This window comes from Rana temporaria, chromosome 10 (assembly GCF_905171775.1).
Source record: "Rana temporaria chromosome 10, aRanTem1.1, whole genome shotgun sequence".
Lineage (NCBI taxonomy): Eukaryota > Metazoa > Chordata > Amphibia > Anura > Ranidae > Rana > Rana temporaria.
The window spans coordinates 103,358,974-103,431,062 of record NC_053498.1 but is presented as its reverse complement, the minus strand read 5'-3'; the positions used below and the strand labels follow the sequence as shown (position 1 = coordinate 103,431,062).

At 43.1% G+C, this 72,089-nt stretch overlaps 1 protein-coding gene across 1 annotated transcript; it reads right to left on the bottom strand.

The window, feature by feature from the left end:
- Positions 1-20,536: 20,536 nt before the first annotated feature.
- Positions 20,537-64,787, bottom strand: LOC120915414 (transmembrane protein 26-like). Its single transcript, XM_040325894.1, has 4 exons — positions 64,594-64,787; positions 33,350-33,565; positions 23,991-24,114; positions 20,537-21,344 (listed from the first exon to the last, which is right to left on the bottom strand). The coding sequence occupies exons 2-4, from the start codon at positions 33,544-33,546 to the stop codon at positions 20,736-20,738; spliced, it is 930 nt and encodes a 309-aa protein (XP_040181828.1). The 5' UTR covers positions 33,547-33,565; positions 64,594-64,787; the 3' UTR covers positions 20,537-20,735.
- Between the last annotated feature and the right edge of the window lie 7,302 nt (positions 64,788-72,089).

Sequence of the window (72,089 nt, the reverse complement as noted above, 5' to 3'; positions counted from 1 at the left end):
CTGTTCAGGAGCTTAGTGATGCTCTGGTCCAGATCTGGGAGGAAATACCCCAGGACACTCTCCGTCGTCTCATTAGGAGCATACCCTGATGTTGTCAGGTATGCATACAAGCACTTGGGGGCCATACAAACTACTGAGGACCATTTTGAGTTGTTGCAATCAAATTTCAGCCAAATGGACTAGCTTGCTGCATAATCTTGTTACTTTGATTTTTGGGGTGTCTTTGAATTCAGCCCTCTGTAGGTGGATAATTTTATTTTCCATCAAATGATGTACCATCCTGTCATTCCTAACACATTACCCAGTCCATATCTGTATAAATATCCAGCATGAGATTTGTGCCCGTTGAGATCTGATATGTTTTCAAAGTGTTCTTTTATATTTTTTTGAGCAGTGTGTGTATATATATATATATATATATATATATATATACACAGCTTTCCAGTGTGATTGTACAGGGAGTCCAATTAGTACAGATCAGACTGGCCCCTAATAGACACAGGGTAACCTAGACATAGGAGGTGCATGGGGAGCTAAAACAAGGGTTTCCCAACCTCTCCAAGTGATTCTGGGTTCCCACGGGCCCGCCACCCAAAGTAACTCCTGTCACAGTAACAAAAAAAAAATCCCTAATCACCTCCCAGTGTTACAGTGTTACTATGGTGACCTTGAACTACTCTAATGAGTATATAGAATTTTTTTTTAAAAAAATTACAAAAAGAAAAAGGAGAGAAGATGTTAAATGTTTTTAAAACTTAAATGTTAAAATCATAATTTTTTTTTTAACACACTGTTACCAGTCAGTATGCCTAATCACCGCCACACCAGTCATATAATGATGCTGAACCGCACTGGTGACAGTACGTATAAATTTTTTTAAAAAAATATACAATTTCTTAATTTTCCTAAAAATTGTGACATGAAATTGCAACTTCAAAAAACTCGCCATGCCTCTTACTAAATGCCCCAGACGGTCTACTTTGCAAACGGGGTACATTGGGAAGAATTTATACTGTCCTGGCATTTTAAGAGCCTCAAGAAATGAGATTGGTTGTCAGTACATCAGGATTGATCAATTTTCAAATATATATACCATCATTTGCAGACGCTATAACTTTACTACAAACCAAATATTAGAAACTAATTTGAATTTTTTATTAAAGACATGTAGCAGAATACATATTGGCCAAAATGTTTGAAGAAATTTGATTTGATTGGATATGTTTTATAACAGAAAGTAGAAAATATATTTTGTTTTCAAAATGTTCAGTCTTTTTTATTTATATAGCAAAAAGATTATTAAAAACAGTGGTGATCAAATATCAACAAAAGAAAATGTGAGGAAAATTATATAAATGTAATTTGGGCACAGTGTTGCATGACAACAAAATTGCCAGTTAAAGGAGAACAGTGCTTAATAGCAAAAAAATAGCCTGGCCATGTAGGGTTTAAAATCTTCCAGAGCTCAGTTGGATAAATGTTCTCAAATACAGAAAAAGAAAAGTAAAGATAGAGACGAACAGCATCATAATGACTGCAGCAGGTGTGCAGACCTGGGAACTCAAAAGCAGAAAGCCAATTGTTGGAGCCTGTGAGAAGATATAGTATCTTTCATTTAATAATTTACACTAAATAGTGGGAGCTGTTTTCCCAAAAGTATCTTAAACCAAAATCAAAAATGTAATCTATCACAGTTTACCAGTCCTTAAATGTGGTGGCTACATTCGTTTGTTTTTTTTAGGCTTCTTCCTTTATTTTCACCTGGTAATCCTTTGAATAATGCCGCATACACACCATCACTTTATGTGATGAAAAAAAACGACATTTTCTGTGAAGTAAAAAATTACCTTTTTGAAACTTCAATTTTCAAAGACGAAGTTGCCTACACACCATCGTTTTTCTCACAATGTTCTAGCAAAGCGAGGTTACGTTCTCACTACTTTTTCCATTGAAGCTCGCTTCTGGGCAGGTGCGGGTGTAAAAACGTCTTTTTAAACTACGTTTTTTGCTACACACGGTCAATTTCTGTGAAGTAAAAAACGACGCTTTGAAAAACGACACATAAAATTGAAGCATGCTTCAATTTTTTTTGGTCGTTTTTTACAAGACATAAAACAACGTTTTCCCCCACACACGGTCAATTAAAGTGACGTTTTTAAAAACGTCATTTTTTTTCATCACATAAAGTGATGGTGTGTACGGGGCATTACACATTTCATGTCCATTTGTGACTACACTTAGGACACATACACACTATTAGATTTTCTGCAGATTTTTGTCTTTCGATTTACCAAAACCATATAAATTGAGGTCAAACCTTAATGCCGCGTACAGACGGTCGTTTATTGTGATTAAAAAAAAAAAGACATTTTAAAAAACGTCAATTAAAATGATCGTGTGTGGGCAAAACGTTGTTTTATGTCTTAAAAGAAACAACAAAAAATAAATTCGAACATGCTTGAATTTTTTGTGTAGTTTTTCAAAACGTCGTTTTTTGTTTCACAGAAATTGACCGTGTGTAGCAAAAAACGACGTTTAAAACGACGTTTTTAAACCCGCGCATGCCCAGAAGCAAGTTATGAAGCGAGCTTCAATGGAAAAAAGTGGTGAAAGTAACCTCGCTTTGCTAGAGCATTGTGAAAAAACGATGGTGTGTAGGCAACGTCGTTTTTGAAAATGAAGTTTCAAAAACGTTGTTTTATTTCATGATTTAAAACGTCGTTTTTTTTTCATCACAAAAAACGATCGTCTGTACACAGCATAAGAGTTTCAATTTGTATGCAACCAGGCAGGCCCTTGTACTACTTGGTCTTGGTAAATCAGACAAAAATCTGCAGAAAATCTAATAGTGTGAATGGGGTCTTATTCACTGTATCTATGAAGGCAGCCATGATTTGTCACCTGGGCTGGACCTCAAACGTGTCTACCTTTGTTCATCTTCATTACATGGTTGTTGATGAGATTAGAAGTTGTTTGAAAGAAAAAGAAACATTGCTTTTGCTGTCTTTTCAACTCACTCAGGTGACAAGCACATTGCATTTTGGAAAAAGAAATCGGTATATCCTGTACTTGCTGCTGAAAATGTTCTTAGCCTAAATGATTAGTACTTGTGCCTAGCAGCACTAGAGTTGCCTGGAGTTTGCATGTTCTTCCTGTGCCTGTGTGGGTTTCCTCCGGTACTACGTTTTTTCTCAGACAGTCAAAAAACATGCTGGTAGGTTAATTCGATCCTGTCTAAATTTGCCCTAGTATGTATGAGTGTGAGTTAGGGACCTTAGTCTGTAAGCTCTTTGAATGCATAATATATATGTGAAGCACTGCGAAAATTGACAGCACTATATAAGTACCTGTAATAATAATAAATACAAATTTAAAATAATGCAGCAACCACATCTAAGATCTAGTAAATTGCAATATATTACATTTTTGGATGGGGGACGGGTGGTTAGATATGCATTAAGGCAGCTCAGTAGTTGTTTGAGCTAAGCACAATTTTTCCCCCCAAGCATAATACATTGTCAGCCCCCTAGGCTTGGGTATTTTGTTGCTAAACATCCAAGGTCCGCATTATCAAAAGTCCCCTTACTGTTCTTTAAGAAAGTTCAAAGTCTTTCAATAATGTCAATAACAAACATGCAAAGAGCAGTAAACCACAAGAATCAATCATCAAAATGTTATTTTTCTTTTGCTTTAAGCTGGGGAAATCTGCTTAACTGCTATGGCTAACTGCCCTATGCACATCTTGAACACTATTTGCACATATTTATTAGGAAATCTGAAATATATACTATACATATTTTCATGCAACATATACTGTATATAGAAATGCAAATATAAAGTTCTACTAGATTGAGTCAATATATGATAACTTACCTTCCACCTTATTAAACCTTTGTCGTTCCGTTATCAGTAAGGAGATCAGTTTTCAAGAGTCTGCTTTCAGGATCTGAACATCGCTTTGACTACTTAGATTGGTTTTTAATGCACCAGCCCACAGACTTAATGGAACAATGGAACATGTTTTTTTTAGTTTTAAAGGAATCCTTCACAGTGGGAATACTGTAATGTTATTTAAATGCTTTAAATGCTTCACTTAGCATCTGGAGGATTTAGTAGTATTGATAAGAAAGTAATGTGTGCCATAAGCAGAACTTTGAAATAATGGCCTGTTTAAAAAAAATAAAAATAAAGGGAAAGCTCCTCTAGGTCTATAATGATTAATCAGAGCTCTATTTTTTCAGATGTCACAAAGCTGGATATTACCCGGTTAACGACTGGCTCCTGCAGAATGGCACGGCTGGGCAGAGTAACATATATTTATGTCACTTTAAAATGCAGAGAGCTCTGTGACTGTGCTCGCAGGACCCGCGGACTCAATGTCCGCCGCTATCCCGCGATCGGGTCACAGAGCTGCCTATTGACACTGTCACTGATAGTCTGCTCCCTCTCATAGGGAGCAGTGATCAGTGACATGTAACTCGTAGTCACGCCCCCTAACAGTTAGAATTACTCCCTAGAACACACTTAACCCCTTCAGCGCCACCTAGTGGTTAACCCCTTCACTGCCATTTTCACAGTAATCAGTGCATTTTTATAGCACTGGTCACTGTAAAAATGACAATGGTCCCAAAAATGTGTCAAAAGTGTCCGATGTGTTCGCCATAAAGTCGCAGTTACGATAACAATTGCAGATCGCCGCCATAAAACTACTGCTATTTTGTAGATGCTCTAACATTTGCGCAAATCAATCAATATACACTTATTGCGATTGTCTTTGCCAAAAATATGTAGAAGAATACGTATCCGCCTAAACTGTGTAAAAATATATTTTTTTATAGATTTCTTGGGGATGTTTATTATCGCAAAAATAAAATATTGTTTTTTTTTCAAAAATTGTCGCTCAATTTTTGTTTATAGCACAAAAAAATAAAAACCACAGAGGTGATCAAATACCACCAAAAGAAAGCTCTACTACCTCAATTTTGTTTGGGAGAAACGTCGCACGACCGCGCAATTGTCAGTTAAAGCAACGCAGTGCCTAATCACAAAAAGTCCTCTGGTCTTGGTCCGGGGCTTAAGTAGTTAAAGGGTAAGGGCCAGATTCACAAAAGGGATACGACGGCGTATCTCCTGATACGACGGCGTATCTCCTGATACGCCGTCGTATCTCTGTTCCTATCTATGCGACTGATTCATAGAATCAGTTACGCATAGATATCCATAAGATCCGACAGATGTAATTGTTTTACACTGTCGGATCTTAGGATGCAGTACCGCGGCCGCCGCTGGGGGGAGTTTGCGTCGTAAACCAGCGTCGGGTATGCAAATTACGGATTTTCGCGTTCGCTACGTCGCCGCTAGTCTAGTTTCCCGTCGCAAAGTTAGTCGTCGTTTTGGGTGCCCTAACTTTAGTCAGCAATCGTATTGCTGTCTAAAGTATGGCCGTCGTTCCCGCGTCGAAATTTAAAATTTAACGCCGTTTGCGTAACACGTCCGGGAATACAGAAGCACAACGGGAATTGCGAAACTGATCATGCGCAGTAGGTCTGGCGCGGGAGCGCGCCTAATTTAAATGGCACACGCCCATTTGAATTGGCCCGCCTTGCGCCGGAGGCTGCCAGCGTAGTTTTCATCGCAAGTGCTTTGTGAATCAGGCACTTGCGATAAAAACTTGCGGCGGTGTAATGTATCTACGATACGTTACGCCGCCGCTCACCTACGTGAATCTGGCCCTAAATTCTTACACTACAGCTCATTTATTTATGTATTTGATTATTTTATTGTGTTTTTGGCCAGTTCACAGATTTCATCGACTCTACACAGAAAACTTGAGCTTTAAAATGGGTTTTCTGTGCTAAAAACATTTATTTTTATACTTGACCCCACAGAGAGGTCTAATTATGAAGGATTCTCTGGGAATTTACTACTATTAAACAGGATTAATATAGCACCAACAGTTTGTGCAGCGCTTTGCTGACACGTGCCCAGTTAAATTTAATGGAATTTGCACTGCTTTCCACAGTCAACCGTGGGGTAGATTCAGAGAGCAATTATGCCGGCGTATCCATAGATACGCCGCGTAATTGCTAAGTTGCGCCGGTGTATCTACTTTCTGTATTAAGAAAGCTAGATACGCTGACTGTAGCCTAAGATACGACTGGCATAAGTCTCTTACGCCGTTGTATCTTAGGGTGCATTTTGACGCTGGCCGCTAGGTGGCGCTCCCGTAGTTGTCAGCGTAGAGTATGCAAATTGCATACTTACGCCGATTCACAAACGTACGTGCGCCCGGCAGTCGTTTTTTACGTCGTTTGCATACGTCGTTTTCGGCGTAAGGCTGCTCCTGCTATTAGGAGGCGCAGCCAATGTTAAGTATGGCCGTCGTTCCCACGTCGCGATTTGAAAATTTAACGTTGTTTGCGTAAGTGAACGGCACTGGACGCTATTTACGTTTACGTCGAAACCAATGACGTCCATGCGACGTCATTTACCGCAATGCACGTCGGGAAATTTTAGGGACGGCGCATTCGCAGTATGTTCCGCGCAGGAACGCGCCTAATTTAAATGATCCACGCCCCCTACGGGATCATTTGAATTACGCGCGCTTACGCCGGCCCCTTTTACGCTACGCCACCGCAAGTTTACAGGCAAGTGCTTTGTGAATCAAGCACTTGCCCGTAAAACTTGCGGCGGCGTAACGTAAATGTCATACGTTACGCTGCCGCAGTTTTGCACGCCTCTACCTGATTCCACCCCCCTGTTTACAATAAGATGAATGAGCACCAGACAAGTGCAGCAGTTGTTGAACTGCCATTAAATCTCAATTGTGCAGTACCTGTGAAGAGTAACATTTACCCTGCAGGCAAATCTGCTAGAATTAGCTAACCAATAGCTCTGGTAATAGCTCTGCTGTTAATGGCTCTCCATCAGGAGAGTTAACTGGCGTGCAAGGCTAGTATTCCCATAGCAAAGAAAACAGTGATAGTACAACCTCCTGCCTTGTTGACTGGGTTTCATGGCACATACTTCTGCTTCTGGGGATTATTTATCTGTTTTCGCTAAATGACCTTATGTCTTCATCAGTGTCTGTGCGTGATTCTGACCATTCTTTGTCTTGGTATATGGTACCTGCTTTATATGAGTCTCCACTTGGTGCATTCGATTTTCCTATTTATTTTCCTATTTCTTATCTGACATGATGCTCTGTTTGTCACAATGCATTTTCTGTCCACATATGGAAACAATGAAGGTTTGGCTATGTTGAAATTGTTATTAATACGATAAGTGATATTGATCACTTTAGTGGCTGAGGTTGCCTAGCTGCTTCAGCAAGATTCCATACATGATCATGTTCTGTTTTATTATATTCCACCCTGATTGGGGCCTGTACAGCCATGATTTTGTATATGTGGTGTCATGTTTTGCTATTCACCTTTGTAAAACAATAATAAATGCACATCTTTTTGCAGGTAAAAAATGTGCATTTATTATTTATTTTTACTAGGAACCTGCAAAGAATTGCACCCATGATCTATAATGAAGGACTCTTGCAGACTGTCTGCGTAGGCTGTCTGCTCTTACCTTAACCATTACACATTGACAAGAAGCAGCAATGAACTGCCTAGAATGCTCAACAGCGCAAAGCCACAAAGGTTGTCAGTACTTGAAGTTCTTACATTCTCAGGACTCTGTGAATGAACGATGCGGTCGGGTGAGCGGGGCCTCACATGACCGTGTGTGTTTAAAATTGTGACAACGAGTGCAGGGAGAAGATCCCCCCACTCACTGTCACAACGGGGGATGCCCCCAGCGGGGTTGCTAGTCCCAGGGCTCTGAACTGAAAGCATCTCTCTCATGCAGCTCAGAGCTGGCTTGACAGTTTTCTCTCCCCCTCCCTCGCACAGAGGGGAAAGAAAACAGCCGATCTGCTCCTTCTTCTCCTGGCTCCGGCGTCCTGGGTGCACTGCGGGAAGTGTGCTTCCTTGAGCAGCTCCGACCTTAGCTTCCCACTTTCCACGGTGTCTCCTTTCCCATCCGGGTGAGGGAGAGAGACCTGTCAATGCCGTGCCAGCTCTAAACTGTATGTAGCAGTCCCTTAAGGCCTAACGACGACCTCCAGAGTTAGGGACAGCTCACATCCTTCTGTGTAGAATGGGTTGCAAGGCATGGTGGGTGTAATGCAAGATGAAATCGTGGGTGCCAGACACTTTTTGAATGCAGAGAGATTTATTGTCTCTCGAACAGAACTGTGGGAGAGAGGGTTAGGACCAGGACACCCTTAATTAGATGCAATGATAATTGGCAGACTCCGAGACTTCTATAGGAAGACAGCTATACAGGGAAAGGCCTCCAGCCAGATGCCAAATCTGTATAGGTAGGATCGCTGTCTCCTATAGCAACAGTCTTGTAGTAGTTACTATATTCAACTATTATCAACACAAACAGTTCTCTGTTTACACCACAATCACTCACTGTGGATATTCACTCAACGAACTCCCAGTCTTTCACTAGACTTCGGATCCAATAGCCACTGGATTACCTGTGCTCTTCCACTTTTAGCACTCAGTATCTTCCTCAAGCGTTACCCCACCTCCCTGCCGGGTCACTGACCTGGCACTCACAGATACTCTTCAAGTGTCATCCCTGCTGACCCGCTTGGTCCCTGGCTTGGCACCCACTGAAGCTCCGCAAGTGTCACCTCTGCTCTCATGCTGGGTCCCTGGCTTGGCACTCACTGAAGCTTTCCCACTTCTTCACCATTCCCCGGCTGATGAGAAGACTGCTCTGGTACTGTCTTCAGATTACTCACAGTGGTCTCTGGTAACAAGGTTGGCACTGATGGGCAGCACTGAAGGGCACTGATAGGTGGCACTGATAGGGGGCACTGACAGGAGGCACTGATGGGCACTGGTAGGCACTGGTAGGTGACACTGATAGACTGCACTGATAGGTGGCACTGATGATAAGGCACCGATGGGCATTGATTGGCAGCACTAGTGGGCATTGATAGGTGGCACTGGTGGGCAATGGTAGGTGGCACTGGTAGGTGGCACTGGTGGGTACTGTTAGGTGCCACTGGTGGGCACAAGGGACACGCAGTCAGAGAAGGCAGGTGAGGCAGATCCTCACCTGCCATGAACATAAAAAAACAAAACAAAAAAAAAGATTGTGCTTCGAGGCCCATAGATCGACGACCTGGGGGAAGGTATCTGAAGTCCTACTCCACCACTGGTTAAAACTTGGGGCTCATGCCACCTATAATTCTAGAGATACAAGGCTTCTTGTGCAGCCTGTCAGAAGCTACATACAGAGCGGCCAGGCGGAGAGGATGAGCTCACAGTGCCTCTCACTTGTTGTCAGAAGCACTGAGCTTAATGGACAGCTTGGAGCCTTGAAACGGTATCACGCTATAGGAGCACTCTTTTCATTTCACATGTGGAGAGATCCTGTGTAAAGCACGGTTGAATATTGGATGATCGTTTTAACCCATTGTGAGGTTTAAAAGGCATCTGAGCCAAACAGGGAAGTGGGAGGCATTGCAAGTTGGTGAGTGCGATTTCAAAGGGAGAGGAGTCACTTGCACGTTGGTGTGGTGGAAGATTTAAGAAGTCTAATAGCTAGATTCAGGTAGATTGCCGCAACTTTAAGGGGGCGTAGCGTATCGTATTTACGCTACGCCGCATTAAGTCAGAGAGGCAAGTACTGTATTCACAAAGTACTTGCCTCCTAACTTACGGCGGCGTAGCGTAAATGTGGCGGGCGCAAGCGCGCCGTATTCAAAATAGGCTGAGGGGGCATGTTTTATGATAATTTGCTTTGACCTGACGTGATTGATGTTTTTTTGGAACGGCGCATGCGCCGTCCGCCTACATTTCCCAGTGTGCATTGCGGCTAAGTACGCTGCACGGTCCTATTGATTTCGACGTGGACGTAAATTACGTAAATCCCTATTCACGGACGACTTACGCAAACAACGTAAAATTTTCGAATTTCGAAGCGGGAACGGAGGCCATACTTTAACATTACTATTCCAACTATTTGATGGAATAACTTTAGGCCTGATAAAGCGTTATGTAAACGGCGTATCTGTACTGCGGCGGCCGGGCGTACGTTCGTGAATAGGCGTATCTAGTGATTTACATATTCTACGCCGACCGCAATGGAAGAGCCACCTAGCGGCCAGCCTAAATATTGCACCCTAAGATAGGACAGCGCAAGCCGTCGTATCTTAGATAGGTTTAAGTGTATCTCTGTTTGAGAATACACTTAAACTTAGGTCGGCGCAGATTCCGAGTTAGGTCGGCGTACCTAACTCTATGTGAATCTAGCTCTAAGCATTGAAATACTTCACAAAAGTTTTTTTGCTTTATGGACTATTGATTTATCACGTCACTGAGTGATATTTTTTAATATCCACGTTTTATACATTAATCATTGTTATCATTCACAGTTTTTGCAGTATACCGCATTGTTTAAGCACCACTATTTTTCAGGAAAGGACCCTAGAAAAGCGACGGCAGCATTCCTTGGTCCTTAGTCAGCCTGAGCTCCCCTCTCTTCGACCCATGGAGCATCTCCTGCCAACTGAGGAACCCATGCAGCTTGGTCGGACCAGGCTATCTCCCGAGGAACGTGCTAAGCGCAGAACTCTGGACCTGTGTCTCTACTGTGGGGGCAAAGGTCATTTTCGTGACACTTGCTCTCTTTGCCCGGAGAAACGCTTGGGTTCAATACATCTGGAAGCTGGAGTATTGGACCCAGAAATATCACCTTCCCCTTCTCATCTTCTTCTTTCTGTGTCCCTTCAACTCGGTGCTTCTTCTCGTTCGGTCTCGGCATATCTAGATTCCGGAGCCGCTGGCAACTTCATGGACTGGGAAATCGCATCATCCATGAGACTTACCCTCTTGCCCCTCACCACATCATTGGTGATCTTGATGATTGATGGCACTGTTCTCCCAGGGGGCCCCATTCGCTTCCAGACACTTCCTGTTAAGATGTCAGTAGGGACACTTCACCAGGAGTGGATATCCTTCCTTATCCTACCTAAGGCCTCAGCTCCTATCGTTTTGGGTCTTCCTTGGTTAAGGCTCCATTCTCCACACATTGACTGGACTGCCGGACAGATCCTGGCTTGGGGTCCCTCCTGTTCCATGTCCTGCCTACCTAAGGTTGCCCCAAAAGAGAAACTTTATGTTCATTCCAGTATCTTTTCAGTATCTTTTGCTCTTCCTACCACATGCAGTGGTGTCCGGGATGTGTCCTGCAATAGTCAGGCTGACGCACTTTCTAGCCCATCTGGCACTCTGAATGAGGAGCCCGCCTGTGAACCTGAGCCGATCATTCACTCCAGGTTACCTTTGTATGTCCCTAAAACGCACAGCCAGGCTAACTTGTCTGCAAGTTCCACAGTCGCTACGCCTTGTGATGCGATTCGGGTAGTCTCTAGACCTGACTGTGCTATTCAATCGCCCTCTGCATCAGCTATGCCAGGGCAGCCCATGCCCAGTGAGCCTCCTACCTTTTCTTGTTCAGGACCTTCTGCAACCTCGCCTCATCCTAGTACTATTAAGTCCATTCAGACCTGTCTAAGGGGCTCAATTACCTCATTTGGCCAAGTGGGGTTTTCTACCTTGTTTTCAGGGCTCTCTGCTGGTTTTTCTGCTATCCAACTTGACTCCTGTTCCTCTGACCTCTGCCCAGTCTGATGGTCCTGTGCTAGATGCCCAGTTCATCTTTAAGGGTCTGGGGAATCCTCCTCAGATTCCTGTTGATCCTCTCATGCCCTTAATTATTCCTAAAAGGCCTCTAGTCCTCAATAAATCCTCTTGTCTTCTCCCTACTTCGGTTCTGGTCAATGAGGATAATCTAAAGTATGAGGTTACTCAGGTTCTGGATTCTCGTCTCTGCAGAGGCATTCTTCAGTACCTTGTGCTTTGGAGAGGGTTTGGTCCTGAGGAGGCGTCCTGGATTTCTGCATCTGAGGTCTTTGCGCCCCATTTGTTGAGAAGGTTTCATCTGGGATTCCCCTTTAGGCCTGGGTCCAGGCTGGGGAGGGGCCATAAGAGGGAGGGTACTGTCATGGATATGCAATAAAGTCTGGCAGCTTACCTGATCTCCATGTATTCATTAGAGGCCTGACCCTCCTTCTGACGGTCTTTTATTACCTTCCTCCCTGTATTGCTCCACCCTAGGCCATCTCAGGAAGCCTATATTAACCACTGCACTGCTAGTCTGCTTTGCTGTTCAACCGTGTTGTTAGCTTTAGTTCCTGTCTGCAGTGTGCTACGATTATCTTCCTGTGTACCATTTTTGGCTCGTCTCTGACTTCTCCTGTTTGCCTGTGATCCTGACCTTTTGCCTGTCCCTCGGTTGCCCTTGTCTGCCTGTTGCCCTGACCTCGGCTTACCCATCACTACCGCTTGCTGCTTCCCCTCTCTCCCTGCGGAGTGTGACCTAGAGGATCCCAGGGGTAGCGACCTGGATCCAGCTTCGGCGAAGGCCATCCTCACCATTAGAGGCTCTGGTGAACACAAAGCTGGGTCTTAGACTCCGCGCCCTGGGCGATCTTGGGTTCACGCTTCCTCTCTAATTGCAGCAGTCGGCCATAGAGTTCACTACCCTGTGGTGCATCCCTGACCCCAACGGGGTGCACTTGTCACCTGGCCACAGGTGAGCTGACAATGACACTGGCAGGTCTCAGCTTTGCAAAGGGGGCAGTGCATGCTATAAATTCTGAAGGGTGCCCAAACTTTTGCAGACGCCGTTTTTTTGTTTTCTGTAATTTTGAAAGTGTACATGATGGAAATAAAATCTAACTTTTTTTGACATATTATAAGTGTCAGGGAACCAACCGTGGAAGAGCTGTCAGACGTGCTCTTCACGGACCAGCAAGCGCAGTGCGCATGCGCGCGCAAACGCGCGCAACGCGCGCAACGCGCATGCGCGCGCAAACGGGCAACAACTCTGCAAATCCTGTCTTCTTCACTGCGCGCGCGTGTGCGCCAGTACGCACGCAATACGGGCGGGACTCCTGGCGTCAGTGCCCTATTTAAAGACTTGCTGCAGCAGTTACCAACTGCTGCATGATCGTTAACCTTTGTGTGTTCCTGAGCCCTTGTTCCTGTGTTCCTGTTTACCCGTTGACGACCCGGCTTGCATGACCTGACTTCTCCAGTGTATGCCCCCGGCTTGTCTTTTGGATTACTCTTATCCTGTTCCTGCCTGATTGTTCCAGTGTATGACCCCGGCTTGTCTTTCGGATTACCCTCATCCTGTTCCTGCCTGATTGTTCCAGTGTATGACCTCGGCTTGCCTTCTGACCTACTCCAACTACATCCAGCTTCCCGTGCATGACTTCCGGCTTGGCTCCTGACTCCGCCCCTGGGTTTCCCTGCGTACCTACCTCATCTGGTACTTCCGTGGTACCCCTGCCTAACTACGTCTCCTGGTGGATAGCTGAGCTTCTACACCTTCTCAGCAAGTCGCAGCTGGCAACCCCTGCATCTCCGGGCACAGCACCCCCTGTCTCACCTCCAGGGGGCGTTCTGCACTCAGTCGCAAGGGAAGCCCTCTCAGCACTTCGGCCTCTGGTAAGGTACGTGACAATAAGAATGTCTAATCTGTAATTTGATGCCTTTTGGAGATTTTTCCATCTTTAATTGGCTTCGTTATGCACATTAATACAAATTTTTACGTGGGGTGCCCAAACTTTCGATCCCCACTGCATATGATATAGCGATTGGTTAATTATATTTTAATCAACTAAAATCATCAATGATCTCATGATGATAGTATTCTGCCATGATTGGCAAGATCAACACTAATGTGTAGAAGTATAAGATATGAAGATCTGTAAGTCAGGAGAGAATTATGACAATGTCAAATTATTACATTCACAGTCTCTTGATATCTTAAAAATATCTTCTTATACATTACCTTCCATCATTCTTAGAACCTAGGATGACAAGCACACAATTTAATACTTTATACAATACCCATACATGTCCTCAATTCACTGACATTGGCAGATGCTTTTGGCTTCATCACAGCCTCCATTTTCTTTTTGTGGGAGACGCAAGGTCTCAGGAGATGAACCTTGGAGCGACACCATTGGTCTTCCTGAAATTAAATTTTAAACACCTGCCTCTCTCAGCTGGTTAAGAACATGTCTAATCTCTGGTAAATGCTTTTCAAACATCATGCTATTCAACAAAAATATCATCCACATATGTTAAACTTTCCTCTTTCATTTGAATCAGGCAATAGCTTTATGTAAAATAACAAACAAAAACAAAAATCAAATTCAAAACTTACATTTATATAACCAAATAGTATTCTGTTCCAGTTGTACTATTTCTTACCACATTTAAATGCCAGTTTGTATGGGTCTTCAGTTCCACCAACCATCATTGAGCATCATCTAGTGTAGTAAAGTACTTAGCGCCTTGTATTTTCATCAAGCATTGGTCAATATAGGGCACAGCTAGCCATACATATATACTTGTTTATTTAGCTGTCTCAGATGAGCATATAAACACATTGACCATTTGGTTTAAGAATATCACGTATAGGATTATCATGAGAACTATGCACTGATCTTACAATGTTCCTCTCCTTAAAATTCCTAATGATTTCCACTAGCAAGCTAGGGAAAGACAGAAATGTTTGATATATACACAAGGGTATTGGATTTTTTACTTTTTGCTATAATAAATATCCCCCCAAAATATATAAAAATAACATTTTTTCCTCAGTTTAGGCCGATACGTATTCTTCTACATATTTTTCGGGAAAAATAATTGCACTAAGCGTTTATTGATTGGTTTGCGCAAAAGTTATAGCAACTACAAAATAGGGGATAGTTTTATGGCATTTTTATTAATATTTTTTTTTTTTACTAGTGTAGCGCCTGGTTGCTTCAAAGTACCGGTGCTGTTTAAATTTAGAGGGAGATCAGAGTGTAGTTAAACTCTGATCTGGTTGATATGTTTAAATTGCGTCTCTGTCTCAGCTTGCCTGTGCTGTGGGCTCATTCTGTTGTACTGGGGTGTTCTTCCCACCCCAGGGCAGTAGATGGCAGCAGTGGAGTCAAGGTTTGGGTGCTCTTCCCCAGCAGCCAATCAGGAGGGTTGAGCCTCGCTGTGCATGCTGGGGAAGGGTATTTATAGGGCAGACGCCATTAGTTCTGGTTCTTCTTCTTCAAGTGCAGCATCCAACTTTAGGGTGTCTGCACCACGGCGCCCCAGGGTTATGGCCTACCTGGCCGGGGCGTGCGTGCCATGCAGAGTTCCTGGTTCCGGGACCATGTTGGTCCGGAACATTTGAGCCATGGCAGGGAGCCCAGTGGTCGACTGGGTTCCCAATCCTGAATATCCCAAGCGGTATAGCTGTTCGGTGGGGAGTCCATCTGAGGAGAGCCAATGAGAGGCTGACAATCCACTGGGGATCGAGGTGTCTGGACACTGAGAGGCTGGTCACCTGTCAGTCTGTACATGAAAGCAACTTGAAGGAGATCCAGGCGTAATTCTACCAATAAGGTTCATCTCCGTAACCACAATCAGGAGGGCCTGTGGCAGAGGTTTCTCACTGAATCCATTCCAGGAGAGTCTGTGGCAGAGACTTCTCCCAAAGGTTCCAGTTCATTCCAGGAGGGTCTGTGGCAGAGACTTATCCTCAAAGGTTCGAGCGATACTCTGGCTGCCAGGTCAGTGAGAGAGGCCTGTCCAGGTACGCTATTCCCACTCAAGCAGGATTGGCGCAAGAAGTGTTACACGTGGGAGTTTCCCTATTGCTACGCCTGAATTTGCTATTCTCCTTCTTTCTTCAACTCTACCTTCTTCACCACAAGTTTTATTGTTTTTTCCCGGCTGGGTAATAAAGAGCACAGCAAAAGACACCTGTTGCGGACATTCCTTTACTTCTGCTATATGCACCATACACCCCTAGGAATTCGGAGAGCCACGAGGTAAATGTGCCACCCAAAACAAACCAGCAGCTCCTCCGGGGGTAGTGCTACACTAGTAATGGCGGTGATCTGCAAATGTTATCGGTACTGTGACCTTATGGCGGACACTACGACCTTATGGCGGACACATTTTTGGGACCATTGGCATTTTTACAGCGATCAGTGCTATAAAAATGCATTGTTTACTGTAAAAATGTCACTGGCAGGGAAGGGGTTAACACTAGGGGGCAATCAAAAACAAAAAAATATATTAGTTTTTAATATATATATATATATATATATATATATATATTTTTTTTTTTTTTTTTAAATGGCAATAACATATATATAAATTTGCACAAATATATCACTTGTTTCAAACTTCGACAGACCTTGGTGGGACCTCCAATTATGTCAGAATGTTTATATTGAAATAATAAAACAATATTGTATTTATGAAATTATGCAAATCTTTGTTTTGGGAAATTTATATTTTTCCATAAATACCAACAAGAAATTCAAATTCATTTATCCGTACTATTTTGAAGACAAGTGACACAAATGATATGCTTAAAGGGTCACTAAAGGAATTTTTTTTTTTAGCTAAATAGCTTCCTTTACCTTGCTGCAGTCCTGGTTTCATGTCCTCATTGTTCGTTTTTGCTCTGATGTTGCTGTAATTCCTCTCTGTTCTGGACACTTCCTGGTTGCCTGTTTCCTGATAACCACAGTGCTGGGAGATTTCTCACGGTGGTCACTAATCAAGGAGGTGTGATTACTGTGAGTAAAACGAAACTGGATTGGTGCTGAGGAGTTTTAGACAAAGTATCACTGCTTTCTATTGGCTGACTGCCCTCTAGTGGCTCTCTGTACATCAGAGAACCAGCAAACAACAGCAAAAACGAAACTACACTGCAGGCACATTATATGATTGTTTTTTATCTATTTTTAATCATTTTTAAAAGGAATCAGTTAACTATTATGTCTCTATGCCCTGTAAACAGTCATTTCAGCTAAAAAATTTTTTTCCTTTAGTGACCCTTTAAAATATATATATATATATATATTTATTAACTAAAAATACAGTGTAAAATGAATCAGGTATATTTTGCGATAATACAAAAAAATGGATATATCAAAGATAAATGACGATACAGATAATATTCACCTTTCTACATAAGCTCTTATAACAAAATACCACATTTCAATTCTTGAATGATAACTGGGTATATTTTAGATTTGGTAATTTAGTGAATAGCTTTCTGTGACTCTAATAATTGGTGTTTACTTTAGTATGGTGTGACAGGAAGTCAGGTAAATCTGTGGGTGTTGTCACAGACGGGAGATACATTTCTGCGTTGTCTAGACAATATACCAAATATTATCAGGTGTCGGCTGCAGAAGCAGCTAGAAAGAGTGTTGGAAAACTTCAGCTGTTCAGAATGAGGCAATTAAGGCCTCTATAAGTAATCCAGAGGATTACTACTGATTGCTGCATCCTGAGGCTTTTTGAGTGAAGGAGAGCAGTGAGCAGAAATACTTCTGAAGACGTGAGGTGCTGTTGATTTTTCTGTGTGATAAAAAATCAAAAAGAGACTATTGTTTTCTGCTGTAGGACCAGCAGTGTCTGCCCAGCACTAGGCTGTGCCAGACTCCATAGATAGGTTCCTGTGTGGTGAAGGTAGACGCCCCAAGTGGCCAGGGTTTATTTTATGTTTGATTTTGTTTATGCTGTTTGGATGCTTGCACTTGTTTCCAGCAAGATGGAAGAATAAACCAAAATCTTTGCTTTCAACCGACTTCGGCTGTTTTTCTGTATAAATCAGTGTGTAGTGAACCCATCCAGTCACACACCCCGCTACTGAGCTAATCCCTTACAATGGTGATTCCTTCTCAAAATAAACAGACCTTCTAACTTACACTTTAAACATGCACAGACAAATGTCACATTGTGTACAGGCTTGATAATTTGATCAAAACTAAATTTTTAATTTAGTATGAATCTATGGTTCAACACATACAATAACCAATCCAATTCTAAGACTTTGAAGTCAGTTTCGTAAGATATGACAAAATATGTATCTCCATTGTTTTAAAAGCAAAACAAATTCATACTGCAGTTAGAATTCACTTCACTCCAAAACAGAACTGCTAATTGATTGGATTAGTCAAGCATATGCTCAACCAAACTTCAGTTACCTAAAAGGTAAAATAAACATAATACTTTACCAGGACTTAAAGGGTCACTAAAGGAATTTTTTTTTTTAGCTAAATAGCTTCCTTTACCTTGCTGCAGTCCTGGTTTCATGTGCTCATGGTTCGTTTTTGCTTTGATGTTGCTGTAAATTCTCTCTGTTCTGGACACTTCCTGGTTGCCTGTTTCCTGATAACCACAGTACTGGGAGATTTCTCACGGTGGTCACTAATCAAGGAGCTGTGTGTAAAACGAAACTGGATTGGTGCTGAGGAGTTTTAGACAAAGTATCACTGCTCTCTATTGGCTGACTGCCCTCTAGTGGCTCTCTGTACATCAGAGAACCAGCAAACAACAGCAAAAACAAAACTACACTGCAGGCACATTATATGATTGTTTTTTTATCTATTTTTAATCATTTTTAAAAGGAATCAGTTAACTATTATGTCTCTGTGCCCTGTAAACAGTCATTTCAGCTAAAATTTTTTTTTCCTTTAGTGACCCTTTAAGAATTCTGTCATTTTGAGAAGCATCAAGTGAGGGGATGAGTCCCAAGGGACTAATTCCAACCTCCTACATCTTTCCGCCTTTCAAGATCTTCCAGTCTCTCTCCTTCCAAGATTCCTCCGAGATCCTTAGCCTAGCATCTCCTTGCATTCCAGAAATTAGAATTTAGTATCTCTCTATCTGCTATGGGTAGATACTTTTATCCCACTCAAAAAGTTTGTGTGTGTGTCATTACTATGTAATTGGTGAAGTAAGATGACGAGCTGTTCCCATGTTACCATGACAACCGTCTGGTGGCCATATTGAATTCTTACTATTTTTGCCTCTAGAGGCAGTGTTGTATAAGAAATGACTTCTAATGTTATTTTCATGACCTGCTGACCTTGGCTTAGTAAAACACCATTAATTGTCTAATGGTTGACAATCGTGTCAATTTCCCTAGCCATCTCGTCTCCTGTTTAAATATATGTATGGGAGAAACTCTACCCCACACAATTAGCTGGGGTTGTAAATTCCATGAAAATTAAGTCATGATTCTAACGATAAGCATAACAGTTATTAACTGCTTGCCGACCAGCCGCCACAGTTATACTGGCTAAATCTCCTAAATGTACCTTGTAATGGTACATATAGGAGGCATTCTAATTTGTTGGCGCTGTGACATGGACAAAGCAGACCAATCAGAACCCGCCTAGCCCATCCTGTCGGCGCTGGAGAAGAGGAGAGAAAGCTGCAGGGATTTCAAATCCCTGGATCAGAAAAGCTGCGACTCGATCTCTTACAGCGGCTGATCGCGGGACTCAGGTACCGCATAACCGGGGGGGATGGGGAGGGGGTCCAGTGAAAGTTCACCTTACATAATTTCTGTGAAGGTAAACGTATCCTTTAAGTCTGCTGCTCCAAAGTGAATAAAAAGATGCACCGACCACCTCCTTAGGCCCCGTACACACGACCAAACATGTATGCTGAAACTGGTCCGCGGGCCAGTTTCAGCATACATGTTCGGTCGTGTGTAGGCGCGAGCGGGCCGAATTCCAGCAAACATTTGCCCGCCGGGCCTTTTCCCAGCAGACAAATATTCCTGGACATGTTTTAAAACCGTCCGCTGGAATCCTGCCCGCTCGGACATGTACGGTCGTCAGTACAGACCTACCGTACATGTCCGAGCGCCCGCCATCCCTCGCATGCGTCGAATGACTTTGACGCATGCGTGGAAGCCTTTAAATGGCAGGCCCGCCCACGTCGCCGCGTCATCGCCGCGTCATCGTCGCGGCGACAACGCGGACACGCCCCGCGTAGTGTTTACGCGCGGACTTCTGTACGATGGTTAGTACAACCATCGAACAGAAGCCCTCTGGCAGGCATGTACGGTGAAAACGGTCCGACGGACCGCTTTCATCGTACATGTTTGCTCGTGTGTACCGAGCCTTAGGCCTCTTGCACACTGCAGCTTGAAAAAGCTCAGTACAGCATTTTTTTTACTGATCTAAAATGCAGCCCATTGTCTACAATGTGCCTGTACACACGGGCGACTAAATGAGCCATGTGTATTCTTGATTAAAATAAAAAATAGAAAAATCTGTCTCCACAGTCAGTATAATACACTGCTGTACGCAAATACGTGCATATGAGCATAAATGCTTATAGATTTTCCCTAGGAATGTGCATGTGCACAAATGCATGAACGTGCGCAAAACAAACGCTTGGAACATGCAGAAAAGCCAATGCTCAAACCAGTACTGTGTGCAAGAGGCCTTATTGTGTTTCTGAAGTAAAAATCTTTCTCATATCGGTAAAAATCTGTCTCATCTGCAGTGTTAATTTTGTTTTATACCTGTGCTAACCTGTCCCAATTGATTGCCTAGTACTAAAAGCACAGGGGTCACAAATATCGATAAATACCATTTATTCTGTTTACTTCAAAGGCTTTGGAAAATAAGGGGCAGCTTGATTTGAGTCCAGTTCTGTTGCTAGTGCTTGATACAAGTCCCCCCACTGACGCTCATGCATTAATGCACTATTAAACTAGCTAGGGGCAATAAACTGAAATTAGCTCATGGCTTAAGATATGAACGAATCAATCACTGATTACGTAATCTCGGTTTCAGCATTATCTGTTTGGTTAGTTACAGCAGTATGTTGAAGTGTTTTCCTTTTACACCTATCCTTGCCCAGAAACATTGCAACTCTGTAGATTTCAATTATAACTGTCAAAGCATTTTTACAAATAAAAAAGGTCATGGAGTCATTAAAAACTCCCTCTGCAGTGGCCAAATAAACTCTGTAAACAAGAAACGGTCCATCTTGCATCCCAATGGTGACGATAACGCTCCACACTTCATTTGAGCAGCATGAGGGCAAGCTGGGTCTCTTTCGGTCAGTTGTTGAATGCGACTGGCTTGTTGTTTGAGATGTTGGTGATGCTGTCTGAGTGAGTACTATTGTGAATTGCAGGATTGCCCAGGAAAAAAGACACAAACCAACAATAGTTACAGACTTGTTAGTGTTAATTTTTGTCTCCTTGATTAGTTGTAAAACATCAAGTATGTCTGCCCCCAGCGCAATATAAGTCAAGAGAAGCTGACAGAGCTGGTCTCTGCTCAGGTGACCTTTTGGCATCAACCAGCGTCCTATGACCAGGACCAAAATCAGTAGCTCCTCCATGGCTTGAAACTCATTTGAATATTCATTGTAGACCTGAAAGAGAGCAGAACGGTAGTTTTTAGTTTGGGGAAAAAATATTTCTATATGTGTGACTCTGAACTAAGAAAGCTAAAGTTGTTTCACTTTTCAAACCAAAGCTGCTGTTAAATGTACTTTGTTTTATAGATATTGGGTAGGGATTGAGTTTCCATACGATATTTAAACTTTTAAAGGGTATCTAAGGCTAAAACATTTTTGTTGTTGTTGGTTTAAAATAGAAAAGGGAAGGGTTACCCCTGGTAATTTTTTTTTTGCATTTAGTGTATCATTGGGTTGATTTTTCTTAACTTTATGTCTTGAGACACAAGAAGTGAGAGGAGAGCTCTCCAAAGTAATAGTCTCTTAGAAAATTGTCACCATTAAAATTTCCCTCATCATCCCTCGTACACATGACCAGTTTTCCTGGCAGGAAAACTGCCATGAGAGCTTTTGGCCGGGAATCCCGGCAGTGTGTATGCTCCATCGCAGTTTTCCCAACAGGAAAACTGCAAAAAAGAGAACAAGTTTTCTTTTTTCCCGCCAGAATTCCCGGCGGACCTTTTACCGTCGGGAAAACCGGCCGTGTGTATGCTTTTCCGAAGGGAAAAAACACGCATGCTCAGAATCAAGTATGAGACAGGAGCGCTCGTTCTGGTAAAACTAGCATTCGTAATGGAGATAGTACATTCGTCACACTGTAACGGACTGAAAAGCACGAAGACTGAAAAGCGCGAATCGTCTCTCACCAAACTTTTACTAACACGAAGGTCAGCAAAAGCAGCCCAAAGGGTGGCACCGTTTGAATGGAACTTCCCCTTTATAGTCCCGTCGTACGTCGTGTACTTCACCGCGCTTTGGACGGGCGGTATTTGGCCTGAACGTGTGTATGCAGGGCAGGCTTGAGAGGAATCCCATCAGGAAAAACTTTGTTTTTTTTCCTCCTGAGAAAAACAGTTGTGTGTACAGGGCATAAGAATATCTAATATAATCTAAAATTTACAGTTGTCACTGGAAAATGTATTGGATAACTATGCCTGTTCCAGTGACAACTGTAAATTTTTGATTTTCCCTCACATTCAGGGCACATTCAGATCTTGACATCCTAAAGGAGTATTAATGTGTGTTTTGTTAGGGAAGTCCATTCAAGTGAATAGGGTGGCAATGTATATAAAAAAAAAAAAAAAAAAACATTCCTTAAAGCTATTTTCAGACGGAGGTCAGCATGGTAGTCTACTTATTTCTTTCAACACAGATTTCCTTTAATGACTGACAAAAACAACTTTTTCTCAAACAACATCTACTAAGTGTGCTTTCATTGAAATTGTTAGTAAAGCAGCCTTCTTACTATCTCCACTTCAGTGCTGATATTTCTGATACTCAATGCTGATACAAAAGGGATTGTTATGAACATAGGCATATCATTTAGGAAAGGCTCTTAAACCTCCAAAAAAAAAAATTTACTTGCCCTAACTGAACACTGCACCACTACTGCCTTGGACTAAATCCCCCCCCCCCCCCACCACCACCACTGCCTTGGACTAAAACACCACCACCACTGCCACTTCTCTCTGAACCCCCCACCACCACTGCCACTTCTGTCTAAACCCCCCAAAACCACTGCCTCTGACTGAACCCCACCACCACCGCCTCTGTCTAAAACCCCCCACAACCACTGCCTCTGACTGAACCCCCCCCTACACACCACCACTGCTGCCTTTGTCTGATCCCCCCACGGCCACCACCGCTGCCTCTGACTAAACCCCCCACCACTGCCTCTGACTGAACCCCCCCCTACACACCACCACCACCGCCACCTCTGTCTGAACCCCCCCACCACCACCATCACCACTGCCTCTGACTGAACCCCACCACCACCATCACCACTGCCTCTGAACCACCCCCACACCACATCTGCCTGTCTGAACACCCCTCCCCACCACCTCAACCACTGCTTTAGACTAGACCACAAAACATGTTGTCTCAGACTGAACCCCCCACCACCACCCTTGGACTTAACCTCCTGCCACCACCACTGCTGCATGTAAATCTGATTTCCTGATACAGTACATTCAATTTTAGTTTTATTTGTCAAAATAAAATAATGGATGTGGGAGCCTATTGGTGGGCGTGATTTTTCTGGGGGGCAGTAGGGGGCAGCATTTCATTCTTGAACCCAGGCAGCACAATGTCTTGGGCCAGCCCTGGCAGCATTGCTGAAAAAGTTTGGCTTATTGCTATAGGTACAAGCTCATTTACAATTCTGTTTGCTACATATGTTCCAAAATTTTTTGAAGGCCTTTAATGATTAAAAAAGGCAATTATATTATCTATATGCTGCACATATAGTAAATTACCTAAATCCATCAAGTTACACACTTCCTGTAGTGAGCTGACAGTGCTACTCCTGCTGCAATAAAATCCCTTACCAGTAGAGGAGAACGCAGACAGGGCTGACAACACTGCTTAGGATTTCAGTGTGGCAGTCAGATGCAGTGTTTCGTTCACTAAAGGAAGATTGGAGCTCTCCAAATTTTTTACAGATTGACATGTCATTTTCTGCACTTGCAGAATTTTTAAAATCTAGGGAAATGTGCATGTTTTGCAGAGATACAGAGTCATAAAATTGTTAATAATATATGTTTGTAGTTAAAAGATACATACACTGTCCATACACTCATGATGTGTCGTATTGCTTAATCCAATTCTGACTTCTAGGAGACCCAGTTCAATGATAAAAATCGACGGAAGAACGGAACACAGATATATAAACACCATGGGGGAAAACCTAGAACAGAGCAGATGTAGGTCACTTCTGTAGCACAGTTTTAGACCTGCTTACAACCATGTGAGGGTTCTTTTTAAATATAAGGCACTGCTATTAGGTGCAAGCTCATGTTTTTCTACTAAAACATTCCTGTATTTGGGTGGACAGTCCATGGGGCAAGTGGCCTATATTGTGCTTTTGGGACTCCAGCTGAATAGTATTGTAGCCCAGTGTCTGCTGACTGTGTGATCTTCCACCCGCTCGCCCCCTCCCTCCACTGTACAGCGACAGGGTGACTGTGCAGCGTGCTTTCTCTTTCACTCCCACAACTATCCTGCTGGCTGTGAGCAGAGTGGGCTGTGTGAAATATCCCGCTAGTTATTTTCCCTCCAGGCAACAACAGGGCTTGGGAGATGGAGACTGATAACACAGCAGCTGCAAAGGGATATGTAGTCCTGAAGGAGCGCTGCTCATGGGGAAAGAATACAGTTAAAAATTATAACATCCAGGAATCACTGCTGATAAAAGGGAAACAGGGCTTTTCCCTCTAGAGAGATCAGGGTGTTTTGTAAGGGAGAAGCACATTAGGAACCAGGTATAACACAACCAACTTCCAGGGGTACCCCTTTCAGGAGCACTTTGCACACATTCCAGGACACTTTCTTTGATTGGTTATTGCAGAGTTAATGTGAGACTTCCTTTACTGCTATCATATATGTAGCACTGACCCCCGAAGGAGCTGCTGGTTTGATTTGGGCCTGCACTCTACCAATAAACCCCACTAACTTGGCTCAATCCCCTTGGCACAGCTGTGATGCAATGCAATACAATACAATGTAAGACAGTACAAAATACCTGTATTGTCACCCCAGGATCCACTGACTGCACCTGGTGGGAGAAAACAGTATGCCACAACAACTGGATACTTAACCAGAGATATATTTTACTGTAAAATATGCAAATAAGTGATTACAGTAATTGTGCTGTCATCCCAACATAAGACGACAGCACAATGGATTTCAATAAAAACAATTTGAAAACAGTATACTTTATATATATATACCTGGGAGCTCCCCCTACTTTATAAACTATGCGTGAGATCTCACTTAAAGTACTTAGTCCTGGATCTTCTTTTCTTCGCTAGCTAAAGTGGTTCCTTGTGATTTGTAATCCACAGTTTTGGTGAGTTAAGCTGAAGTGAAAATGCTCCTGGTGTAGCTGTAACAACTATTTTAACATTGCTCGAGACGTCAAAGTAGATAGGCCTCAGTGTCAATTGCTCTGCCCCTTGCCCCTGCGTGTGAAACTTTAACAAACTGTGGGCCGTGACCCGCTCACCCACTGGATCGGGGCTCCGTGTAGTAACTTTGTCCGGTGACTGCAACTTGCTTCTCTGTCAGCTGGGCCAGTCGATCCGTTCAGCTCCGCTGGGTGAATCTGGTCCCCTGATGCTCGGATGAGTGTCTCTGGGTCTCTGCAATACGGCCGCTGTCTCCAAGAAACCTCCCCACAGGTCCTCTCAGGCAGGCCACACGATCCCAAGAGACCTAAAATGCCCTTGTGTTGCCTTGCCTTAATACACTTGTTTTCTTTACCATCCAGTTGCTTTTGGCCTATTTTCTGTGCACTTTTATATAGTGGTAGCATAATAACATTTAAGTCACACAGGTGTGAGCAGTCTTCAACATAAAACCACATGTGCCAGTGGAAACTGAGCAGTTGAAAGAGTGGTGGCAGAACAGAGAACCCATCATATCAAGCGGATCCTACGGGGATAAGCACTACAAGTGGGGGCTCGTCCATCTCACTCTATCCAAAATGATAGAAAATGTTTTGTCTTTATACAAACTTTAATATCCAATATAAGGAATGTTATGCAGTATCAGGTGTTATCTCTGGATAAAGGATTGTGTCATGTTAACATGCCACCCTACCTCCTTCAAGGATATTTTATGACAAAACCCTTGAATTAATTTAAGTGCAATGCCACTATCGGTGTTGTGTGAATGTATTTTGTACCTTGTTTCCTTGGAATTTACTTTCCAAATCTTATGTAAATCGTGCCAAGGGCTACAAGAGCTGATCAGGCTCTGCTGAAGTGCACATGAGGACAGAGAAAATAGAGTGATGATTCATCTTTGTACTGACAGTTCTCAGCTTTGGTATTTTACTGAAAAAGTGTAAATTGTGCAGCTCCCTTAACTGTCTCTGTTATAATCTGTCCCTATCATTAGGCAACCCTTTGAAATTAACCCACACACTTCTCTAGCGCTACCCCCAGAAAAAACTCTAAATTGTTTTGTGATTTCTCTGTACACCTCAAGATGACACACCTCACTCACCTAACACTTATCAACAAACTTTAGGTATTTCAAATAATTAATTGAGCCAAGCATAGCCTCAAAGTAGAGAGGATTAGCAAGTGTACATATACAAACAACACAAACAATTAATAAGCCAAAAATGTTGCTCTGAGAGATCTGGTCAAACACCTGCAATATTCTGAATAACATTTACTTAGCCACAGTATATAAAAACAGCCCTAAAATGCTATAACAGTTCCTGTTTAGTCACACTGGCCAGTGAATGATATAAAAAAAATGTTGGGCGGCAAGGTTGCCAGCGCACAAAACGTTAACTTGTGCAACCAAAGACCTCATTTAGGCATGCGGTTGGGAGCCACCCCCCTAAGCTGCAATAGGCAACGGATAAGGGTGTTTGCATGCCAAAGTCACAATGCTTTGCTTGGCAAAGTTTACTTGACATGTAGCGATCGGCAGGTGGCAAGCAACATTTAAGTAAATGGGGAAGTACCTCAAGCAGCCACTGTTTCATTGTGTTTGTCAGCAGAAATGGGGTTAAAACAGGTGGCAAGGAGCCTCTGGAGCGCAATACGAATGTGGATTGGGCTTCAGAGGAAAGTGGGATTTGGATGCGTCAAAGACTCTGATTCAGTAAAAGTCAAGCTCAAGTCATACAGGGATAGAAGTTGTGATCGCTATCTTTCAATCCTACTGAGACAGTACCTCCTTTACTTCCCTCTGTGGTGGGAGTGCTAAGACAGTCCCTCCTTGACATTGGGTTAATTAGTGGAGTACCCATCGGGCTTGATCCCCTGATACTTCTTTTGTGTGTGACGGATAATCTGCCCACAAATACACATACAAAACTGTTTATTTTCTACTGCGCATATTACGCGAGGAAAGCTATTTTGCTTAATTGGAAGATGTCTGAGCTGCCCCGGATCTCTGCATGGAGAAAACTGGTAAATGATGCACTCCCACTATATAAGCTTACATACATAGGTCGCAACTGCCCTACAAAGTTTCAGAAAATATGGTTGACATGGGTGGAGCCTCGACGCCTCATGGTATAGTTTGTGGATTGGGGTCTTGTTGCCGGTTCCTTTCCCCCACCCCCCAGATGCCTACTGCCCTGTGCTACATTTCATCCCCCCCCAGGTCGAGTGGGTGGCTGGGAAGTCCTGACATATATGTGTATACATTCGTGCCCTGAGTTTAAAACTCATATTTTTATTTGATTTACTCTGTCTATTGATGTACCTCCTGGCTATCAGATGATCCAATTGTTTTCTGTTAGTTGATGCGTTCTACTTTCATGTACTGTCTACAGCTCTTCACATGTACAATGGTACTCTTTTTTTTCTTCTAATAAATATCCTTCTGTTAAAAAAAAAAGACCCTCCTTTCCCTCCTTCTGTGGTGGGAGTGCTATGACAGTCCCTCCTTCCCCTCCTTCTATGGTGGGAGTGCTCCCTAGTACACTCTGATCAAGCCAGGTATCCAAATCACACCTCACACCTCACACTACATGATGAGCAGTCTCTTCTGATTATGGACAGCTATGACAGAGTTCTGTTCAGCCAGCAGCAGCAGCCCAGTCTTTTTCCTATACACCTACTTGCCTCCAGCCATTCCTCTCTCACAAACTAGCTTGCAGCAGTAGTAACCATTAACAACCAATGGTCCTCACCTGATGGTCAGGGGTATGCTGATGGACACAGTCTTTTGCCACAAACGGCAAGTGAAACACTGAACCCCAGTATGGGCTCTCAGGATCCAGGTGCCCTCACATGTAGCACAGAATATGATGGCAGCAGCAGTCTCTGATCAGCACTCTTCTCTTAAGCAGCACATATAAGATAGCGCCTGCAAACTCTGGCCACACACCACTGTTTCCAAGTTAAAGGGGTTGTAAAGGTACATGTTTCTTCACCTTAATGCATTCTATGCATTATGGTGAAAAAGCATCCGACGATTAGCGGCCCCCCACCCCCCCTCCTTTTACTTACCTGAGCCCTTGAAAAAGTCGTAAACGGGCTTCTCTGCTCTTCTCGGCCCATTCATTGGATGATTGATAGCAGCGCAGCCATTGGCTCCCGCTGCTGTCAATCAAATCAATGACGCAGCATCCCGGGGGCGGGGCCGAGTGATACAGTCGATCACTGGAGCGTGACTGCAAGCTAACCCCCTTGGGAGAGCGCTTCCCAGAAGGGGGTTAGCTCTTGCGGGAAGGAGCCGAGACAGCCACCGAGGGACCCCAGAAGACGAGGATCGGGGCCACTATGCCAAACGAGCTGCACAGTGGAGGTAAGTATATGTTTGTTATTTGAAAAAAGGAACCCTTGGCTTTGATGCCAAATCATCAGAGGCCCTGTCCTCCCATCAGAGCAGATTTGGTGTAAAGGTATGCCAGACAGTTTCTTGCAGATGATTTATTGTTGAGACCTCCACCAGTCAGCTAACTTGTGCTTTTCAGGAGGTCCCAAATTTCTTAGCAACATCTTGTCTCCAGGCTGTAAGTCATGTGCTCGAACTCTCAGATCATAACTTCCCTTAATCCTGCTGAATTCTGGCATCATAAACTTAGAAAGATTTCTCATAGACTATCTTTAGGTTCTCATGGAGCCTGTCCACATAGCCTCTGTGAGTTGTAGCTGTTGTTCTGTCTAGGGAGGTGCCAAAGGCCAAATCCACTAGCAGACAAGCTTCTCTCCCAAACATAAGCCTATAAGGGGAATATCCAGTCGCATCGTTCTCAGTACTATTGTAGGCATGCACCCCAGTGGAGTTGTGTCTGCACCGATACAGTTTTCTTTATGAAGGAAGGGTCCCCAACATGTCAAGATTAAACCTCTCAGGTTGTGGCTCTCCTTGAGGGTGGTTGTTCTTGACTTCTTAATGCCCAGCAGATCAAACAGCAGTTTGATGAGCCTGCTCTTAAAATCTGTTCCTTGATCACAGTTTATTCTCTGGGGTGCTCCATGGTGAACAGAAAACTCTTCCGCTAATAATTTGGTGATTGCAGCAGCTTATTGATATCGTATTGGAAATGCTTGGACATACAGTAACAAGTAAAATGATCAGTCAATATCAGTACAGTCGTGTCGGGATCAATACTCAAAAAAACAATGCACAACAAATCCATGGGACATTGACTCTGGAGATAGCACATTGGGACAGCTCTGGAGAGCAGAGTCTCTGTCTGGATGCAGTGGAGACAGGAGTTAAAATAGCTCTCAACTTAGGTCCACATATAAGGTCAGTGGAAATAATTTCTAACTAACTTGAATGTTCTGTCAGGTACCAAATCTCCATGTAACACATACAGCACTGTCCCCATATGTATATTGGGGATGAAGGAGGTGGAGGTGTTGGTGGAGGGCTTTACCCGAATTTGAAGAGTAATTTTCTCATTTGGACTAAGGGGAGCTCTCTAAAAGCAATTGGGACTAGCAGAGGTCACTGTTGCACTAATAATAAATATGATCAGAAGATGACAAAGCCACAGATGTTTAGCAAGTCCAGTACATCTTTATTTGCCATGCTAAAAAGTCACAGGAGTAGCCAACGTGTTGTGCAGGCTAACCAGTCCTCCTTCATTATGGACTTGCAGCGTTAGAAAAAGGTTAAATTCAACACCTGATCAGTATGAATTGCTTAAAGTGTTACTAAACCCAGGACCCTACATTCACTATATCTGGTCTCCCACAGTACACAGAACATGGAAATGCAATTATTTTAGTAAAAATAAACGGCTAGATTCATTTTTTCATCAGCAGAATATAGGGCCAAATTCTCAAAAGAGATACGCAGGCGGAACTGCTGTTCAGCCTGCGTATCTCTGTGCCTAACTTTGGAAAGATCCTCAAAAGGATTTTTCCAAAGTTAGGCAGAAGATCTGACATCTGTAAGACACTTACACTGTCAGATCTTAGGATGCAGTACCGCATCCGCCGCTGGGGGCATTTCTCATTGAAATGCCGCTTTGCGTATGCAAATGAGGACTTAAGCAGATCCACAAAGCTTTTAAGCATTGTGGTTTCTGCGTAAGTTCCGATTTGCTTGCGCAAAATTAGGGCTGGTTTTACAATGTGGAAAGTTAGTCCACCATGTAAAACCAGACCTTTTTTTCGATCGCCGCGTTTTTTTTTTAAATTTGAATTTTTTTTCCCGGCGCGTATTTTTTTTTTCACCCGTCGCAACTTTATTGTCCCGTCGCAATCCACAAAGCCCGGCGTAAATTACGTTCGCGCGCTGCACGTCGGGAAAATTACGTCACACGCATTCGCAGTACGGCCGGCGCGGGAGCGCGCCTCATTTAAATAGTAATCGCCCCCCGGAGAGGAGGACCGCCTTGCGACGGAGGCGTTCTTGGTAAAGCTTGTAGAAGGAGTTTTCGTACTGCACAGAGCTGTCCTATCATGATCCAGGACCCCTGAACTTCTGTCTAGACAGTGCTGATAGGCCTTGTGCTGATCACATGCACCCTCCTAAGAGAAAAAAAAACTCCCTAGCAATACACACCAAACTGAGCATGTGCAGCCTGACTCCAAAGACTTTGTACTATCCAGACATGTTCTGGAGTCAGTGGAAGAAGAGGAGGAACTGTGCATACATGATCACACAGCCTTTATACACAATGCAGAGGATTAACCCCTTAGGTTCCACAGTGAGTATAACAAGCATGTGTTACAGTATATACAGACTGATTTTACTGTTGTTTAGTAACACTTTAAAATAATCTTTCAGCCTGCATAGGAAGGTTCTCTTGGGTTTCCGGTCAAACAGTCTCTGGTGCTCTAATTTTTTTAAATCACTTTGGTTTGATATTTGTTTTATCACATTTAATATGATGTTGTTTTCAACAAACTGTTCTTCCGCCATGGAGGTCAAGATTTTTGTATTGTGTTGCAGGGGTGCGTCGATCAGAAAATTGTCTGCACAGAATTACAAAACAGCTATTTTACATATATTTTTATCTGTGTTTACCTGCTTGTTTGGAGTTCTGTTTCAAATTTAAAGTGAACATATTGCTTTGCCCACCAACGACAATATACAGGTTAATTTTAATCTCAACTTCCTACAGAAATAAAAAGAAACAAATCAATGCAACTCATGTATTTTTTAAGCAGTGTAAATACCTACATTTGACGTAGGATCAGCTTAATACAGTCTTCTGTACAGCAGAGCTCAGAGAGGGGAAAGGAGAAGCAGCACATATAGTTAAGTCTTCTGTAGTTTATTGAAAAATCTCTAAATTGGCAGAAATACGAATTCTTTGGCAAGAAAACCGATCTCATATACTGTTTATCCACAAACAGTACTGGCGATAATCCTGTCTGGGATGACTTGAACCTACAGTAGATGAACACCAACCATCATGGAAGGTGTTATTCAACCATTCTTGTATAAAATAAAGACTTAAAAGACCAGATCATCAAGGGAAATGTTGATTGCACTGTTGTATATCTGCATCAATTTTCTTTTTCACTTTCTGGTTTCCGATTATTGTGTCTCATGTTTGTTTCCATTTTGCATTCTGTTCTGTTCAAAAATATTCCACTTTCACAAAATCAAAATGTGCCATTACAGTGATAGCAAACAGTTTATTCCTGCAGAGTCATGCTGTAAATATTTGTACATTACAAAGAAAGCTGATTTCTTCTGTGCCCAAACCAGCTTCTTTTGTTTTTGGTCATTTGGAAATATTTTGCTTATGAGTATGTCATTCAGGAGGGATGTTCCCAAAAGCACCCATTGTAGGATCCTTACTGTCACGCTAAAGTATCAAAGCGTTTCCTAGAGCCACCTTTCAGTTTTAGACCTGAATGGAAGTTTGAAGTTAAGTTGTGTCCGGGGATGTGTTTGGGTTGAGTCTGAACTGAAAGAGAGAGCCGTTTATGAAAGAGAGAGAGGAAGTTACACAGGGCAAGCTTTGGGAAGCAAACCCTCCACCAACAGTTTCTGTGTAAAATCTGGTAGCAGTAAATTAGAGGAAACTCAGATTATGATTAATTAGTTGGAGTTTCTGATTTTAGCATGTTTGCAGTCTCTAGAAAAATAATTGTAGCTACTGATTGGTTTCGCTTGTTAGTGTGGAATTGCTCTGTAAAGCCCATCTCCTGGGGAAAAATCTTTTTTTCCTAGCCATTCATTAGTTAACCAAAAAAAAAATTACTTACCTAAATCTGCTCTAATATGAAGATCTGTGGCACCCTTACCAGTGATTGAAAATGGTGAATGGAAGCTGCACTGTAGCTGCTGCACTTCATATCAGGATACATTGCCGCTAGAAGACTGGGGACACCTTGCGTAGCCTGTGATGGCCACTTTTGGCAGCCAATATAAAGCATCAACATCAGTAGGAAGTGACGTGGGCACTGCAAGAAGAACTCTCAGACAGTGCAGATCAGGAAAAAAGGGGAAATGAGACCCTGCCTGTCCCTGAATCAGTAAATGGATATTTTGCATGGATTAAAAATAACTAGTGCTTGGTGAAAGGTACAGTTGGTAGGGTAGGGAGTAAGCTTGTTGTAGAAATAATAATATTAAAAGACAACATTAGCATAAAATAGTCAACTAATTTAAGCTACAATCTGGAGCATTTTTGCCCAAATCTGTCAAAACTTTTGTCAATGGTCACCTTAAGTCAGTGTTTCTCAATTCCAGTCCTCAGGCCCCCCCAACAGGTCAGGTTTTCAGGATTTCCCTCAGATGAAAAGGCTGTGGTGATTACTAAGGCAGTGAAACTGATCAAATCACCTGTGCAAAATAATGGAAATCCTGAAAACCTGACCTGTTGGGGGGGCCTGAGGACTGGAATTGAGAAACACTGCCTTAAGTAATGGTAAATTATTTTACATGCTTTGATTGCCATTGGAAATTATTTTTTAACAATTTCATTATTTTTAATAAGTAACTTAACTTAATAAACTTATATTAGCTGATCATACCATTTCCATTCTCCTTTCTTAGCTTTCTTTAGCGTGATGATCATCTCAACGAACAATAGAAAAACGAAACTTAATAGTAGAAAGTAATTATCATTATCTGTTATCGATACTAGTAAAAGTATCATAATGGATCCATGAAGGCCAAAAAACAAGCGACTGACAATGGCTGACAGTATCTTGCAGCATTTACTCTTCATTGTGACAGCTTCCTATGATCTGTGAAAACACAAAAGTACAGGTATATGCTTAGAACTTCAGCATGTTGTGAATATTAGTAAAGACAATATATTAAAGAGACCCTGTCACCTCCCCATGCCTAACCCGTTAAATATACTGAGTAAAAGTACTTACAAACCTATAGGTTATACTGGCCTTATTTTCCATTTTTAATTCCTCACTTTACTGAAACAGACTTAAAATTGACCTTTTCCCACTTTCACTAAAATTCACATCAGCACAAAGCTCTGCATGCTGATATGAAATCATCATACAGTCATTAGGTAAACAAACATTTTTTTTTTGTTACTATTTTTCCACTTCCTAGTTGAGTGAGGCACTGGTGATGTAACCAGAGCCTTAAAAATGTATCCTGGGAAGGCTGTATTGCCAGTGCATTTCCCCCTCAGATGGTGTTTTCTCACTGTGTTCCAGACAGAGGTGGCTCCTTAATCTCCATGCACCCGCCCCTAATCTCCATGCAGGGCGTCGGAGGCATGGATTTCCATGGGGGGTTTATTTTTTTAAGCACATGATTAGAGCTTGAGGCTCTAAATGGCTTCAAAAAGGTTGGGCTCGGGGCTGTTGTGGTAATTTTACGAAGATGTATTTAATATGTATTGTTATAGTGTCACTCAATGTTAGTACTCCCACAGCCTGCTCTAAAGAGCTGACTGGGGCAGACTGACGCTAGTTGAGTCCCGTCTAGTTGTGGAAAAATACTTGAGGTTGGAGAGAGATGTATGCTGAGTGGGGATATGTCCCCCGGCGAAGGTCCCATGTGCATTGCATAGATGATCGTTTGGGGGATATGTTCACTCTGCAAGGACATTATCAGTTATGGGCAGATGTATGCTCTTGTCTCTGCTATGTCTGATCAGCATGGTCGGGATTCGCAGCGTACACCTGCAGATAGCCTCCCATCCCCAGGAACAGTAGTATAATCTGGATATGCGTTGTTCTCAGTGCAGAATAATGCCGCATACACACGATCGGTTAAACCGATGAGAATGGTCTGATGGACCGTTTTCATCGGTCAAAACCGATCGTGTGTGGGCGCCATCGGTTATTTAACCATCGGTTATAAAAAAGCCAAAATGTATAAGAAAGAACCGGGACGGCCGCACTCCAAAGATAAAAATTTGTTCCTTTTAATAAAAACTGGTCACAACATGGATGTCACAGCAAAAAATCAGGAAAAGGGGCTAACGATTTTAAAAAAGCCAACTTGTTTTAAATTTAACCGATGGATTCCTAACCGATAGAAAAAAACGATCCCTGCCCCTGCTCTCCCTTCCCTTCCCCTGCTCTCCATCCTGAATAGATTCCCCATAGCAGCTGGCAGGATGAAGAGTGGGGGAACGGAAGACCAGAAGAATAATAATTGAGAAGGGTCATGTTGCAACTGAGTATTATGCCTTTATTCAACCCACCCACTTACTGCACAGCTAGCCGAAGGGGGAGGAGGGGAGCGCTGTGGGGGGGACCAGATGAGCAGGGGGCGGGACCAGAAGAGTAAGGGGCTGGACATCTGACAGCACAGGTATTGCCTGGTAGTCTGGGACTTTATGGCTTTCCTACCTAATTGAACCTACCTATTGTATCAGCTGTGGAACACTATGCATAGTGCACCCCTAAACCATGCACTCTGTACACCTCACAACCCTAAACCCTGCACCCTTCGTCTGCGGCCTAGAGAGCATCCCTTATTTTGAGCAATACTGTTTCCGTCCCGTGCCCGGGACGGAATCCTGATTGAAATGGATCAAGCAAATTATGGGTATCCAGATGCTGTTGCATCTGTTGTACCACTACTTTCTCCATTACCTTGGAGAAGACGTTTATGCCTGTTATGGGACGACGATGTTTTGGGTCTAGGGTGGGTTTCTTTAAGATGGGTTTGATTATACCTTGTTTCAACTGGGAAGGCACTATGCCTTCATTGAAAGACTGGTTTATGAGCTGCGTGATAGGCCGTGCCAGAATACCGGCACATTCCTTCAGCAGTTTGGTGGGGATGATATCATTAGGCGCTGTGCTATTACGCAGAGTACCGATGATATTTTTGTGGCATCGATGGAGATGGGTTTAAGAGTGAACTTCGTTGAGTGCAGTGAATTTATGTGGGTATTGGGCGAACGGTTGAGGGGGGTACTGTTTTGCCGAATGCTTTCACGGATTCCTTCAATTTTGTTGATGAAATAATCCGATAATTCATCGCAAAATTCTTGGGTATCAGAATTGGGGGCTTCAAGACAGACTGGTCTGGGTGACAAGCTTGAAGAGTTCGTGGGGGCGGTTTAGGGCATTTGTGATGGCATTGGAAAAGTGATTTTTTTTGGGGGTTTGAAGATTTCTTTGTGGTATTTTTTTGTTATTCGCTTGTAGATGGCATGGTTTTCCTCTGAAGAGCATCTTTTCCAGGCGGCTTCCGTTCTTCTGTGTTCTTGCTTCAGCAACGACAGCTGGTCATTAAACCAGCTGGAGTTGTTTTTCCGGATGCAAGTTTTGCGTTTTGGCGCTACTAAGTCGGCTGACTGTAGTAGGGCCGTGTTGATAGCATCCAGGGTTTCTGTGGCTGTTTGATGTAGTTGGATTGTTTTTATTTTGTTCCCTAATGTTGTTTTGAAGAGCTCCGAATGGAGCTTCTTCTGAGATCTAGTCCAGTGCGTTGTCACTGGTTTTGATGTTTTTACTAAAGGGGCATTTTTGATAATAATGAACTTGATTACATGGTGGTCTGTCCATGGTAACGGCTCATTTTTGAGAATTTTTTCTTCCAGATCCTGTCTGAAAATAAGATCGAGCGTGTGACCAGAAGCATGTGTGGGCCCACATACTAGCTGCTGCAGCCCTAGTCCTTCCAGGTGGTCGATGCAAGCGTCGGCCACCGGATCCTGTGAGGAGTTGGCCCACAGGTTGAAATCCCCAAGCAGCAAAAGATGTTTGCTGTTTAGGGTTTAAGTGGAGATGAACTCTGTTAACGATTAGAGAAACTGCGATTTTAGACCCGGTGGTCTATAGCAGAGTAGAATGTGAGTGGTCTCCTGGGGATTTGTTTGAAGTTGTAGAGAGAGGGTTTCCATGAATAGAAGTGGGTTTTGAAGGACTGGTTTAGTGATCGCAAGATGAGTCTTGTGGATCATTGCCAGGCCACTTCCTCTTTGCCCCACTCTATTTTCAGTTATGATGTGATAATTTTCTGGCACCAGTTCACCAAGGATGGTGTTACAGTCGGCTGTAAGCCAGCTTTCTGTAATAAAGAGGCAGTCTAAATCGCATTGTAGGATGAGATCATGGATTTCTAGTCGGTGTCTTACTGCCGATCTTGTGTTGACCAGAGCGCATAATATGCGCTTTGGGTGGAATACGGGGATGTGGTGTTTGACTGTCAATCGTCGATCGATTCTAAACAGTCGTTCAGTCTTTAAGGCTTTTTTGATAGCGACTGGTAATATTGAGGCCAACGGCTTTAGTCCCCGAATGATTGCTGCCGAGTATCTCAGATTAGTCATAGCCGCTACCGTACTGGGGGCAGATGTCTAGCAAAGGGGGGGGGGTTTCAGGAATGATGGGAGGGACGATTCGTTCAATCCTCACCTCCCTGGTTTTTGGTCCAGAGGAAGGCGAAAAACCCCTGTCCGTGCTATGCCAATGTGCCGTGGCAAGGGAAAAAATTCCTTCCTGACCCCCTGGGGGCGATCGGACGTATCCCTGGATCAAAAATGCTGAAAGAAAACCGTGGTGGTGACCTTTAGGGGGGGAGGGGGGAAAGGGGAGGGGGGTACCTAATAGGCAGTTTTTGGGTTGTGGGTTAGAAGGGGGGTGAGTGGTGGGGATACCCCAATTGCAGGGGTGTACCAAGATGGCCGCCCGTTGAAGGAATCAGGTGTCCCAGCCGGGGGGTGTGCGGCTGGGCAACCAGACCGTGCGGGCGGAGGCTGCTCAGAGATGGCTGTGATGGTTAGAGGGGTGGGGGGAGATTGTATCCTGTTTTGGGAGTTTTTATGGAGGTTACTGGAGGTGAAAAAGCGGCGAGCCGCTAGGCCGCGGGTGAAGCCGCGGTCTTTCCTAAGCTCGCAGCCGCCGATTAGTTCCACGAGGTGGTGTGAGGGCCGCCGCCACGGCTTGTCCTGAAAAGGACGGCCGACAATGGTACTCGGGGAGGTGGAAAATAGCCCTGTGCAAGGGGCTTACCTTTGCTGCCTTTGCGGAGGAAGAAAGGGAGCCGGGGGAAAAGCAGATGACAGGTCCTGGAACTGAAGCTGGAGGCTGGCTGGAGGTGGAAGCCCTGCCTGTCTGTATCCAGGAGCCACAGGTTCTGCTGCTAGGTACATGCGCCGATTACTACTGGATGCAGTTCTAGCCCTGGGGAGGAGTCACTCTTTCAGACTCGATCCTGTAAGGTCAGGAGAAGCTGCCTTCTGGGAGCGTACACAGTGTAACCCTAAAACCCTGCACTCTATTTACAGTGCAACCCTAAACCTTGCACTCTGTACCCAGCGCACCCCTACACCCTTCGCTCTGTACACAGTGCACCCCTGAACACTGCACTTTGTATGTGAAGAGGCCGGTTAATATGTAATTTATCGCCCCCTTCCTTTCCTGATTGAACACACTATGCTTCAGTTTGTGAATGAACAGGAACCTGCTCAGCACAGAGCACTTCCCATTTATAGTTACTGTACATAGTAGGTCAGGTTGAAAAAAGACACAAGTCCATCAAGTCCAACCTATGTGTGTGATTATATGTCAGTATTACCATGTATATCCCTGTATGTCGTGGTCATTCAGGCGCTTATCTAATAGTTTCTTGAAACCATTCCTGCCCCCTCGCTGAGGCCACCGCTTGTGGAAGGGAATTCCACATCCTTGCCGCTCTTACAGTAAAGAACCCTCTACGTAGTTTAAGGTTAAACCTCTTTTCTTCTAACTTTAATGAGTGGCCACGTGTCTTGTTAATCTCCCTTCCGCAAAAAGTTTTATCCCTATTGTGGGGTCTCCAGTATGGTACTTGTAAATTGAAATCATATCCTCTCTCTAGCGTCTCTTCTCCAGAGAGAATAAGTTCAGTGTTCACAACCTTTCCTCATAACTAATATCCTCCAGACCCTTTATTAGCTTTGTTGCCCTTCTTTGTACTCTCTCCATTTCCAGTACATCCTTCTTGAGGACTTGTGCCCAGAACTGGACAGCATACTTTAGGTGGGGCCGGACCAGAGTCATGTAGGGCAGAAGAATGATCGTTTTATCTCTGGAAGTAATCCCCTTTTTAATGCATGCCAATATTCTGTTTGCTTTGTTAGCAGCACCTTGGCATTGCATGCCATTGCTGAGCCTATCATCTACTAGGACCCCCAGGTCCTTTTCCACCCTAGATTCAATCAGAGGTTCTCCCCCCAGTGTATAGATTGCATTCATATTTTTTTCACGCAAATGCATTATTTTACATTTTTCTATATTGAACCTCTTTTGCCATGTAGTTGCCCACCCCATTAAGATCTTTGTGTAAGTTTTCCACATCCTGTGGAGAAGTTATTGCCCTGCTTACCTTGGTATCATCCGCAAATACACAGATTTCACAGTTTACCCCTTCCTACGGGTCGTTTATAAACAAATGAAATAGGATTGGTCCCAGCACAGAACTCTGAGGGACCTCACTACCCACCGCTGACCATTCTGAGTACTCCCCATTTATCACCACCCTCTGAACTCACCCTTGTAGCCAGTTTTCAATCCATGTACTCACCCTATGGTCCATGCCAATGGACCTTATTTTGTACAGTAAACGTTTATGGGGAACTCACCTCCTCATAGAAGGTTAATAGATTGGTTTGGCAAGAACGATTCTTCATGAATCCATGCTGATTACTGCCAATGATACCGTTCTCATTATTAAATCTTGTATATAGTCCCTTATCATCCCCTCCAAGAGCTTACATACTATTGATATTAGGCTAACTGGTCTGAAATTCCCAAGGATGTATTTTGGGCCCTTTTTAAATATTGGTGCTACATTGGCTTTTCTCTATTTAGCTGGTACCATTCCAGTCAGTGCCCAATGCAACTGAGGCTGCAAAGAAAGGGACTGGAGAATTTGTCCTCGGTCCCTTTATGTGTCTCAAAAATTAGACATCAGGGACCTGTTTAGGGATTTTTGGCAGTTTGGCATCTTCGTCCAAGGCACTGAATTAACTTGTTTTATTACTGGGTCTTTGCCTCAGGTAAAGAGAAAGAGACCGCCGCTCCAGGCAAATGCAATAAGCAATCAATGTCCTCCTCAAGGACCGTGGGTTCTGGCAATGCACAAGGCAAAAAATCAATGAAAAGAATTCATGGACAGCCGCACACCAAAAAAAAACTAAAAAGGTAGCCTTTATTGGTGTAAAAATGATAAAAAGCACTACAAAACACAGCACAGCAAGCAGTGGGGTAAAATACTGACGCGTTTCGCACAATCAGTGCTTAGTCATAGCTGATTGACTAAGCACTGATTGTGCGAAACGCGTCAGTTTTTTACCCCACTGCTTGCTGTGCTGTGTTTTGTAGTGCTTTTTATCCTTTTTACACCAATAAAGGCTACCTTTTTAGGTTTATTTTGGTGTGCGGCTGTCCATGAATTCTTTTCATAGATTTTTTGTCTTTGCCTCAGGTGACAGACTATGTAGGGCAGCCCATTTAAGTGAATGAACTTCTCTATGCTATCACGTGACAAATGCATGAAAAAACACACATAAGCGCATCACTCAGGTGTGAATTGGATCTTGGTAGAAATGGCCACTGTGGGAAGAATAGGGAGGGAAAAAAATATATATACAAAGGTTGCAATAGCTAACCATTTCTAAATATTTCTTTGTTGAAATATTTAAAGTGAAAGTACATTGCATTGGAATACCACAGTTTTATTTTGCTGAGAAATCCCTTTGAAAACCACCCCTGGCTTTCCTAGCTATGACATTCTTGAGTAAGAGCAGATGATCCAAGTAGTATTTACTTCCCAGAATCCATCTGCCCTTAGATCAGGCATGCAGGCAGGAGGGTGTGCTTAGCTGAGAAAACCCCTTCTCCCCTATTTCCCTCCTGAAGACTCCTGAGATATATGACATAATTTGCCTAGTCCTGGAAACAATTAAGTAAGTAAGGAAATGTAAAAAAATGTAAAACAAGTAAATATGATAAACTTTCCTATCTATTTACTTAAACTGGCAGCTAAAGGATTAAAAATAGTCAACGTTGATTGAGAGAGTGAAATGCCACTTTAAGATAAGGGTGATGCTCCTATTTAATAATTTCCAGAATTTGGAGCTTGAATTTGACATTTGGAATTCAGAAGTCCGATTTTGTCATTTGAACTCGTAACACAGAATTTTGAATTTGGGACTCGGAATGCAGAACTTGTAATTTGTAATTTGAAACTCAGACGTTTAAGTTCAGAAATTGGAATTCAAGTGTCAGAATTTAGACTTCAGAACTCAGCATTCAGGACTTGAGTTTGGAATTCAGAGTTTGGAATTTGGAATTCCGAATTCGGAATCCAAAATTTGGAATTTGGAACTGAGAATTCAAAATTTGGAATTAGGAATATGTACTTCTAAAAAAATCCAGAACTCAAATTTCAGAATTCAGAATTCAAAATTCAATTTGAAACTCGGAATTTGGAATTCAGAACTCAAAATTTTGAATTTGCAAAATGCAATTCAGAACTTGGAATCCAAAATTCTGAATTTGGAATTTGGGTCTTGGAGTTTGAAACTCAGAATTCAGAATGCGAAAATTGGAATTTAGTTTTAAATTATTTTTATCAAATTTTTATAAGTAAAAAAATTCTTACATACTTTGCAAGACAGTTTGCAAGTCATTCAAGAAAGTACAAACATTCTCAAAATACACATAGATACATAAAAAAATACATATAATTACACAAATGGATCTATCCTCTAACATGCACTTAAAGTGGGGGTTCACCTGCAAATTTTTTTTTTAAAAGCCAGCAGCTACAAATACAGCAGCTGCTGACTTTTAAAAATTAACCCTTACCTGTCCAGCACGTCCGCCGAAGCGAGTCACGCTGTGCAGTTCCTATGGTTCCCGTTGTGTTCTGGGAGCCAAGTGTTTCCCAGAACACAACGGGGGGGTGACGTGGAGGGGCCAGACTCCCACGGGAGTCAATACCCGGAAGTGGTGCATATACCTGTTTTATACAGGTATTGCACCCCCTCCCCCCTGAAAGGTGTCAAATGTGACACCAGAGGGGGGGGGGGGTTCCAAAAAACGGAGGTTCACTTTTGGATGAACCTCCACTTTAAATAAAGAAATGGATCTATACCGCAGCATCTACTCTTCTTTAATTCTCCTAGGCCATCTAAATAACAAACAAGAAAAAGGAGAAAAGGAGAAGCATGGGGGTGGACCCGTTGCCCTATTACCACCCCCCACCCCCTTGAATTTTAATTTAGAAATACAATTTTGGGATTCGGAATTTGGATTTCGGAAATTGGAATTCAAAATTTTGAGCTCAGAATTTGAAATCCAAAATGTGGAATTCAGAACTCAGAATTTGAAGCTTGATATTCGAAATTCAGAACTCTTTGGAATTCGGAACTCTAAATTTGGAATTCAGAACTCAAATTCAGAACTTTAAATCCAAAACTTGGAATTTCGGAAATTGGAATTTGGAACTTAGAATTTGAATGCGGAATTTAGAATTCTGAACCTGGAATTTGGGATTAAGAACTTGAAATTCTGAATTTGGAGTTTGGAACTCAGAATCTGGAATTTAGAACTTGGAATTATTTCTCTTTAATTAAGCTCCAGTGATGGAGGAAACATGTCAGTAGTTGTCGTGTCAAGTGGATTCTGTATGCTACATTCTACTGCTTTACAATACATTTATATTGGAAGATTCATAAGATTACCCAGAAGTGTCAGAGGTGCTTTAAAATATATTAATGATTTACTAAAGGAGTTGAGAATCTTCATTTAATAAACTGAATGAAGATTCACTCTAACATGTAAATTTCCATTAAATAATTTCATTTTGGTTGGTTATTAAAAAAAGAACATGGTTACAATTCACTGGTTGAAGATTTTGGACTCCTTTAGCAAATCAACCCAAAAACCTATTCTCACAACATCGGACCATCGGAACTGGAAAAAAAGCCAGCTTGATTGATAGATATGTAGTTTACTCAATATGTCTAAGTGCTTAGACATAGGAACTCTTTAACAACTTTCCGACCAGCCGCCACAGTTTTACTACAGCAGCATGGCTCGGCTGGGCGAAACGATGTTATGTTACGTTGCTTCGCCCTGTGGCCACTAGGGGCACGCATGCCGCCGGAGGCTCACCCCCGGAGCCGCTGCGAGTGCCTGGCGGTCGCAATGAACGCCGGGCACCTACGATCGCTCGTGACACGATCCGTCATTTCCCTTAGTCAGTCCCATTCACCTTCAGTTAGAACACAGAGAGGGAACACATTTAACCCCCCGATCGCCCCCTAGTGTTAACCCTAATGCCATTCTTACAGTAATCAGTACATTTTTATAGCACTAATCGCTGTAAAATTGTCAATGGCCCGAAAAATATGTCAAAAGTGTCCGATTTGTTGCAGACCCGATTAAAATCGCAGATTCCCGCCATTAATAGTAAAAAAAATAATAATAATATAAATGCCATAATTCTATCCCCTATTTTGTAGATGCTATAACTTTTGCGCAAACCTATCAATATACTCTTATTGCGATTTTTTTTTACCAAAAATGTATAGACGAATACATATCGGCCTAAACTGAAGAAAAAATTGTTTTAAAAAAAAATTGGGATAGTTATTATAGCAAAAAGTAAAATAAATATTAATATTAATATTAAATATTGTTTTTTTCAAAATTGTCGCTGTTCTTTTGTTTATAGCGCAAAAAATAAAAAATGCAGAGGTGATCAAATACCACCAAAATAAAGCTCTATTTGTGGGAAAAAAGGACACAAATTTTGTTTGGAAGCCACGTTGCATGACCACGCAATTGTCAGTTAAAGCGACGCAGTGCCAACTTGTAAAAAGTGCTCTGGTCAGGAAGGGGGCAAAATCTTATGGGGCTGAAGCGGTTAAAATGAATACGTTGTGAGGATTACTCAACTCTCATTTGATCTTCCAAACCACAAAATAAGTTCAGCTGTCTGCATCTTCCTGGAATATCACATATTGGACAATTGTATGGGAGACTGGAAGCCCCTTGATTCCTCACTACACTGATAACATGCCTTTTGATTCCCCAAAAACTAAGTGCATTTGATCTGGAAAGTTCATATCAATGATACACTAACAAAAATACATAACACAAAAACAAAAGTAACATTTTGGGTTTAATCAGAAGAACTGAGGTGAAACTCAAGTAAAACCATTTGTGTTGTTTGTATCAAATAGAAAGGGTTAAAATGTTTTTCTTTAATGTTCCCCTGTAAAAGTATTTTTGATATGTTATATGTATGCATTTGAAATGAAAAAAAAAATGGGATAATGAACAAAAAAAAACTTCTTTCAGGTTTCTACCTGGAAGATGATGGGGGGAGATCTTCATATTGTCACAATCCCTTAAAAAAGGGGCCATGCCTAGTACCCAAACATTGTATTTTCTTCTGATGAATATGGATCTATAATAAATGTGATTGGCTGCTACTCTATGAGTAACAACAGTGGATATCAGAATACAATGGCGTGACGGGAATTCCTCCATTGATCTCACTTGTGTGGATGAAGGAATCTCTTAGTTTTTGCTTAACGAAAAATACTAACCATCTATGCCCAGCTTAAGACTATCATGTTTACAAGGTGAGAACACCATTATGTGATTTCACAGCAGAACAAACAACACTGTTTTGCCGCGTACACACGTTTGGACATTCTGACGACAAAACCATGGATTTTTTCCCGACGGATTGTTCGCTCAAACTTGTCTTGCATACACACGGTCACACAAATGTTTTCGGAAATTCCGAACGTCAAGAACACTACAACGAGCCCAGAAAAATTAAGTTCAATGATTCCGAACATGTGTCGTATTGATTCCGAGCATGCGTAGGATCTTTGTGTGCCGGAATTGCATACAGATGATCGGAATTTCCTACAAGAACATTGGAACTGTCGGTAAAATTGAGAACCAGCTCTTAAGCATTTGTTGTCGGAAATTCTGACAGCAAATGTCCGATGGAGCCTACACACGTTTGGAATATCCAACCAAAAGCTCACATCGAACATTTGTCATCGGAAACTCTGACTTTGTATACGCAGCATTACTCTGGTAAAGGAAGTGGAAAATATTGGATCTACGTTTTAAGAGGTAATAAAAAGATGACATGGCTGATTAACCACTTGCCGTCGCCGCACCGTCGAAATACGTCCACAAGGTGGCTCTGCTGGGCGAGAGCACGTAATATGACGTCCTCTCTCCCAGCCACCCGCACGCCCCCCGCTCGCCCCCGACTCCCGTGCGTGTGCCTGGCGGGCGCGATCGCCGCCGGGCACACGCGATCGCTCGGTACAGAGCGGGGAACGGGAGCTGTGTGTGTAAACACACAGCTCTCGTTCCTGTCAGCAGGGGAAATGCTGATCTTCGGTTCATACAATGTATGAACCGAGGATCAGTGTTTCCCCTAGTGAGGCCACCCCCCCCCCCCCCCCCCCCCCCCCCCCCCCCCCCCCCCCCCCCCCCCCCCCCCCCCCCCCCCCCCCCCCCCCCCCCCCCCCCCCCCCCCCCCCCCCCCCCCCCCCCCCCCCCCCCCCCCCCCCCCCCCCCCCCCCCCCCCCCCCCCCCCCCCCCCCCCCCCCCCCCCCCCCCCCCCCCCCCCCCCCCCCCCCCCCCCCCCCCCCCCCCCCCCCCCCCCCCCCCCCCCCCCCCCCCCCCCCCCCCCCCCCCCCCCCCCCCCCCCCCCCCCCCCCCCCCCCCCCCCCCCCCCCCCCCCCCCCCCCCCCCCCCCCCCCCCCCCCCCCCCCCCCACCCCCCCCCCCCCCCCCCCCCCCCCCCCCCCCCCCCCCCCCCCCCCCCCCCCCCCCCCCCCACCCCCCCCCCCCCCCCCCCCCCCCCCCCCCCCCCCCCCCCCCCCCCCCCCCCCCCCCCCCCCCCCCCCCCCCCCCCCCCCCCCCCCCCCCCCCCCCCCCCCCCCCCCCCCCCCCCCACAGTAAGAACACACCCAGGCATACTTAACCCCTTCCCCGCCCCCTAGTGTTAACCCCTTCACTGCCAGTGGCATTTTTATAGTAATCCAATGCATTTTTATAGCACTGATCGCTATAAAAATGCCAATGGTCCCAAAAATGTGTCAAAAGTGTCCGAAGTGTCCGCCATAATGTTGCAGTACCGAAAAAAAAAAACGCTGATCGCCGCCATTACTAGTAAAAAAAATATAATAAAAATGACATAAAACTACCCCCTATTTTGTAAACGCTATAACTTTTGCGCAAACCAATCAATAAACGCTTATTGCGATTTTTTTTACGAAAAATATGTAGAAGAAAACGTATCGGCCTAAACTGAGGAAAAAAAATGTTTTTTTATATATTTTTGGGGGATATTTATTATAGCAAAATGTAAAAAATATTCATTTTTTTCAAAATTGTCGCTCTATTTTTGTTTATAGCGCAAAAACTAAAAACCGCAGAGGTGATCAAATACCACCAAAAGAAAGCTCTATTTGTGGGAAAAAAAGGACGCCAATTTTGTTTGGGAGCCACGTCGCACGACCGCGCAATTGTCTGTTAAAGCGACAGAGTCCCGAATCGCAAAAAGTACTCTGGTCTTTGGGCAGCAATATGGTCCGGGGGGTGAGTGGTTAAGAAAAACAAAAAGTGCGGTGTTAACACCACTGACAGACTACAGTATATATGTACATTTTTATTTTGTTCATATTTCCATGTTGGTATTTAGTTCTCATTTTGTGGCTTTAACAGCCTCAAGACTTCTGGCAATGCTTTCTGCAGATTGTCGGGTCATTAGGGTTGTTTGTACTCCAAGCCAAAAAGGTCTTAGTGAAGTTGGCAGTGATGTTGGTCGACTGTGCCTGGCTGTCAGCCTGCATTCCACTTCATACAACAGGTGTTCATTTTGGGGTGAGGCCTCATTCTTTCATTCTAATCTGCTGGAGCAGATCTAGCAGACAAGAGATAGTTTGAACTGATTTTTTGGAAAAGTGGCATGTTATGGTGCAAAACATGGCTAGTCACTGTGAACCTCAGTGCAGTCTACTCTATTGGAAAGGTCTGTTGCTGGAGAATGGTTTTGTGCCTAGTTATTAATCTGTGTAATATGTATTATTAGTGTCTACAAAACTGTGGCCATATAGTGTGTTTATCCTATTCTATTTTTAACAATTGTAGTATGAGTACACTGTAAATGAGGAGTTTTCTAACACGTTTCCACTGATTATTCATTTGTCCAGCACAGCCTTTCTCAACCTTTTTATTCCAGAGAAACCCTTGAAATAATTTTCAGGTCTTCAGGAACCCCAAAAGCAATTCATTGATGGTCAGTGGGGAAAAATTGTCCCTTGCAATGAATGTGAAAAGAATGTTCCCCTTCCAGTGGTGATCAGAATGCCACCCTTACAGAGAGCTATAATGACCAACCGGTTCATGCTGCTGGCTCTGCCAGGTGTTGTTGACCCCAAAACTATGCAGGAATCATCAGATAAGATGTCAATCAGTCACAGCTCAAGGAACACACATAAACATCTGGAGGAACCTTAGAATTATACATAACCCTGGCTAAGAACAGAGGGTCTAGCACAAAGAGACTGAAATTAGATTGCTTTGAAACAACTCAATAAAAGCTAGCATTAGTCCTTATGTTACGCACTTCATAAAAATTTGGCCATTCTCTACATGATGAAGAGCAATAACAAGCATGTCAGGTTTCTCTGCGAGAGAGTCCTTATTATTCACCTATCAATAGAAACAATTGAATAATCATATTTAGAATCACGACAAATCCCAGCACTTAGAGGATTCTCGCAAGGATGGGAAGATATCTCTCCATTAATCATTCAGGTAGATATTTTCCCATCTATGGTAAGTCTTAGGTAAAGAAGTGCATGGACATAGGGTGCTTTGACATTCATGCATGATTTATCTACTATGAGGAAAATGTGGCATAAGCATAAACAGATTGCCTTAATAAGGGGTATAGGGTAGGGGAGTTAGAAAAAGCAAGCTCGATCCCCAAACAGTGACCAAAATTAGAGAAAAAGTGTCCCCATATCTCTGCAACAGAGAGATTATTGTAAAAGGGGGCTTTTCTAGTGCCTAACAATATACCCAGGAATACAAAATATTAATACAAATGCTAACTTTTATTTCTATACAATAAAAGCAGAGTTTATTCAAAAACATATAATCAAAGCGTCTAAGCACATAATCTGGACATGTGTCAAGTAGCAACAAAGCATAATTGGATCGAATTGTTTCACCCAATACAAGCTTTCTCCAGATCCACGTGGTTTTTCAATCTTTATGATGTTCCTACTAGTGGATAATACAAACAATATATTATTCTATCAATAAAAACAATTGTTATAATAAACATATTACACATATTTAAATACATCAAGAGAAAGAGTATTATATATTTTTAACAACCATCATGGGGTTTCCCAGGGAGAAAGAAGAAAAATAAATAAAAAAAGGGGGGGGATTGGTAGAAGGGCACATGATCAACATATTGGGGGACATTTGGCAATTAAAAGGAGCAGCAACCCACATTAAATACTCACTCCCAAAATTTGAAAGAGAGGGAAGCCAACAAGCATACAGCTGCCAAATGACAAGCGTGCTTGATGGAAACTCATCAAGGTATTGATAGAAATCTGAGGCACATCACAGAGATGCAATATAATATCTATATCTGGAAATCTAAACCAGTACAAACACTTGCCAAAATGGAACCTTAGAGGAGATAAGAAAGAACAGAAAAAAAAGAGGAAGATGAACATAAAGTCGATGACCCACAAATAGAGCTTAAAGCATAGTTCCACCCGTTTTTTAGTTCATTAAAAGTCAACAGCTACAAAAAGCATAGCTGCTGACTTTTAATAAACTGAAACTTACCTGCCCCATGGTCCAGCGATGCGGCCGCCTGGAGGCTCGCTCCTCTCCTCGGCGCCGTTATAGTAACTGTGGGCACCCGGCCGTGACAGCCTGCGGCCTCTATGGCCGAGCACGCACTGCGCATGTGCGAGTCACGCTGCGCTCTGCTATTGGCCAGCTAATCTTCTGGGACCTGTGTTGTGTCCCAGAGGATTGCTGGTAGGGAGGGGCCACCTAGGACGAGAGAAGGAGTCACCTAGCCGGCCAAAAGGAGGAAGTGGGACAGGAAGTCCCACTAAAAATAAGGTAAACACTCCCCCCCCCCCCCAAAAAAAATTACATGCAAAATATGGCATGTCAGGGAGCGAGGAATACTTAAAGCGGAAGTTCCACTTTTAAAAAGTGGAGAAAGTGCATAAGGCACATTAAATCATTTGCCAAACACATGGTCGAATTCACTTGCCAAGCAGCCCTACTTTAGATGGGGAAAAAAAGGGAAGGAATAGGCTGATTAAGCCCCAACTGAAAATATGTAAAAAAAAGGGGGGCAGAACCAGAGCCAAAAGCCAGTTATACAGTCCACCAACTAAACACAAAAAGAAAAAAAAAAAAAGAAGTAAAATGAGCAACCAAGCAGCAGCTTAGTAGATACACACAAGCAACAGTTCACATATATCAAACAGGGGAGAAAAAGTTCCCAAATCCAATAGAACAGGTTCCAAAAGGCAGCTCACCTAGTCTACTAGTATGTCCATCACAGGTTAAAACCGCAATGTACTCGTGCCAAACAGATAGAAAATAATGTGAGAGTGGCGTGGGGCCATCTATATATTTAGTGGACGGCTCTGACTCTGCCTTCCATCCTCCATGTCCAGCAGGGCGGTCACTGACACTTAGGCTACTTTCACACTGAGGCGCTTTGCAGGCGCTATAGTGCTAAAAATAGCACCTGCAAAGCGCCCTGAAAGAACATGAGGGATTTCACACTGGAGTGGTGCACTGACAGGACCCTCAAAAAAGTCCTGCTGGCTGCATCTTTGAGGCGCAGTGGCAGCGCCTCCGAACTACTGACAAACCTGTCCCCATACACATGTCAGTGTCCGATAAAACATCTGTCACAGTGCACAAAACATCTGTCTATCCCCCATCACTGCCAACACAAAATAAAACCTGATTTGGGTTATTTTTGCCAAAGAAATGTAGCAGTATCATTGTTGGTCAAAATTAATGAAGAGAAATTACTTATTTGCTAAATTTTATAACAGAAACTAAGAAAAATACTTTTTTGGGGGGGAAATTTTCAGTCTTTTTTCATTTGTAGCATTAAAAATAAAAACCCCAGTCATGATTAAATGCAAAAGCACTATTTCTGTTAAAAAAAAAAAAAAAAAATAATTTGGGTCCCGTGTTGCATGACCATGCAAGTCTGGGGAGGAAGGGGGTGAAAGTGCTCAATATTGAAGTGGTTAAGAAAGCATTATTCAGACCACAAAATAAATATGTCATCAATATACTTCTTCCACATGTCTACGTGGCGGAGGTTTAGTGGCAGCTCATCAGAAGAGAATAACCAAAGCTCCCACCTCCCACCTCCCAGGTACAGGTTGGTTGGCCTACAATATGGCACACTTGAGGCACATTACATTTTTTTGCATTAGAATGTATCCATCCACATCCACAAGGTTAAGAGTTTGATAAAAATAATTTTGCAACAAGAAAGTAGGTGTATTTATAACTTAAAAATCCTGTAAGAATCCAGGGTTAAATGATAACAAAAAGAGACATCATTTTTGAGTCATTCTAACTAACCTGGTATCTCTAGAGCCTACCTATCTGTGGGACAACTTTTTATTATTTTGACATGTCTTTGGTCTAGTGTTATATAAATTATAATATACTGTATATGTACTTTACAGAATTTTGGGTTTCCTGGTGGATTAATTTCCACACCCCCAATTACTACCTCCACCCGCCTTTTCTTTTTTGTTTTTTATGTCTTGTCTTTTTGTTTTGCGTTTTTTGTTTTTTCTTTTTTTGACTGATCTTTGGTCAGGCTTTTGATACGCATATTATCCCCCATAGTATACATGTACTCAGTATTTTTTCATATGGTTAATAATGATATTGGTGGTGGTTTTTGTTTATCCGGCCTTGGCAAAATAATTATTTTAGTTTTCGTTCCCTGTTTCCCACCAGTGGCCAGTGGGTGTCCTGCTTTGGGACACTTCATGTTCCAGCAGCCTCCCGCTGTCTCCCGGTATGGGCGTGAACAGGGAGCAATGTAACGTCACTTCTGTTTTTTTTCTGGAAGTGTGTCATCAATATGGGGGAACATCAAGATGAATACCAGCTGCTGCCCTGCTGGACGTAGAGGAACGGAAGGCATAGTTGGAGCCACCCACTGAGTATATAGATAGCCCCACGCCACTCTCACATGGCACTGCCATTTTTTTTTATTTGTTTGGCATCAGTACATTGTGGTTAGAGGCTGTGATGGACATACTAGTAGACTAGGTAAGCTGCCTTTTTGGAACCTGTTCTGTTGGATTTGGATTCCGTTTTGCTCCCGTGTTTGATATGTGGGGACTGTTTGTTTTTACTAAGCTGCTGTTTGGTCGCTCATTTTACATTTTAGTATCTTTTCCTTTTTATGTTTAGTTGGAAGACTGTATGACCAGTTTGCAGTTTGATACCAGGGAAACCCCGCTGCAGGGGGGCTTTTGGCGCCTGTTATGCTCCCCCTCCCTTCTTACATATTTTTAGTTGGGGCTTAATCAGCGTATTCCTTCCCTTCTTTTTCCATCTAAAATAAGGCTGCTTGGTAAGTAAATTTGATTAGGTCTTTGGCAAATAATTTTATGTGCCTTTTTCCACTTTTTAAGCTAAATTTGTGTACCATTGAATTTGGGGTTTTCCTCTGTTCTTTCTTATCTCCCTTTAGCTTCCATTCTGGCAATTGTTTGTACTGGTTTGGATTTCCAGCTATACAGCAGATATTATATTCCATCTCTGTGATGTGCCTTAGATTTATATCAATACCTTGATGAGTTTCCATTGAGCATGCTTTTCATTTGGTGGCTTTATGCTCATTGGCTCTCTTCTCTTTCTGCTTTTGGGGGTGAGTATTTAATGTAGGTGGTTTCTCTTTTTTTTGCCAAATGTACCCCCAACATGTTGATCAGGTGCCATTTTACAAGTCCCAGTCAACCCCCCCTTTTGTTTTCTTATTTTTCCTTGGGAAACCCCATGCTGAAACAAATAATGGGTGAAATGCGTTGATCCAACTATCCTTTGTTGCTACTTGACACATTTATGTCCAGATTATGTGATTACGACTTTGATTATATGTTTTTAAAGAATCTCTGCTTTTATTATGTATAAATAAAAATCAGATTTATTTTTTGCAATCTCGGGTATATTGTTAGACACTAAAAATTCCCCTTTTCCCATAATCTTTCTGTTTGAGAGATATTGGGACATTTTTTCTATAAGATTGCCAAAGTAATCTGCCTTATTATGGGGAAAAACAGTAGAAATGTGCCAAAAATATCCAACACAGCCAGTTATCATACACCATGAGACCAGAATTCTGGGGATACTTTGAACAGTCTGTCAGTGTCCAAAAGGAAAGAGGGTCTATGTATGGTTTTCATATGATTCTCCCTAAATTTGGTCAGATGGTGGAAATCAGCTCAAGATTAAAGGTACTTTTATGAAAGCAATAAGAATCTTTGGAACTGCTGTACAGACTAACATTATACCACCCTCTAATCATAAAGGAAGCAAATAAACTACCATGAAGAAGCTTACATAGAAGCACTTTAGCTATAGTAAATAAGTGAAGCATCCTCCTAGCATAAGATGTTCACCAAATTTAGATTTTGTCTCCTTCTGTACTCGGGGGAGCAGTGATTGTTTGTTCTGATTTGTTCGGGGTTTCACAGGTTGGGAGTTTGATTGCTTCCCCTTGCTTCTGGAAAAGGCTTCCATAACATAAAGAGGGAGATTCAAATGACCAGCCTGAATGTTTATTATGGATTGGCCAATCCCTGGAGTGTCCAGAAGGTGGCTGGGAAGGGGATAAATATCTTGAAGCATTGGAGAGATTTTTCTTAATAGCCAGGAAGGTTGCAAGCCTTAGGTGCTGCTTCTCTGAGGTAGCCTGTGGACTAAGTAGCTGGTTTTGAGGCCAGAGTGGTGTCAGGGCTTAGGTCTGCAGTGACCTACCAGAGGAGCTTTGTGGGACCATAGTGATCAGGTCTGGAGAATGATTGTCTCCCTCACTGGAGAGGGAAGGCATGTAGCTGTCCTGGGGACTTGTGAGTAATGACCTTGAGTTGATTCCTGATGACCCTATACATTTGCGATAGAAGTGCCAGAGGTAACTTGGACTAAGATGGGTCTCCGAGTACTGTCCATTCCAGCAGAATCCTGGAGTGTGAGCTTAGAGAAAAGTGTTGTCCTGTTTACTGTGCAGCGTTTTGGAGTATCCCATGCCCTAACCCCTCTTCTGTTAAAGCAGAGCTCCATCTTACCCAACAAGCATGCCACTATTAGTGGCTAATACCTTTGGCTTCAATGTTTGAAAATAGTATTTTTAATTTATAAGTACCTTTTTTTTATCAGTCACCTGCACAAAATACAGGAAGAGAATGGCAGACGGCTTTAGATGCCAGCAGATGACTACCAGCTGTTCTGCAGCAACATTTCGGGTAGGGATTTAAATAATATACACATCAGTAGCATTTTGAGCAATACCTAAAGTTAGAAGATCCATGATTAACAATCACAAGAACGTATTTTGTTAAACGTTCTGCCAGACTGTAGCTCCTTGTTCTTCAAGCAATACATTTCAAAGTAGACATCCCTAGACTGAGTAATCAGACCGCATGTAGCCTCTGCGTGTGGTGGTGGGCAAGCCTATGTACTATTAGGAGAGAACCAGCTACTACCAGTGGTCCCTGTAGGGGTATCTTAGCTGATATTTGAAATGTTTTTGTGACTGCAACAAAACAAAAAATATAGAATTGTATTATTTATATTAAAAATGTATTGGGTAATGACAGTGGGGTGGGGAATCTTGCCTCATAATTTCATATGTCATTGTCAGTCATTTCATTAGGAAATTGCAATGATTAACATTCCCTCTTTACATTCAGTGAAGAATAAGAATGTGGAGAGTGTGTATTCCAAGAATAGAATTATTAGAAGGTCCAAATAACTTTTTACTAGTTCAAGGCCCAGGAAGCAAAAGGGGATGAATAGATTCATCTGTTATATTGGTTAAGGCTCGCATATAGGTGGGTATATAAAAATCTGATCCTGATTCAGTTTTGGTTTGGGCAACCTAGTTCACTTATATACTATGTGATCATGTACAAGGTTTGCAGCATACAACCTTTTAATTGTACAGCCATATTTTAGGGAAAGAATTTTAACGTGTGAACAATACAGACTAAGCTTGCCAAACCCCACCATGGAATTTAAGCTGTTTTACTTTTTTTCATAATGCCTGCCAAATGTGTCTGTTTTTGTTGGTTTAGCAGTGTGAAAGTATTATATGCATGTTCAGACTGGAAACAACAGCCTATAACCATAATATACAGTAAGTGAACATGTAATACAGAGTATATATACACTGTTGGTTTTTCAATATTCAGACTATTAAAAATATATATTTTATTTTAGCATTTACCCCCCATGTTATGGAGATGAGAGGAGGAGGAGTATTCTGTAGTTAAAATCAGGACCTCATCCAAAAATACAGTAACGTTTGTGAGCATTGTCACTCTGGGACAGGAAGTATTTTACTGGCCAGATCACTATGTAAAAATCTAGCAAAAAAGTCTGGAAAAAAACAAATACAGCTGCCACATCTAAGAACTTGCAAGCTGTAATAATTTACATATTTGTTTTTGGGTAATTATACACTTTAAAGGCAAACTATAGTCGTTGCAGTTTAATAGGAGAATGTTTTCATGTTAATAAAAATACATAATGCAATAAATACATACATATACCGTATCACCCAACCGCCTCTGATTCCACAGTGTTGTCTCAGGATTTTAACACAATGCCAATGTTCTGCAGATCCAAGCTGTGTCCTGGAGCCCAGCGCTGCATCACTTTGTTCACTCTAGCTTCAGCTCTAGGCATACTCTGTGTGGTGGTCCAATGCCCAATGTAGTTTGTATAATGTTGGCAGTAGAAGGAAAGAAAATAGCATGGGACCCAGACTTCTGTGCAAGGTAAGTGTTCTCTACTGTCACCAATATTTACCCCCTTTAGTGTTTTTCCCGACCCTTGACAGGGCACTGTTGTTCCTTCCCACAGGACATTATTGTTTCCCTTCCCTCCACTAAGCATTATGGTTCCACCCGCATCCCCCACTGGGCACTATTGTTCTCCCCACCCCTCCACAGAGCACATTCCTGTTCTCCCTTATCACCCGCTGGGCACTATTGCTCCTCTCTCCCTCTGCTGGGGACTATTGTTCCTTCCCACACCTTTCTGGGTACTATTATTCCTCCCCACCACCACTGGACACCACCATTATTGTTCTCCCTCACCTCCTACTGTGGACTAATGTCACCTCCCCCTTCCCCACTGAAAACTATTTTTCTCCCCTCATCCCTGGCAGGACACTATTCTTCCCTGAAGCACATGCTCAGCACAACTGTTATCCCAACCCTCACACCTAGCAACAATGACCAGTCTTACCCTCCTTGAGCATCAATATTGTTTCCTCACCTCCCACTGAGCACCAATGCCCACCACCATGCACCATGTACCATGTACCATGTATGTACTTTCACAGTGTAAAAAGGTTTTGGTGCCACCTAGGGTTGGCAAATCTTGGTCAGGGGCCTGGAGACTGTGAAGAGTATTGGGTGGAATATAGCCATCAATCCTGCAGTCATATGTCTATGGTATGATGACAACCAGCACCCTGATTGTGTATATATACGCAAGCCTCATGTTAAGGGTACTGACTATAGTTCAGGGCTCCACGCAGTAGACAGAAGAGATTGCTTCTCGTGCAGATAAACAGCTGCATGAGCAGTGTGGGTGTGTGAACAGACATGTGGTAAGTGCCTGAACTGACCAGGCCAAAGCCTGTGAGCTCGGATCTGTATGGTGACAGACTGCAGCACTGAACATCTAAACTAGGCAGGAAGCATTATTTTAATTTGTTAAGTATAATCATGAAAACCCCTGTGTGAGCTGCATTTTTTTTCAATTTTTAAGAACTTAACTTTTTTTTTCTTGTTTTATTAAGTTTCCCAATAACAAGCATTTCACACACAGAACACTTAAGGTGTTTGTTAACCCCCCCCCCCCCCCCCAAAAAAATGATCCTGTTCCCTTAAGCATGTTATACAGCACAGTGCTTGTGCTGTGTCATTTGGCCCCCTTTAACACCTAAAAAACCTGGCTGATCCTGCCTGGCAATACCCGCCCCTCTGCAAACTGACCACGATAATCAGGGCTGCTGAGCCTTCACACCGTGGTCTGTTTACGTGATTCCGTCATCTGCAGCCCTGTTCTCCTGTGTCTGTGTCTGTGTCTCCTCTGTCCTCCCCCCTCCCTGCCTGTCTGCTTGTACCTGCAACCCCCCCCTCCACCCCCATTCCTGCTCTCATAACTGCAATAAAATAATCTTATCCCCTCTGTACCATAATAGCAAGTGTCTCTGTGCCTGTGTAATGTAAAAAAATTGCCGATCTGTACCTATATGAGTGCGGCTCCTGGCGCTTAGCTGATTGTCGGCTCTCTCTTTCCTCTCTCTCACTCCTCCCCGGCTGACGTCAGCGGGAGTGTTCGGCCCCACTCACTGGTGCTGTGAGTCGAGAATGAAAAGAGCCGAAGAATCAGCTCATCCCCGGGAGCCGTGCTCATATAGGTACAGATCAGATGATATTTTTTTATATAACACAGGCACACGTGTTATTATGGTACAGAGGGGATAAGAACATTTTATTGCAGTGGGTTAACAACCACTTTAGGACCTCACCACTAGACCATTAGTATAACTCCAAGGCAGATATAGGAATTATAATTTCAGTGACCCCACTGAACAGAGAGAACAGATGTAAATCCTTATATTGTGGTATTGACTGGCTCCCCTATCACATTACAGAACATATGCCAGCACTGAACAACAGACCCTAAGAATAGTACACAGATACTTAGCTCACATCCAGAGTAGCTCATTACACAATCCCATAATACCCATATCGGCAACTGCCATGAGCATCCTAATATACCAATTTATTTAGACACTGTAGTCATACTATTTGTCCATCCACCTCAAACTTTATCAAACGTATTGGGTATGCCCCTACTAGCATATGTGGCTTTATACAAGGGGAGAGCTTTATTAACCACTTAAGCCCCAGACTATTTGGCTGGCCAAAGACCAGGCCACTTTTTGCGATTCAGCACTGAGTCGCTTTAACTGACAATTGCGCAGTTGTGCAATGTGGCTCCCAAACAAAATTTACGTCCTTTTTTCCCACAATCAGAGCTTTCTTTTGGTGGTATTTGATCACTTCTGCGATTTTTTTTTTTGCGCTATAAACAAAAATAGAGCGCCAATTTTGAAAAAAAGCTATATTTTTTGCTATAATAAATATCCCCCAAAAATAAATATATATATAAAAAAAAAAACACACTGCACATTGAGAATGGTCCTGCGGTCTTCTGGGACCTGTCACCTGTCCCAGAAGACTACAGGGAGGAAGAGGGGCTGGAGAACTTCCACTTTCGATCCGCTAGGCGGTCAGAGCAGAAGTGGCAGCAAATACCTGTCATAATCATGAGCTCCACCCCCCCCCCCCTCAAAAGTGCTTTTTTGCAAACATGGGCAGGGGGAGGAGGCCTTAAAGCGGAACATCCCTCTTTGGGTGGACCTCCGCTTTAAGCCGATCGTAGACAGTTCGAATCACGTATGTGTAGGCTGAATGTAGCCTAGTTGATCTAAATAATGAGTGCTATCTCTGTGGATTGGGGATAGGTGAGTATAAGCTTGAGACGGAACAGGAGTGGGCTACAATATAAATGTAATTGCACCAAAGGTGCACTGACATTTTAATATTGTTCAATATACTTTTCCTTTAGATGGTGTTCATGAATTCTGTCATCACGCCCACATTTTGACAAATGGTACGATTTTAGTTTCGCTTATGGTTCAGCTTTCAGTTGCAAGTGAAGATTTTAGGTTAAAAAAGAATACACAACTTTCGTTTCCTGCTTAGGTGTTTAAAGCTTAAAATTTAGTTTGCGCAACCTACTACACAGAAAACAAATTCTCAAGAAATACCTTTTGGCATCACAACAAAGAAAATACCTCACAGCAAAGTAAACCATAGATATTTAATAAATATCATTAAAAGTAATTATACAAAATCATATTGATCTGTGTACTATGTCCACTTATGTCCTATTTAACAAAATGAATAACCGTAATTACTATAACATGATTCCGTAACTGAATCCATATCATGCTTTAACTGCATTATCATTATAAACTTGCTGAGGTTCTCAATCCTGATTTTAGCACAAAGCTTATTTGTGACACGGTAAGGCAGGAAGGTAAATAATAAATTGTCCAATTTGGATGAGTTTTTTTGTTAACCCTTTTGCTGCCAGGTCCGTACGTTGTAACTACAACCTTTGAAGCTTTGACTATAGAAAATATAGGGTACTATCGTATGTTGCCATTTCACAGGCACACAGAAATGTAAGGTTTGACATGTTGGGAATCTATTTACTTTTTTGTTTTCTATATTTTACCAAACATTTTGGTAGTTTATTGCGTTTATTTGCCCTGAAATTCACTTTATTGTGTTTTTTATTGAAATGTTGCGTTTCCTTTGTGGTCATTTATCAAGAAGAACAAATCGGGTTTACTGTCTTTTTTGGGGGGGCTTCAGAATTCTCTGCCTATAGGCTACTGAGATGTAAATCGAGCTGTGCTAGTGTTGCTTATTGCCAAAAGGCCTTGCAATATTAAAGGGGTTGTAAAGGAATTTTTTTTTTCATAATAAGCATCCTTTGCCTGCAGACATTCCTCTTTTCACTTCCTCATTGTTCGTTTTTGCTCAGAAGTTGCTCTATTTCTTCTCTGTTCTGTTCACTTCCTGCTTGTCTGATTTTACTGACCACCGTGACGGGAGGGTTTACTGCGGTGGTCAGTAACGTGCTCGCCCCCTCCTGGGAACAACATCTGTGTGGCAGGACGCTCTCTGCGTGTTAGAGACTTCAAGGAGGTGTGAATTACTGGGCGTGCGGCAGTTCATACTGGGAAATGTAGTTCTTACATGAACGAGCGATGCAAACCAGGAAGTGAATGAGAGAACAGAAACTAGAACGCCGGAGGTGATATAGATGAAGGAATTTAATGGGTATTTACTTAACAGATTTTTTAACAGAATCATTACACTATTCTGTCTGTCTACCTTCCAGACATTAATTTTAGGCAAAAAAATGTTTTCCTTTACAACTCCTTTAATCTACCTTTAATAGCAAACAGAAAAAACATGCTGCAGTCTTTTTTTTCTCATGTAGCAAACAACTAACATGTTCTTCAGGCTGTATAAACCAAGTTAAGAAGATGCAGAGGAACTACTATTAGCAAAATGTATATTGTACAGTGTCTTTAATGACTTTTATGAAATGTGCCAGAAAGGTGTGACTAAATATATTTTAAAGACACAATAGGCTCCATTCACAACGTTTTAAAGAAGAGCTAAAGGCAAAATACCAAAGCTTCGGCTCGAAAACCCAACATTTACCTTTGGGCGGGACATCATCTATAATAGCATTATTACTACAGCCATTATACACAAGAGCTTCCCGCAGTCATTGGTTGACTGTCATTTTCATATATGGTCAGTGACATCAACCAGGAGACTCCACCCCTTAAATGACATCAACTTTCTTCATAGTGTCACTGGGTCTGTCATTGTGTGTCAGCGCTCGGCAGGTTTATTTCTTTAGTCAGGCATTGGGCATGATGAAGGATGTATATTTACTTTGCTGGATGACAAGAGAGCTAATGATGTACATAATTTTGGAGGGGAGCGGGGTGTTGTGTTAAAGGACACGTCAAAAACTGTCTCTGTCCTTATTTACACTTCATAGTTGTTTGTGGGGTCCCCTTAAAAATCTATAAAAAATCTGATATGAATAAGAGGGAACCCCATGTATTTTTTTATTTTCTGGAGGGTCCCTCATTAATATCTGCTGTATATGAGACCCTCATCTACGATATGGTATAAATCAATGGAATTCCTGGCCACTTTCTTTACAAACAGAACAAAGCATTTGGGAGCTATCTTTTTGCCTACAACATAATTTTGTAAAGTCAGCTTTGCTGCAGTAGGTTGTATACATCACAAATATGTGCTACTTCACATGCATGGTCAGGGTATCTCCAAGGCATGTTATTTAAAGGAATTTACATTGTTTAATGTTTAAATTTAAGCATTACTAAAATCGCTGCTCCCAGTCAAACAGTTTTTTTTTACAATTTTTTTTGTCCCCCAGGGCAATGCCCAGCCATCCCCCATGCCAGTTGTTTGAAAATGCCTTGTCTCTAAGGCAGGCCACAGACAATACAAATTTCCATCCTGCATCCATGGGTTGCAGGAAAGAAAATGTGCACAATTATCCCATCTACACAGCGTTGACAGGGGAATCCCTCCTGCCAGGACATTATATTCTCCCGGCGGGGGCGGGCAGGGATGCCATCCCTGGCAGGAGAAGACAGAGATTATTGCTGGCAGCTATAGCAGTCGTTAGTGATAATCACAAGTACATCCAGCAGTCTGGTTGTACCCAAGTTGATCGATCGATTGATCAACTTGTTACATTCAGACTGTCTGTACACAGTTCGAATCTCGGACGGTTCCTGCTGAACCAGCTGAGATTCAAACCGTCTCTGGCCGACCTAGAAAAAGGCCATTGCTGTTTTCTAACATTCGGCTCCGATTTACATCAATGTGGTATAGATTCAGCACACAAACTTTAGAAAAGGTTTGCTTAAAGGGGTTGTTAACCCTCGTGTTTTTTCACCTTAATGCATCCTATGCATTAAGGTGAAAAAGCACCTTGAAGTGTCCGGCCCCCCTAGCCCCCATTTAACTTACCTGAGCCCCAAATTTTCATGGGCGCGAACCCGCATTGCTCTCTCTCCACGGTTTCTCGGCTCTTCATTGGATAGATTGATAGCAGCGCAGCCATTAGCTCCCACTGCTGTCAATCAAATCCAATGACGTGGCCGCCGGGGGGGCGGGGCAGAGTCATAGACTCGGCATCTATGGACGCCAAGTGTATGACACAGTAGCATGCCTGCAAGGTAATCCCCTCAAGAGAGAGCTTTCCAGAGGGGGTTATCTGATGTGGGGAGGAAGCGCGAGAGCCGCAGTGGGACTCTAGAAGAGGACGATTGGGGCCACTACCAACCCTCATACCTAGCACCAATGACCAGTCTTACCCTCCTTGAGCATCAATATTGCTTCCTCACCTCCCATTGAGCACCAATGCCCACCACCATGCACCACCTATGTACTTTGACAGTGTAAAAAGGATTTGGTGTGACCTAGGGTTGGTCAGGGGCCTGGAGACTGTGTAGAGTATTGGGTGGGATATAGCCACCAATCCTGCAGTCCTATGTCTATGGTATGATGACAACCAGCTCCCTGATTGTGTATATATATGCAAGGCTCATGTTAGGGGTACTGACCATAGTTCAGGGCTCCACCCAGTAGACAGAGGAGATCGCTTCTCGTGGAGATAAACAGCTGCATGAGCAGTGTGGGTGTGTGAACAGACATGTTGCAAGTGCCTGAACTGACCAGGCCAAAGCCTGTGAGCTTGGATCTGTATGATGACAGACTGCAGCACTGAACATCTAAACTAGGCAGGAAGCATTATTTTTTATTTAAGTATAATCATGAAAATCCCTGTGTGAGCAGTATTTTTTTTTCCATCTTTGATGCCGCGTACACACGATCATTTTTAGGCATGTAAAAAAATAAGTTTTTCAGCCACTAGAAAAAACTTTGTTTTTTTCCAACTTCATCATTAAAACGTTGCCCACACCCGACCGTTAAAAAAAAATGCTCTAGCAAAGCGCGGTGACGTACAACACGTACGACGGCACTATAAAAGGGAAGGTCCATGTGGATGACGCCACCCTTGGGGCCGCTTAAGCTGATTTTGTGTTAGTAAAAGACGATTTGCGCTTTTTTGTCTGTTACAGCGTGATGAATGTGCTTACTCCATTACGAACGGTAGTTTTACCAGAACGAGCGCTCCCGTCTCATAACTCGCTTCTGAGCATGTGCGGGTTTTTAACGTCGCTTTAGCCCACACACGATCATTTTTTACAACCCGAAAAACTACATTGTTTAAAACGTCGTTAAAAAATGCAGCATGTTCGAATTTTTTTTTTTTTCGTTTTTCAGAACCCGAAAAATGATGTGAAGCCCACACACGATCATTTTAAATGACATTTTTTTAAAACGTAATTTTTTACATGCCGAAAAATGATCGTGTGTACGCAGCATAAGACCTTTACTTTTTTTCTCTTGTTTTTTATTTTTCTTGTTTTTTATTAAGTTTACCAATAACAATACAAAGAAAACATACAGACATTAAAAGACAGCCTGGCAACCAGGCAGCATTTGCCACACAGAACACTTAAAGCGTTTGTTAACCCCCCCCCCCCCCCCCCAGAAAAAAAAAAAAAGATCCTGTTCCCTTAAAGCATGTTATACAGCACAGTGCATGGGATGCATTAAGGTGAAAAACACCTTGAAGTGTTCGCTCCCCCCCCCCCCCGAGCCCCCATTTAACTTACCCAAACCCCAAATTTCTGTAGGCACGAACCCGCGTTGCTCTCTCTTAATGGCTTCTCGACTCTTCATTGGATAGATTGATAGCAGCGCAGCCATTGACTCCCGCTGCTCTCAATCAAATCCAATGACATGGCCGCCAGGGGGCGGGGCAGAGTCATAGACTTGGCATCTATGGACGCCGAGTGTATGACACATGAGCGTGCCCCCAAGGTAACCCCCTCGAGAGAAAGCTTCTCAGAGGGGGTTATCTGATGCGGAGAGGAGCCGCAAGAGCCGCCGTGGGACCCTAGAAAAGGACGATTGGGGCCACTCTGTGCAAAACTAACTGCACAGTGGAGATAAGTATGATATGTTTGTTATTTTAAAAAAAAATTAACCTTTAATATCACTTTAACCTACCTCGAACTAACCCAGGTACCTACAAGCAGGGAGGCTAATTATTGAAGAAAATCCAGAGAGGAAGTAAGTATTGTGACTTTAGTTCTGCTTTAAATGGTTAGTTCACCTTTATGAAATAACTGCCTATGCAGGTAAGGGGTGTCTGTAGGTAAAAACAAACTGGACAGATTTCACTAAAGTTGGATAATGCCCTTGCTCTACAGGTGCAGGCCATTTACGTACTTCCCAAAGCTCGGCCGGAAAACTCACAGACGTTGCTAAGACACTCCCAGCCGTTATTACTTACCCTCATCACAAGAGCAAGATCTCTAACCCCTGCACATGCGTCATCCACTATCTACTCCATCGCAACATCACTGAGCTCAGAGCTACTATGACAGGGAAGAAAAGGGCATCTGAATCGGCAGAGAGTGTTTTAGCAACGTCCTAGCAACAAGACAGGATGGAATGGTGCTGTCTCTTGGAGTTTTTTGTCCAGCTTCGGGAGCTAGGTAAATGGTCTACTTCTATAGCAAGGACATTATTCAACTTAAAGGAACACTAAAGGCAGATTTTTTTTTTTAAATAACAAACATGTTATACATACCTCCACTGTTTAGCTCGTTTTGCACAGAGTGTCCCCGAATCCTGTCTTCTGGGGTCCCTCTGCGGCTGTCTCGGCTCCTCCTCGCAAAAGCTTTCCACCTTCATGCGAGCGAGCTCTCATGCTGGAAAGCTTTTGCGAGCGCGCTCCTGTAATACAGCGGCGGGCATAGCATAGGATGCATTAAGGTGAAAAAAACATTTACCTTTACAACCCCTTTAAGTTTCAGCTGCACAGCTTGTTTTTTTTTTTGTGGGTGAAGGTGAACTAACCCTTTAACATCAGCCTAAGGAACTCTAATTTAATGTAAATTACATTTTCTAATTTTATTTGACTCTATTTTTTTATTTAAGGATACTTTTTTTGACATGTTAGGTTTGTGAATTGAGCCTACTGTTACTTTACCTATTCAGGGCAAAATCATAGTGTCAGCAGCCCCTCCCTCTCACACTAAAGCTCACCTTTACAATAATCGTCTACAAAATACCCGATGTCCAAGAGGGAGTGGTGGCATCACCCCTTCGCCATGTGACTGTGGTCTGGACTAGCAATGGGCCACGAGTCCGAGCACTCTTTCATGGGAGGAGACCCCATAGCTGGAATCATCGGGTATTTTGAGCTAGCTATGATGGAAGAAGAAGCGGGGGACACCTGGAGGGGTTATTATAAGATGGTTCATGGGTGGACTTTATACAGACACTGTCAGTTTTCCCTGAATGGGCAAGTGATAACGTCTCTTTAAGTATATTATGTTATGACAAGCAGGATTACTGTACAGTATGCATTATGCTGGATCAATATTTATTGCAGACAAGCAGTTAAAGCCCTGGTAACAAACAGTATATAATATATGTGACGGTCGATAACCTGACAGACCTATTTTAAGGCAATGTATAGAACGAGCATGATGTAAATAGCAAAATAACCCATAGCAACAATCAAAAATTCACATTCCATCAATTTAGAGTACCTGGAACAATACTAATACTTTCAGTTCAGTTGCTATAAGCCTGCATATATTTAGTTTAACAAATATGCTTTCAAGATCTGGCTAGTCCATTATCAATACCAGTTGTGATGTCCTGCATAAAAAGTAACAATATTACTTACTCAGTGACAGCCTTGCCTTGTTATTTAGCAGTACAGAGTTGATCGTAGTCGGCAGGATCCATGATGTGAACAAGGAACACAAGTTTAGTACTGTACTTGGTAAACTCTGCCAGCCTCCAGAGATGAACCCTCCCCTCACACTTGGAAACACTCACATGATTCAACTGCTTTAATGCAAAAATGTACTCTGCTATAGTAACATTTCCTGTCCATGGTTTACATCCCTAGCTATCCTCAGATGCCTCTACTATGAAAAAAAAAATAGAATGGAAAGAAATACAAAATGCCCACACCCTTTTTGAAGTGCGCAACACATCTAGAAAGGGCCTACAACAATAACACTATACAGGAAAAGTGTTCTGTTCAAGAGATTCCTGAATTTTGTTTGTTTTTTTGTCAAATAAATTACTTTTATGGGGCATTGTATATGAGATGTGAAAGATGATACTTTGCATTTCTTGATATATACAGTATATATATACAGAGCTTTTTTTCTCAGACAATAGGTGCAGGAACTCAACCACGACCCCGTTCAGATTTCACAAACAGTAGAAGGGTCTTAAGGGGCATTAAATACCAGGATTGCATTACATACAGAGTGCAGAGTTCAGGGGGGTTACACACAGAGTGCAGAGCTGTTGCTTGTAAACACAGAAACCAGACTTCTGTGTTTACAAGTGATTGTGGTGAGCAGGCACCAAAGGGTCTGAGCCAGAGGTGGTGGAACTGAGTTCCCCCAAGTTCCCCCTGAAAAAAAGCCCTGTATATATATATATATATATATATATATATATATATATATATATATATATACAGATCTATCTATCTATCTACCTACCTATCTATCTATCTATTAGGGATGAGCTTCGTATTCGAGTCGAACTCATGTTCGACTCGAACATCGTATGTTCGATCATTCGTCGAATTACGAACGTTTTGGGGCATTCGCGCCAAATTCGAGTTGCGTTTCACGGCCCATAATTCACTGCGGCATCGCAGTGCATTGCTGGCTGATGATTGGCCAAGCATGCACTATGACCCGCATGCTTGGCCAATCACAGCTTGCAAAAAACGGAGAGCCATAATTGGCCAAAGCCAGGGTGGATTTGGCCAATTATGGCTCATGGGGTTAAGTACACGCCCCACAATATAAAAGGTCGCCTGCAGGTCGGCCTTGTGTAGTGTGTTGCGGTGGTTAAAAGAGAGAAGACAGAGAGAGAGAGTGTCATTTTTAGTAGGTAGATAGAGCAAGCAGGCAGGCAGGCTAGTCAGTTAAAGTTACAGTGTGTAGAGGATATATATGCATCCCAGGTGTTGTATATATATTTATACACTGTATAGTTTAGCTAGATCTGCACTTCCTAATTTACTGACAGGCAAGTGATTGTGCTAGCTGCAGTATTCTCACGTGGTGTACTGCCTGTGTCCTCTGCAGTGTGCACCTAAAGCTACGTGGTGTGTACTGCCTGTGTCCTCTGCAGTGTGCACCTAAAGCTACGTGATGTGTACTGCCTGTGTCCTCTGCAGTGTGCACCTAAAGGTACGTGGTGTGTACTGCCTGTGTCCTCTGCAGTGTGCACCTAAAGCTACGTGGTGTGTGTACTGTCTGTGCTATTTTTCTCAATGATTTTCATCCATATTGCAGGGACCAGACATTACATTAAAGCCGAAAGCAGTTTTAAATGACTTTTTTCATATAGTAATCTCATTTTGTGCAGGGACAGTTCTAAACACGTGCCACTTCACAGGCATACTATAGACACCCAGCAGGTACGATATTTAAAGGAATTTTTAATTTCTTTTTTTTTCACTTTAAGCATCATTAAAATCACTGCTCCAGAAAAAATTACCGTTTTTAAAACTTTTTTTCCATTGATACATATTCCTTGGGGCAAGACCCGGGTTCTCAAAGACGTTTTACGACAATAACTTGCATATTAGGCTTTAAAATGAGCACTTTTGAATTCGAACGTTCGAGTCCCATAGACGTCAATGGGGCTCTAAATGTTCACACGAACGGTCGGTCCGTTCGAAGGTTCTGGTGCGAACCGAACGGAGGGGTGTTCGGCTCATCCCTACTATCTATCTATCTATCTATCTATCTATCTATCTATCTATCTATCTATCTATCTATCTATCTACAGTATATACTATATTATCAAAAGTATTGGGATGCCTACTTTTACATGCACTTGAACTTTAATTTAACTCCCAGTCTTAGTCCGTAGGGTTCATATTGAGTTGGCCCACCCTTTGCAGCTTTAAAGTGATACTAAAGGTTCAAATATTAGTATTTTAAAATAACAAACACGTTATACTTACCTCCACTGTGCAGCTAGTTTTGCATAGAGTGGCCCCGAACGCCTTCTTCTGGGGTTCCACGGCGGCTCTCTCGGCTCCCCCTGCAATAACTTACCCTCCCTGGGAAGCTCTCTCCCGAGGAGGTTACCTTGCGGGCGCGCTCTCATGTCAGGCACTCGGCGTCCATAGTCAGCGAGTGTATGACTCGATCCTGTCCCTCGGCCCCACGTCATTGGATTTGATTGACAGCAGCGCGGGCCAATGGCTGTGCTGCTATCAATCTATCCAATGAAGAGCCGAGAAGCCTGGGCAAAGATCGAGCATTTTCGCGACGGGGGACTTTCCAGGGCTCAGGTAAGTAAAACAGGGGGCTGGGGGGCCGGTATTGTCAGATGTTTTTTTTTACCTTAATGCATAGGATGCATTAAGGCAGGGGTGTCCAAACTTTTTTCAAAGAGGGCCAGATTTGATGAAGTGAACATGTTTGAGGGCTGACCATTTTGCCTGACAATCTTTAAAGCATTAAAATTCTGTCTAAATGTGTTCGTTCAAGCACTAATGCCGCGTACACACGATCATTTTTCAGCATGAAAAAAAAAAAAACGTTGTTTTTCCAACTTCATCATTAAAACGACGTTGCCCACACACCATCGTTTTTAAAAAATGCTCTAGCAAAGCGTGGTGACATACAACACGTACAACGGCACTATAAAGGGGAAGTTCCATTCGCCTTTGGGCTGCTTTAGCTGATTCCGTGTTAGTAAAAGACGATTTGCGCTTTTCTGTCTGTTACAGCGTGGTGAATGTGCTTACTCCATTATGAATGGTAGTTTTACCAAAACGAGCGCTCCCGTCTCATAACTTGCTTCTGAGCATGCGCGGGTTTTAGCCGACACAGGATCATTTTTTACAGCCTGAAAAAACGACATCTTTTAAAACGATGTTATAAAATGCAGCATGTTCGGAATTTTTTTTTTTCGTTTTTTAGAACCTGAAAAATGATGTGAAGCCCACACACGATAATTTTAAATGAGATTTTTTAAAAACAACGTTTTTTTCATGCCGAAAAATGATCGTGTGTACGCGGCATAATACACTGCCCAACAAGAATTCTCTTGCCTTTGTGGCTGTGTGTGGTGAAGAGATGAGCTTGGGGGTGTTATTTATATAGTGCCCACCCCAAATCTCTGGGGCGCTATTCTAAATTTAAGGGAAGTCTGGGCTAATACTTGGGCCCAGGCCTGTTTGATTAACACAAATTTGCCTCTGTTCTGGCTGTGGTACTACTTGGTAAGTTCCCTTGTTGCCTGCATGTGGCGTTGCCATCTCGGCCTTATGTTGGAACGCAGGTGTACCATGGTAAATTGGGTGTCCTTTCTTGGCAACGGTACGGTGGGAGTGGTGACCACTCTGTGCATGCTGGGGAGGGGTACTTAAGGGGCAGACGCCATTTTTATAGGGTCTTCGCCTCGTGGCCCTCCTGGCGCGAGGTGCATGTGTGTGAGCCCGACTTCGTGGCCACGTTGGCCCGGATTCGCTTCGCTGTTGAGTGGGCCCAGCTATGCTGGCTGGGGCTTGCAATCCTAAAGGGGGATCCCAAGCTGTCTGTCCACAAGGGAGGAAGGTGTCTTAATGAAGGAAACCTGGGGAGGACCTGCCCTGGAGGAGACCAGCAAAGTGCTAGCGCCTCGGGTGAGGCCTGGTGATCTAATTAAGGAGGGATCCACTACATTGAAAGCCCTGCAGTCTGCCGGTTCCGACTTAAAGGCTCCCCTACTCTTCTCCTCCCTTCTACTTTCTCTACTTCAAGTTACCCTGCAGTAAAAATAAAACCCAACTGTTGAAGGATTTACATCTGTCTGGACATTGCATTTATCATGGACTTTCCCACCCTGACAATGAAGCTATAGAGGTAGCGTGCAAACCCAAAATCTAAACCAGCAGCTCCTTCAGGGGTAGTGCTACATTTGAATATACCGTATTCATCGGCTTATAACACGCACCTTAACTTTAAAAAATACATTTCATTACATTCTTACATTTTAAATAAAGAACTGTGAAGCAAAATAAGGGTCAGTGCCCATTAATGCAGCCATATAGTGCCCATCTGCAGTCTCACAAGTGCCATGAATACAGCACCCACCGTATTGCCATGAATGCAGCACCCATCGTATTGCTATGAATGCAGCACCCACTCCATTGCCATGAATGCAGCACCCACCGTATTGCCATTAATGCAGCACACATTCCATTGACATTAATGCAGCACCCATTCCATTGCCATGAATGCAGCACCCATTCCATTGCCATGGCAAAAAACAAAAGAACAAAAGCTGGACAGCCGCACTCCAAAATTTTCTTTAAAAGAGATGTCTTTATTTTCAACTGTGCATACAGTCACTGCAAGCCCACAAAAATCAGTATGGCCAACGTTTCGCACTGGCGTCAGTGCTTAGTCATGGCTTAGTCCATTGCCATGAATGCAGCACCCACTCCATTGCCATGAATGCAGCACCATCATTGACATGAATGCCGACTCACCATTACCATCAGTGCAGCCTTATTCATGTCCATCTGCAGCCTTGAGGAGACAGGGAAGAAATACTCCTGTATCCTGTACGGCACTTGTCCCATCCCCTCCAAGGCAGCCAGCATACCTATCTTTTGTGGCCCCCGGCTCTCAGGGATTTGTTGGGGACCACAAAAGATATATTTGTCAAAATTACCAGGCGAACGTCTGAAACCGGAACGCGGGCCGCGATTGGCTCGCGGGCCGGACTTTGGACATGCCTGCATTAAGGTGAAAAAAAATGAACCTTGACAAACACTTTAACAGCTTCAAATCTTCTGGGAAGGCTGTCTACATCTTTAGAGTGTGTCCAGTGACGGCTGGTGGTCATTTTTTTTGGGGGGGGGGGGGCAGCAAACAGTGCACCTACAGCCACTCCCCCCCGGTCAGGTCGGTCGAGTCATCTGCACCCCCCTCCCGGTCAGTCGGTTATGAGCCAGGCACTTACCCCATCTATGGCATGCAGGCAGCGCTTCCCTCTGGGCGACGGATGGAGGCTTTTGCTGTGCATCTCCTCCCTCCTCCTCCTATGCCTATTAGAACACTTCTCCTTTCGGCCAATCAGGAAGCGGGTCTTATCTCACACTTAATGTTTTGCCGGGAGGAGAATCTTTGTAACAATAGCGAATATTCATCCAGAGCCCACCCTTTTTTGAATCCCATTAGAGCCTCTGGCGGTAAGTTAAGGGCGGTAAGTTATGGGGGAATGCGCTCGCTCCTTAACAAGTGATTGCGGCGATTTAGCCGAAATCACTTGTAAAATGTGTGCTCCTGTCCATCCTCCCCTCTCCCCCACCCCACATACCTCTCTCCCCCCGGCCACGAGTCTGTCTCCTGTCCCTGCTGCCGATGTACACAGAGAGAGGGGAGAGCTGTGCTCTTCCCATCTCAGCTTTGACAGGAGTTCTAGCACAGTGCTAGGACTCCTGTTTAGGAGGTGACAGGGTCAATAAAGAGAACATGTCACCTCCAATTGCTATTACACAGGGAATTGTTTTCTCCTGTGTGATAGCAAAAAAGTTAAGTGAACAAAATTGATAAAAAATAAATAAATAATAAGAAATAATAATTAAATTAATAAAATAAAAAAAGTAAAGAATAAGAAAAATAATAAGGAAAATAATAGAAAAATTATACAAAAATAAAAAAAAAGTAAGCGACAAGCTACTAATTATTATGAAACTGTGAAAAGCATTCCAGTATGTTTTCATTCACAGAACAATCTCCCTCTGGTGAAATGTTATAATTTAGTTTTATTCCTGAGCTCAGGGCAGAACATTTCCACAATGATACATTGTTATTGTTATTTTCATTGTTATTTTGTACATTGCTAAAATACCGACTGCCTACTACCAATTGATAAATAATGTGTGGGTGTTCTTTAGTGAATAGACTTTTTAATGAGCTATGTCATTTGATTTTGTGTAAGGCCCCTTTCACACAGGGCAGATGCACTCAGCGAAGTCCGCCAGCTCAGCAGGAGATTGCTCTGTTGATCTCCGCTGAGCTGGCGGATGACACTGAGCGGGAAGGGTCTCTGCTCACTGAGCAGGAAGGGACCTGTCAGAGCGCCGCTGATCTCTATGGGGAAATCGGATGAAAACAGAGAGCATGTCCGTTTTCATCAGATCTCATCCGATCCGCCAAGACAGATGGCAGACGTATCGCCATACATATGCTTGTCTTGAGTGGATCGGATGGCAGACGGATGGCAGCGGACACATCTCCATTGACATCCGCCTGCCCATAGGAGTCAATGGATGACCCTCTCGGATACAGGCGTATCTGAGTGGGCTTATCGTGTGAAAGGGGCCTTACTTGCCTAAGGACCGGTTCACACTGGTGCAATGTCCGAGACCGGATGTGATACGCACCGTACTGCAGTGAAAATCACATGCGATTTCTGTGCAATGCGATTTCAGCCATAAAGATCATATGGCTGAATTTGCATCAAACTCACACAGGACCCATTTTTTTTGTCCGCAGTAGAATCGGATCGCATGGGTGTTCACACCCATGCGATCCGATTCCTGTCCGAGTTTTCAGATCGCACTGCGATATGCAAACTGATTTGGGGGGTGTCATTAACTTTTAACTGACGGTCATAATTTGGTCTGACAGTGTGTATACAAGACAGCTTGAATGGAATTCCGTCGGAAAAACCCCTTCTTAGTTTATGCCGATGGAAACTCTGATTGTGTGTACAGGGCATTATACCTTGCTCACTGGGCTATCCATTTTTATCTTGTTATTTGTGGCTGGAGATACAACTCTCACAGGACTGGTGCAAGGATTTTTGACACCCTAGGCGAAACCTCATTTTTCCGCCCTTCTTGCTCCACCTCTGACTCCACCCCCTTTGCCCTGCCCATGTATACCCCACCTTTTTAATGAAGTGCCCAGTCCACCAGCACCCATCAAATACAGCCTCACCAGCGCCCATCAATGCAGCCTACCAGCGCCCATCAATGCAGCCTCACCAGCGCCCATCAATGCAGCCTACCAGCGCCCATCAATGCAGCCTCACCAGCGCCCATTAAATGTAGCCTCACCAGTGCCTATCAATGCAGCCTCACCAGCCCCCCTCAATGCAACCTACCAGTGCCCATCAATGAATGTTTGCTTG

What these genes read in the sequence shown, in the direction of transcription:
- LOC120915414 (XM_040325894.1), bottom strand. Translation starts at nt 33,546, where the DNA reads ATGAAGAGTAAATGCTGCAAGATACTGTCAGCCATTGTCAGTCGCTTG. An exon ending in AAGAAAGGAGAATGGAAATG is followed by an intron (nt 24,115 to 33,349) that starts GTATGATCAGCT and finishes GCTCTGTTCTAG; the next exon opens with GTTTTCCCCCATGGTGTTTA. An exon ending in ATCATGAGTGTATGGACAGT is followed by an intron (nt 21,345 to 23,990) that starts GTATGTATCTTT and finishes GCTCTCTTTCAG; the next exon opens with GTCTACAATGAATATTCAAA.